We start from the raw sequence: 55,560 nt of genomic DNA on the forward strand, positions 1-55,560 counted from the left end.
GAAGTGATGATCAGACTTACAGGAGGGCCCGAATAGCTATACAATCCATATTCCTCCAGTGGTCTACAAAATGACGTTCTTACTAGGTCTGTCCATAAAGAGCAATAAAGTTATAACATGTGGAAGTCCTAGGTGAAAATAGGCAGCCAATCCTCTTCAGGTCCTCAGCATGGCACACTCAACAAATCACAAGTACATCAGCCCAAGGGCTCCTTGGCCAGAAATCTAAGCTACAAACGCTATGGAAATTTAATACACTAATCAGCATTAACAACAAATCCCGTTAGGAGAGCCAACACAAAACAAGGCCTAAGTCATCACGGTCTTGAACTTGATTTCACTCATGGAATGACAATTGATTCTCCACAAGAAGCTCTCGAGGATGCATTCAACTTTAGGGTGAAGACGATTACACCAATATGGGTTTGGATGAGTTTCTTGTGATCCTCAAGCTTTTTTCACATTCCTTTCAATAACATCACCATTAACTATCTAACTTATATGCATTCTTTTTATTTTCTTTTCTTTCAGTTCTAGCTTAGAAGCCTTTCCAAGAATCCCCCTTCTATAAACCTCTTCACCCATAGTCCTCATTTTAGGGGTTCGTATGGTGTATTATCAGACTCCTCTCAATTTGATGACTCAGACGTAAAAAGCTCCAGATGGCTCCACAACCTTATTGGGCTCAAATATTTCCAAGCAAAGCCCTCAATGAAATATATTCCATAAAATGGATGTTAAAGGAACTTCAATGTAGAGAAGCAAGACAGAATGTCATACACAACTCTGGACATTCAAACATGGCATATCAGTCTGAAGAGAATCCATTAGCAGTCCCACTCAAAGTAACTATGGGACTTAAGAGAGCCAGGATTGTGTCTTGGAGCTAGATGGGATGGTAAAAGAATGAGAAGAGAGAGTGTTATAAAGAGATTATGGTTGGCCCTCTCTTCAAATCGTGACTTGTATAAAAGGCCAAATGGTTAACTTTCGTCTTCATTGTTATATGCACAAGTTTGGAATACAGGCTCCATGTTCTCTTTCAAGAGTGTCTTTGGTTGTTCTCTTGTTTCCCTTGTAGTGCCTTTGTTTTTTCCACTCCATCCCCCTTCACTCTCTCCTTCCCTCCTCCTTCTCCCTCCCTTCTCCCCTCTCCTCTCCCTTCTCCCCCTTCCCTCTTTCTCTTGTGGAAACACATTGCAACAGTCTGGGAGCCGCTTGAGTGACACATGCGGATGACTCGTGCTTTGCATTGCTCTCACAAGGAGTAGCTTGGAGTGGAGGCTCCATCGGCATTCCTTCAAGATCCCCACGACACATGAGTCACCATTGAGACTACACAAGATGTATCAGTTGCAACTATGCACCGACTATAGCATCTCATGGGGGAATTCTGCATTGCCAACCTCCATTATAGGTAGTTCTTTAGGGACATACTCATTGGGCAATGTGGTATGAGGAGAAGATTGTGATGGCTCCCACACTGGTGAGAAAAGGATGTCGAGATCCTTAATAGGTTGTGGCGACAAGGGGAGAGTCATTTCCTTTTCTTGCACCTCTTTACTAATGTTTACGGCCAATAAGTGGGGAATTCTACATTTTTGGGCAGATGAACCATCGAGTTTCTTTGTGGAAGATGAGAAAATGCTGGATCCATTCTTGCTTCAACTGCCTATTGAGCAAAACAAATGTGCGGAGTGGGAGGGAGTGATTCTTGCTACACTTGGCTCCCAAGACTATGGATAGGAATGTAGCTGCTTCCTTGAGTCGAGGGCCAATGATTGTGTGAAGTAGTATTTCACCCAGCCTTGTCACTGGTTGAAAAGGAAAAATGCAGGACTGGCTATTTCTTTGTGGACACAACCCACATTGGGTGAATCACGTATATCGGTGTCTCTCTTTCTCTTCCATTCTATGCGCTTTCTGTATTGTATATTTTATGCATTTTGCTTCTCGCATTGTAATTTGTTACTCCATTATCACATTGCTCCTAACACATAGCATCGAGCCTCAACAGCCATACTGATTCTATCAAATACTGTTGGATTCCATCGAGACACAATGATGATACCATTGCATAGTTTGTTAAAGACATGCCGGCATTTTCCCCAATAGGGAAAAAATTTTCCCAATGTATTTTTCATCAAAATATGCATCAAAACATAATCAATACCTTGTATTGTCAAGATGAATTAATTTTACATTGGTGACATTAAAATGGAGCTATATGTTAGTGTGTACGTTTGTGTTCACAATGGAGGATCCACTTCAACTTCAATTCATGAGAATGCTCATAAACTATTGCAAGAGGGATGTTCACACAAAACTTTGGCCCCCAAAAGCATCAACAAAGTTTATGTTTTGGTGAGTTAGGATTTGCCAATGAGGGGAAGCACAGTTCGTATGAACATGTTTTAGGATGAACACGAGTTTTAGGAAAATTTGATTGGTAATAATGGGAAAAAATTCAATAAATCTCTAATTTGTGATATTTTATCTTAGCACTCCTTAACTTTTATATTAATCGAGTGAAATGATCCTTTCCAAACCCTAATTCCAAGTCTCTAGAACCTAAACCCTAGACCCTATATGATAGAACCTAAACCTTGGGCCCTAAATCTAAACAGATCTCTAACTTGCAATTTGTAGCCCTAGAAATCCTCAAATTTTATATCAAATCATGCAAAAACATCCTTCCCAATACTAATCCTAAATCCTAAACCCTAAAACTCAAATCCTAGACCCTAGACCCTAAACTCTAGATCTAAAATCCTAAACCCTAGACTCTAGACCCTAGATCCTAACCCTAAAACATAAACCCTAGACCTAGACCCTAAATCTTGAATTCTACACCGTAAACCTTGGGTCCTACACCTTAGACCCTAGATTCTAAACCGGGATCCCGAGACTGTAAACCCTAAAACCTTAATCGTATATTCTAAACCTTAGATCTTAAAATGGAAGACCATATATCTTAAACTCTGGACCCTAAATTGTAAACCTTTGATCTTAAAACCTAAATCCTAGCCCTATATCTTAAGCCCTAGACCCTAAACCCTAAATCCTACACTGTAGATCGTATACCCTAAGACTTGAACCCTAAACCCTATCATAGAAAAAGGAAATACTAAACTATCCTCATTGTAAAGTTAAAATATAGTGGTTTGGGCCCTATCAACAACATTGTGGATCAAAGTTAGGTTAAGATAAGTTGTTGTATGCTTGTTCGTTTATCTATTACATAAAATCCATAAAGGGTATAAATGTGAAGACTCATAAAACAAATAAGAACTAAAAAACCTATAAGCAATAGATTAGGTTGGGTGGGTGAATAGCCAAGAGGTTTTCTTTAGTGCCTTAAGATATTGTTTCGATGTTCCTCTTTTCATGATGTGAGTTGGGTGTTTTTGAGGGTGAAGTAAGAATTCTTTCTTCCTTACCTTTTTGAAGGATTACACTAGGTTAGTAGGAGATCAATAAGCTTGAAATGCATGGAGTTAAATGGGTTATTGAGATTGTATGGAGGTTTGTGAGATTGTATGGAGTTGAATGTGTTAGTCAAAACTAGAAGTCACGACGAAGTAATTTGCAAGTGGAGAAGTTTCAATGGAGTTATGCTAGGTGTGTACTTTTGTGTTCACAATGGAGGATCCAATTCAAATTTGGCTCATGAGGATGCTCATAAGCTAGTGTAGGAGGAATGATCACACCTAATTTGGGCCCCAAAATAGCATCAACAAAGACTTATTTACTTTTTATCTGTTAGGGTTTGTTAGTATGAGGAAGGATAGGTTATGTGAACATGTTCTAGGGTGAACACATATTTTAGGAAAAATACGTTAGCAAGTAGGGGGGAAAATTCCAACAAATATCTAACTTTCAATCTTTAAGCCTAGAAATCCTCAACTTTTATATCAAATCAAGCAAAAAATTCTAGAACATAAACTCTAAATCTTAGACTCTAGACCCTAAACATTAGACCTAAATTCTAAACCCTAAATCCTAAATCATAAACCTTAAATCCTAGAACCTGGACCCTAAACACTAGATCTTAAAACCTAAACCCTAGATCTTAAACCTAAACCCTAGACTCTAGACCCTAGATCCTAAAGATCCTAAAGCATAAACCCTAGAACCTAATCCCTAGATCATAAACCAAAACCCTAAATCCTAAACCCTAAACACTGGGTCCTAAACCCTAGACTACATACCAATCCTAAAGCCTAAGTCCTAAACCCGAGGCTCTAAAGTCTTAACCCTAGAACCTAAATTCTAAACCTTAGATTTTAAATCTTAAACCCTAAGTCCTAAGCCCTAAATACTAGACCCTATATCCTATATCCTCGATCCTATACCCAAACCCCTAGATCCTAAACCCTGGATCCCGAATCCTAAAACCTAGATCCTAAATCCTATACCATAAACCTTGAACTCTAACCCTTATCCCTACCATAGCAAAAGAGAAGACTAGAGTATCCTCAGTGTAAAGTTAGAATGGTTGTGTGAACCCTTTCAACAACATTGTGGATCAGAGCTACGTTAGGATAGTTGGTGTATGCTTGTTTGTTTTTCTATTACATAAAAGCCATAGACGGTATAAATTTGAAACAAATAAAAGATAGAAAATTTATAAATAAGAGTATAGGTTGGGTGGGAGAACATTCAAGAGGGTTTTTTTTGTGCCTTAAGACAAAGTTTCGATTGTCCTCTTTTCATGATGTGAGTTGGGTGTTTTGAGGGTAAAGCATTGAGTTCATTCTTCCTTACATTTTTGAAGGGTTAAACTAAGCTAGTATGATATTTGGAAGTTCAAAATGCATGGAGTTGAGTCGGTTAGTGAGATTGCACAGAGTTGACTGTGTTAATGAGAACTAGAAGGAAAGATGAAGTAATTTGGAATTGAAGATGATATGGTGTTATATGTTAATATGTACTTTTGTGTTCATCACAATGGAGGACCAAGTTCAACTTTAGCTCATAAGGACACTCATTAGCTACTATAAGAGGACTGATCATATTAAAATGTATCCCTGAAAAGAATTAACAAAGCAATTCTCTACTTTTCAGTTTTGTTAGGGTTTGTTAATGTGGGGAAGGATAGGTTGTTTTAGGTTTAGTGCAAGAAAATCCTCAGTTTTTGTATCAATCAAGCAAAAAACCCTTCTCCAAATCCAAAATGCTAAACTCTAAAACCTAAACCCTAGATCTTAGGCCCTAAACCCTAAATCTTTATCCCTAGATCCTAAACCCTAAATCATAGAACCTAGACCCTAAACCCTAGATCTTAAATTTTAAAAACCCTATACCCTAAATCCTAAATCTTAAACCTAGACCTTAGACCTGAGATCCTAATTCCTAAACTGTAGAACCTAGACCCTCAATCTTAGATCATTAGTTTCTAAACCTAGAACCTAAACCCTAGACCCTAAACCTAGAGCTTAAATACTAAGCCCTAGACCCTAAACCTAGAGCTTAAATAATAAACCCTAAACCATAGATCCTAGACCCTAAACCATAGAGCCTAAACCCTAGACACTAAACCCTGAACCATAGATCTTAGACCCTAAACCATAGAGCCTAAACCCTAGACCCTAGACACTAAACCCTAGACCCTAGCATAAATCCAAGACTCTAAACATAAACCTTTGATCCTAAACCCTAAATCTTAGATCTTAAATCTTAGATCATATACCATAAACCCTAGACCCTAAATCCTAGATCCTAGACCCTAAACCCAAAACCCTAGATGTAGATTCTACACCCTAGATTCTAGACCCAAAAACTTAGACCCTAAATCCCAAACCCTAATTCCTAGATCCTAAACCTTGGATCCTCAATCTAAACCCTAGACCCTAAACCTTGAATGCTAAACCTAGATGCTAGATCCTAAATCTTAAATCCTAAACCCTAAATCCTAAACCGTAGATCTTAAACTTTAGACCCTAGATCCTAAAACTCAATCCCTCAACCCATATTTTAAACCCTAAACCCTAGATCTTAGACCTTATTTTAAACCCTAAACCCTAGATCTTAGATCTAAACCATACTTTAAACCTAAACCCTAGATCTTAGACCTCAAACCCTAGACTCAAACCCTAAATTATAAACCCTAGAATTTAAACCTTAAACCCTAGACCGTACACCCTAGACCGTACACCTTAAACCCTAAGTCTTAAATCCTAAACCTTAAATCTTAAACCTTGGATCCTAAACCCTACATTTCTCTAGCTAGAATTAAGAGATGTTGTAGATTAAGCCACAAGTTTATTTTCACTCCAAGGTGTTTCTTAAGCAACAAGTTCCATGGAACACAACATTCAAACAACTTGTTATAGTAACACAACTTCTTGCTAGAATCAAGAGACTTTATGATTCAAGCAATAGGTTGGGGCACAACAAAACTTCTGCCAGAATCGAAAGACTTTATTGATTTAAGAAACAAGTTGAGTTGCACTCAAGATGTTGCTCAAGCAATAGCTGGGAGAAAGAACCAACATCTTGCTTGAGCAACAGATTGATATGAAATACATCCTCTTTCTAGAATAAAGAGATTTAGTTGATTTGAGCAACAAGTTGTCTAAAACAACCATACATTGTTGCCTGAGCAACAGGTTGGGGTGCAACAAAGCCTCTTGCTAGAATCAAGATATCTTATTAATTTAAGTAACAACATAGAGACATTACAACCTCTTTCTTGAAGAGATTTTGTTTATTTAAGCAACAAGTAATGTTTCACTCCAAGTGTTTCTTGAGCAATAGGTTGGATGCTACACAAGGTAAAGGCAACGTGTTGCCTTAACCAATGCTTGAATGAATAAAATATATTGGTTTGAGCAATAGGTTGTGTTGCACCCAAATCTGTTGCTTAAGCACCAGGTTGGTAACCTGTTGCTCAAGCAATATGTTGGGTGCAACAAGACCTATTACTCAAAATCAAGATACTTCAAAAATTATTGCTTGTGGTTTAGGATTTTGCTAGGGTTTAGGATTCAGGGTCTAGGACCTTGTGACAACTCTCTATCTCTTCAAACTTCATTTGATTGACTTTTTTCAAAATAACATCTTCCTCATTCAAATTATTTTTAAAAAAGTGCACTTCGGTTAAACATGACTTTTTCAACATCTGGCAACTCTTGTTTGGCCAACCTCATCTCGAGCTTGAAACTCCAAGGCTCCTAATCAACCAACTCTCTATGTAAGTTGTCTGTATCTGTTTCATGTACCTAAATGGCTATGAAAAGATGTATTAGTATTTAGAATGTTCTTTGATCTTTTCTTGCAATTCCATGTATAAGTACAAAACTCCAATGCCCCCTACATGCAACCTCACGAGTATGCTTTCTAGAAAAATGTTATGTTTTAGGAAAAACACAATTTTTATTTTTCTCTCTTGAATAATTGTACTACTACATGTGATATGGATCTGTGATGTAGAGAGCTTGAGTTAGTAGGTGCATTGTGTGTGCATCACTCAACTATCGGATGATTTGCCTAATAATAGATCAACTTCTAAATCAACCTTGTCTTCAATGGACACCAAGAATATTGTAGTTATTCTAGATAGCCTATCCATTTATTAAAAAGTTACATGAACAAAATGAATTGGTGTGCAAAAGCCTACTTTGAGGCAATATCCTTGAATAAATCCTTCGCTGGTTCCAAGGATATATTGATCCATCCAGGTCTCATTCCAAACACTCTACAATTGATGATTTCCTCATGGTCCCACTAGTAACTCCGATTCTATGCGGTGTAGATGCCATTGTTTCTTGATTCCCACTCCCAATGCAATAGATTTGTTTGCGGAGACATAGAACTGCATAGAATGCCATTGTTTATACTCCCACTAGTAACTCTAGTTCTATGCGGTGTAGATGCCATTGTTTCTTGATTCCCCGATTGAGACATGCTTACACCAACACTACTGAAATGGGCTTGAGTAGCCTCGCTGTTTGTGGGAACTCGTATGCTTGGAATGGTGGTTGGAGCTATCAGTTGTAACTTGCCAAATTGTTCTTTGTCGCCTTTTTCCACCTGATTGTAGTTTCTTCCTTAATTATCAAGCAATTGCCATTGCCGCTGGGCCATGGCAAAGTGCAATAGATTTGTTTGTGGAGCCAAGTAGGTGACCCCTTATACGAGGAGCACCTCAAGTTTTACCTCATTATAATGTTTGCATTTTTCATTCAATACGATCATGCACATTGATTGCAAACTCCCATTCTCGATTGTCGAAACTCCCATTCTCGATCGACAAATTTCTATTTTTTACTCCCACTATGAGCGTTTACAGAATCTATGAGAAAGTTGGCAATTTGCCAAAATAGCAATCCAACAGCAAAGCAATCTGACTTCGATGCCCATGCACCCTTTGAATTTTCCTGGGTAGTAGTACTAGCATATAATTCCGGTGCTAACCATGGAAATGCCTTGGGAGGAGCAAAAACTGGACTGTGTGGATATTGACTTTCGATCCAGTGGAGGCTTCTTCCCCAATCAATAATCCCCAGTCGGACAGACCTGTCATTCGTCATGTGTCATGAAGTCCAGCATGTATTTAGTTGCTTGCAGATTAGTGTGCGCATATCTTTGTTCGTGAACTACTTTCAAACCACTGGCAATAGTAGCACAAATGGACAATGCATGACGACAAAATAACCTTCCTCGCAACCTGGTGAGTGGAGATTTCTAGTCAAAGTGAGGTTCTTCTCTAGAATGTGTGGTCTTAACCCATTGCACATATGTCCCACATCGCTGTGGGAGACACATTAGCATATCATGCACGCTTCCACCATTAAAAAAGGGAGTGAAAAACCCCTTTGTGCTACTCTAGAAGCCACAATATAGGCTCTAGATGTACCTTGATAGAACTCTCATGAACCTTGTGTGCAAGGAGGATGCTCCATCCCCTTGTGGTTGTGGAGCTTCATTCTTGACTTGCATTATGGGCTCATCAACCACATTGTCAAAACTAAGCTCCGTATTCTGGTTGTGAAGCTTCATTTTGACTTGCATTAGCATTAAGAGCTCCAACCACGGACATACCAACCACAATCTATTCTCTTGCCTCCATACTTATTTTCAAACAAGTCTTCCAAAACTAGATAGTATCAATACAATCTCACCAAATATAATTGACATCTCACACAAATGTAAGGGAAAGGTGCACTAGAATCCCAATTCAAAAAACAAGTCCAAAATGATCCCTTGGAAATCTCATAATCCCCTTCACATTCATTAGCTTGCAATTGTGATTGACCCTTACGATGCAGTACATGGATACAGAAGCAACCAACCACTTCCACAACCACAATGGATACTCTTTCTCGCCTTCTCTTAGGACTATGGTCCACCTTACCCCACCTCACTCAATGCAAAAGCCATGGACTAAAATATTGTTGTTTGAAAAGCGCTCGCAGCTCTCGCAAGTTTCTTCTACAAGCAAAAAACAAGCAATAAAGCTAATCAAAATTGCCATCAATATACATCATAACACCAATAGTATTACTAGCTATACCGACAATATATAGGCATTTACTAACAATCGTATTGAAAAACCCGCTAGTATATGAGCTTTTAGCACTATCATGTCTTTTGCTGCCAATATTATTCTTACTATCAATTTACTTTATCCAATCCGTCAGCAAAATTTAGTGAACACATTTTTTTCACACTTTTTTGGACCCCACACGACATTCGTGAATGATGATACAACACAAACATGAAATCATGAAAAAAAATCCTTGATTGCTACCTACAAAATTTTTCTTGGCTTTTCAAAGCTGTATTTCTACTAAATCTTGTTACTCTCCCTTGTTGAAAATCATAATTCCTCCACTTTTGCAATACTTTAAAGTACACATACATAAAGTGTGCATGCACCATGCATGCTTGTTGGTCTATGCAATGATTGTTAACATATCACCTAAATCTCATGTTAAATGTTGATATCTACATGAGAACTTATGATGTTAGTGCGCAAGCTTGCAATGATTATTAACACATCACTATATCTCATATTAAATGTTCATATCTACTTGAGAACTAACAATCTCATATTAAATGTTCATATCTACATGAGATAACTTACAATCGTGTGCAAGATCGTGTACACTAAATTTTAAGATTTAAGATTTAACTTGATTGAATCAACCTCTTGAAACAATTTGCTACACAAGTCTTTTATTATTTTGATGCCTTGTAGATCACCGCTAAAAGCAACAAGGAGAGGGAATAACTTACAATGTTTGTGCACAAGCTTGCAATGATTGTGAACCTATCACTAAATCTCATGTTAAAAGTTCATATCTACATGAGATACCTTACAATGCTCGTGTGAACCTATCACTGAATCTCCTGTTACAAGTTCATATCTACATGAGATACCTTACAATGCTCGTGCAAGATTGCAATAAATTCTAAGGATTTAACTTGCTTGAATCAACCTCTTGCAATAATTTGCTACACAATGTCTTACTATTTTGATGCCTTATTTATCTTACCACTAAAAGAATGTCAACAAGGAGAAGTAAGGGTGGTGTATAACTCTTTTGAATATTATGTACCATTTGTTTGTGATTTTTATGGTGTTTCAAAGGTTCACCTTTTCCATTTTCTGTATTCACATTAGAATACCTCAAAACATTTGTCACAGAGTTGCCTAGCATTTGGGTGCTATCACTCCATTTCGAAAAGGATTTAGAGATAAAGATTATATACAATGGCTACCCCAATTAGCCAAATTTTTGTTTCTCTAGGATAGTTTTTCAACATAATGGCATTGGAAAAACTAGAAACATTATGCATTTTGGAGGACTAGGAACAGAATCTCTTAAAGACGCAAGTTTCCTTGCTCCAAAAGACGAGCACCCCTTTTGGTATTACTACAAGGTCATGAATCACAATGTCAAGTACTAGCCCCATCCATGTCTAATCATACAGCAAGAATATTGTCTTTCAACAAATAAGCCATGAATGTACGTATGTGGCAAGGAGATTGTTTTCCAACAAACAAGTGTCCGTGCATGCACGTACATGTGCACACAAGCGCACGTATTATCAATGTGTCATGTACAATGCATACACAAGCACCTTCCTTGCACGCCTTTAAACTTTATGTACTAACAAAGGATTTAGGCACCCCTGTGCTGTAAATGAAATCTTTAACTTGGATTACACAACCGTAAAGACCTTACTCTAGGCAAGCATACCACTAGGCAATGAGGGAGGTTCGGTACTCTCCCCCCCCCCACCCCCGCACGCACGCACACGGCCGTCTACAAGGGGCACACCGACTATGGATACGCTGGCAGGAAACACAGGGTCTCCCAAGAGAACCAATTGCGTACACAGCCAGCTCAAGTGGGCAAACACCAAAGTCCAAATACCTGACAGCAGTGTCTAAGCAAGTCTATGGAGTTATGCTTGTATCAAATCATATATGAATGTCCTCACAGTCAAAATTAGACACATTTAACTAGTACAAAACACTCAAACCTCTCCATACATCATTTCGGACGTTTATGTCCCCCCATCGAAGAAGGTCAATTTGTTAGTACAAACCCAAAATTAGATTCTCAAGTGAGAGCTGTCATAAGACTGTCCTAGAAGAGAAACATGCACACCCTATGGCCTGTCCTTTTCCCCATACCTGCCCATCTTTACAATCAGCAATTGGGGGAAGTAAAAACCTGAGAGATGCACTTCAAGACCTGGAGTTTCCGGTACAACACGCTTTCGAGCGTATCTTACGAAGACCACCAACCACTCGAAGCAGTACGCATGGCTTCTAACCTTTCCAAAAGCGCCTTTTTGTATCATGCATACTGGTACACATTGATTGCCATTTGGAGAGTACAGTACTCCCTGGGAAATACCGGATCTACGGAAATCTCCCATTCCAAACATCCAGCCATGCATTTAACTTACTTAGCTGCTTTCCAGCCAATTGCCGAGAGTAACGCCAGCGTACTACAGAGGATTTTCCAGGACAAAAGCACTTCTGAGAAGCCCTGCAGTTTGGCCACGGCATATAACCTTTTATAAGGAGACAGGCAACTTTAGCGCATTGCTTCGGCACACACTGACTGTAAAGATCATCAGCAGAACCACAGTTCAGGCATCTACGCTCTCTGTGCATGTTCTATTGATGATGCAGTAGCTGTGCGCCTCTAAGCTCAGGAGAGAGAAGGTACTCGTTGTTGACTTCCACCTTTGGGTATGCTCAGTCAACCATTAACTCTCTGCTCTGGTCTTCCGCTTAGATCCTCTAGACCACCCGACTCCTGAAAGTTGCCCTGCCTCTTCAACCTGCCAATTCCACCCACTGGTCCCTTGAGAACAGAAACATGATCTGATGTAGTCTAAATAAACAAATGAAAAACGAGGGTACAGAAAAATAACCTTCTTATTATCCGCAGCAGGATTCTGTAATGAAATCAAGTGTTTCCTGAGTTGGCCCACATCACCTGGTAAAGGTACACATCCAAACTCTGATGTCTGTTGATGTGTAAGTGATGGTACGCACATTGGTAAAATCCCGCCCTTATTTCCAGCAGCTTGTTTCTTGGGAGATGATGATGACTCCGCTGTAGAATTTACATCCGAGTCCGGTGGAGGAGCAAGAGAGACAGCTGGCAGTTGAGCTTCATAATTACCCACCATACTGGGAGAAGTTCGAGGAACTTGTCTTGTTATAGTCTGGAGGATAGATAGCTGATTTTCCTGCTGAGTTGAGACTGGTTTTGCAGGCAAAGCTGAACTAAGTGCTTCCAATGGAGTCGATTCAAGCGCCTTTGATTGTTTTGCGAATGTAGGCACCATCTGATCCCGGCGAGAGCTCCCAGATGATATCTCTGCAGCTTTACCTGCTGTCTTGAGCAGTTCTGTTAGACCCAGTGGCTGGCTTATGCCCTTCATTTCCAGAGTCTCACCTAGTCCCTCCTCTTTTCCATTTGCTGCAGCAGCTTTTAAAGCAGCCTCTTGTTCCCACATTTGTGAGACAGCTTGCTGCAAACGTTCCCGAGCAGCTGCAACTTCCACAATGGGTCTAGGGTAATTACATCCTAGTTCAACACCAGCAGCACGCAAAACCGCTGGAGGGGCATCCCATGGATGATGAATCCATTCTGTAGGTAGTCGTGCCAGCTCAGGCAGCCATCTCCTAACATACTCACCAAATGGATCATGTTTATACCCTTCTGTCTGTAAATCATGCCACATCGTTCTATTTTAGGGTCTTTACTTTTGCATAAAATCCTTGCAAATCCATACACTAATAAAATATCTAACAAAAATTACCCGTTGCTCATACCTGAGGGTTGTCCATCCGATCTAACTCATGACCGTCTGGTAAACTGCCCGATATATATTGCCAACCCAGCACATCAGATTCTAGGTCTGCATCTAAAAGAGTATCCCAGAAGTATTTCATGCCCCATCTCCAGGGAAGTTGAAGAAACTTTACACAGAAACTAGAAACAATTACTCTTACTCTATTATGCAGCCATCCCGTAGCCCAAAGTTCCCTCATTCCAGCATCTACCAGCGGGTATCCAGTGCGGCCTTGCCTCCAAGCCTTAAAAAACCCTTCATCCACCCTCCAGGGAAATGACCTCAGATTTGAAAGAAGAGACCTCTCGTGAGTGAAGGGGAAATTGAAGCTGAGATACCTCGAATATTCTCGAAACCCAATGGACCTCAGGATAAACCCAACACTTTCTTCTCCAACTGTGGAATCATCCTTGGCCCACAAAATTTGTTTTTGCCTTACAAAGTGAAACACCTTTCGAATGCTCACCTCACCGAAGTGCAAGTGAGGTGACAGCAAGGACGTCGTGGGACCGTCTATTTTATGTCTATTTCTAGAATAGTCTAGTAATGGACCAGATGAAAAAGCCTCCAGTGCTCTATCTGCATTGCTCCAGCCTGGTGTCCAAGCCCTTGCCAGAAGAGCATTACTGGGTTTCTCCGTCTCATCTTCAAGACCTAGTTCTTCGGGAACACAACTTGCAACTTTAGCTGCTTGACATACCAAAGAACAAATGCTCATTAGATGTGTAACACAACGCTCCAGGAAAATAAGACTTGTTGGACTAAAAAATACAAGTTGGTAAATGTACGAATTAAAACTTGCATGTACACCTCAAAGACCATTTCTGCCTAACTTTCCAATCCCTTCTTCCACACACTCTCTAGGTGAAATGACATCTGAGACACTAAAGCACAGTTGATTATACGAACCCCACATCACCATTACCTTTGTTAGCACCAACAAGTCACGATACCTCCCCCCCTAGGTTCTTCATAAGCTAGGTTACTAGTGCCCATATTTCAAGAATTTAAAAACCTACATGGAAATTTTACATTTTAGTGTTTAGACTAAAAGAGAGCCCACATTCTCCGTACCCAAGCTTTAACACCACTGTGAAGACAAGTATTCCATTTTTCCCATACCAACCAACACTTGTAGAAAGAAAAGATAAAAGAGGGTAGCTGATAGGGCCACCTATCAGTTGAAATAGTGAGTATATAAGCAGACAGCAGAAGCAACAACTTGCAGAGATATCATTTTTTAATACTGTAGCTTCTGTACAGTTAGAAGCACCAATTTTGATAAAGATAAGTGGAAACCAAAAGATCACTATTAGATAACAACGAACACTGAAAAAAAACTTTTTTAGACATGCGGTCCTACATATCCACGTGTACATACATACCAGCATCCATTTATACCAGTTTGTACTGAGCTTTGGCAGAAACTCAGGAGGAGGAGCGGAACAAGTTGTGATCAAGGCTAACACACAAAGAGCAGGCTAATTAAATAGTAATTCACATCCTCTAGATCTGCTATCCCATTCCCTAAAGGAGTGGAACGATGCCAATATTCCCATGCAAGTAAAGAATTCCATGCAGCAAAACTTTTCCACACAATGCTAGCATAGTCGGGTACAAGGGTACATGGATTCATTGGAGTCAGCATGTGTAGAGACTCCTTAACATCAAGTTCTGTATTGTACGTCCAACTGTCAAGCACCATCCATGTCCATGTCCATGTCCATATCCATGTGTGCATGCATGCGTGTGCATGCATGTCTCACTTTTCAATGTTGTTGGCACCTCCTTAGAGCACACCATTGTATGGTCACCGAGCAGTTGATCTACACTTGCTGCACATAACTAGGGATGTTTTTAGAAGCTGCACTTCTTGATTGCAATTCAGTACTAACCAGATCTAGTACAGCTTTTGTTTGAGCAAACAAAAGACCCAATGGTGACCACAGCTGCACTTCTGACTATCCAAGCATCAAGGGCTACCAAAGAACTATCCAAGCATTAAGGGCTACCAAAGAACTTAGCTAGCAGTAGAGGTAAGCTGCAAAGGAGCATTCAACATCTTCCTCCCTTTTTGGTTAGTTTCGTATATCTATGAAAAACGTATGAAAGACCAAGGCTAGTTAGTGTGGCTAAGCTTTAAGTGCACAATCATCAACAAAATCCCCTTTTTGAGAACACATGATCAAAAGAAAAACTATGTTCTTCACAACGTCGGACAAAAATCATGGGAAAGTCGCTACAACAAGGTCAAGACACGTGTAATTCCAAGAGTCCTCTACACACCATGTGCCTAATACCACAAATATAAATAAGCATTAAACCTCACTTGGTGGTGCTATTAAACGCCTTGGAGGTAAAATTGGGGAATCTGGTTCAAACGGCATGGCAAGACACTTTTGCCAATATGGCTCAAAAGATGTGAAAGGTTTTCCATCTCGATCATAAACTTCCCATGGCTCGTATAATAAATCCCCATTGAAGCTTTGGACCTGGATGCCTCTTTGAGTGAGACCCTGCTTAACACGATGATCCCGAACAAGAGATATAGGATCTGCAACCCACAACCAAAACCATTTTTTGATAAGCCCATATACACTTATAAATATATTGCAGAGACAAACTCCTTTTATATAAGAGAAGAAAAATGAGCTAACAATATTTTTTTTAAAACAGAAGTAAGCATGCCAAAGGTCATTCAATTCAAGTCGTGCAACCATTGTTAAAAGACATTGTTATGTACTAACATGAGAAAAAAACACACATTTTCCTATCACGAGTTAAATTATTTGGTCACAAATTCTAGATCATGAAAATGATTTCAATATTCTCACGATAAGGAAAAAGGTGATAACTCTGCCTCCTCATTGGTTCATTGATTAGCATAACAATGCGATTTGATATTGCAGAAGAATGACAATGAGATTGCTTACTAATCACTTGAGGGTTTATAAATCATTTCAAACCATACTTGAAGTGAATACAAAAGAACAAATATACCTCTTTCTCGAACTTCCTCTCAATTCGTAGCTCACTCAATTCAACCAACCCTCCTTACAAAGGCCCCTCACAATGAAAGACCCAATCTGGTATTTGCTAAGCATGGGCTTCCACCTTAATTCCCCAAAATGCTTCTACTATTTAATAACTAATATAAGAAAGTGTGTGCTGCATGGAAAACCATGACCATCATCAAGCTATATCCATCATCATAGTAAGAATATGCATATTGCTCCAACACTTCTTAATTATGGGACTTAAAAGTGTATGGATCATTACAGGGTAAAGATCATACCAATACCAAAATATCATAATTCCTACAAAGAACTTATAAAGTAGACCACTTCTACAAAAGATGAGAAAGCTTATCAAGAAGGTTCTACACGAATATGCACCAAGAACATGTACCTTCCATGAAGGCCAATAGGTTTAGGGGGGTCACCCTCCCTGCACCATAGTGGGCTCTTCTACTGCAATGTGTAGATCTGCCACTTTGTGAACTCCCTGGAAGCTCCAAAACTGCTGCAGAAATGACTACCTGGGTGGGGCCTATTTATAGGGGAAGCTCCTCTCCAATCTGCCTGACTGGCCCAATAGGGCTGCCGAATGCCCCCCTTCACACACTAAGAGACTGAGAATCAACTTTTGCACAGTATGTTATACCCATTCTTCTTTATATGGATCTAATACTGATATAAGACAGTGTGGAGTGGTTATTGATGCAACTTAAATCTTTGCAAGCTTTCTTAGAGTTGAGACATGAAGATAAACACAGGTAAAACCAAGGTTATGATATCCAATACTAATGAGGCTCGGCTCCAACACAAGGCCTTTCCACTTGCAACAAAGTGGGTTGAGGTAGACAGATTTTATGTACATTTTCACAGGCCCAAGGATAATACAAAACCAGCATGCACGATTGACCAAAACGCATGATTCTTTGCCAGAAATAGAGGTACAGTGTTTCCAAGCACGTTTCCAACACGTGGATACAAGACCACTCCTCTTCAACTCTCTAGTTCGACTGACCGCCTTTATGCACTAACCTCAGAGATGAGTTGACTGCCTTTGAGAGACTACAGAAGATGTCTGCAGGGATAAGGACAGGTGGCTGGAGCTGCTGCAGAATTTCAGGAGGTGCAGCATATATCTGGAAGTGTTTAGGAGTCATCTCGCAGATTAAGACAGTGGATAGAGATGAGGAGGCCAATTGCACCTAGTATTGTCCTTGCACCCTCGTTTTTAACCCCTCTACAACGGTTAGCTTGCCCAAAATCTCTAATATTTCCAATTCTTTACGATTGCCGCTACTCTACACTCGTTTTACTAACATGAAACTTTTGGGAAAGCTTGGAGCAGCCATTTCCAAAATCAGAAAATCATCAAGCTGCAATCAGAGAGTTAAAAATATATCAATTTAGCCCACCCTTTTGCCATTGGTCAAGATATGCCTTAATCTGCAGTCACCAAATTGATCCTTGCTCTTTCGAGTGAAAAAACTCAATACAGGTTTGTACTAAATGATTCTGGAATATGATCTGGAACCGACTGACCCCTTGTTCCCTGAGCCGTCTGAAATACATTACTTGTTCTGACCGTACTGTATTACTAATGTTATTTCTCCCTTTATGTCATCTCCTTGCTGAAGGTATAAATTCTAAGAATTGTTCAACGGTGGAGGTTATTGAAACGCTCATAGGTCCAACTGTGTCTCGGGGTCATGAGTGCATAATACATAGCCAGCGGCCACACGTGATAAAAAACCATAACACAATATTTCTTCACTAAACCATGGTATGAGATTGCCATGCCAAAGCAAATAAAGTTTGAAGTCAAAATCATTCGGTCCATACTTACAAGCCTGGGTCTCAGCAGGCAAATTTGAGATAGTTACAAGCCTCGGTCTCGGCAAGAAAATTTAGGATCTAGCTCCACCATTAAAGTTTGACATTGTGGGATGACATGACCAAGCTTAACCTATCTGCCATTTTCAATCTCCCTTCACTGGAGGAAGACAGGCATTCCTCTGGAACAGAACCTTCACAATTTATCGTCAGACGCCACGCATTTTCAGAAGTTCTCCATGCACAGTCGCCTTTATCTGGGGAAAGATCATGACTACTTCTGTAGACACTTCGATCGCACTTTCCGACTGATTGACTGCCCACTTCAGTATCAACCTCTAAAAAAGCTTTCTGCAATTCCTTCAACTTACACCTCTACGATTACGCTCAGGCCGAAAGCTTCGACGTAGCATTCAAGCACACATATAATGGGTATCCTGTCGTCAAACCCATATCTGATCTACAAGTTTTAACAAACACTTTACCTTCCCTTTACGACTAACCGCCCACTGTTGGACCATTTTTGTCGCAACTTACAATATAGACACTCCAAATCGATCGCATTGCCTTCAACAATTTCAAGAAGCTTACCTTCTTCAAAATGGTCCCGCACATTTCTTGCTTCATAACAAATGCAGTAGAACGCAAGCCATCATTTAGACTTCTGGGAACAAGCCGCATCATGCACGATCGGATAACACCCGCAGTATAGCGCGGAGTGAAGATGAAGGGTGCGTCCAATTTTGGAACCATCCCAAGGACGGAAAAAGAGCATGCCCAGCGTAGGACACACATGCATGAAATTTCGAATTTCCTCTCTTTAATAACGATTGTTTTCTAACAAATGCAAGAGTGATCGAAGAAGTACCAATTGCGCAAGCAGTTAACTGCGCACACAATCGTACCGTAAAGGTGGTTGTAAACGACTTGACTCGCTCCAGTCGCTTCAATGAGCTCGAGGAGGACAGAAAGTGTATCATTCGTTCTTCTCATTGCGAGCGGAGCACCTAGGCTTCTCAAGGAGGCATCCAGCTGAATAAGGCTCTGCTTTAGCCACCATCTGGAGACGCGTCCAGGATGAAACTGGCCCTCCTCCTCCGGGGACCAGATGAAAACAGGAAGAACAGCACCGGCTCTGGCAGCTACGGACAAGGCGGGGTTGTCCTCGAGGCGGAGATCCCTCCTGAACCACACTATAGTGCAGGGATGGACCATGGGAGCGAGTGGGGCAATCGGATTACTCTGGGGCGAGACTGCTGGAATCCGGAGGCAAATTCCGTCCATTAAAGGGGGAAGGGGCGAGAGGTGTGGATGGCGGAAGGGGACAATGCCATGGGGAAGGAGGAGGGAGAAAGCTGTGGAATTGGGAGGAAGGGGGGGTGCAAGGGAAGAAGGGAGGGAGAATAACGAAGCCGGTGATGGAAGATCGGGAAGCTTGAAGAAATCTGGCTGTAGCGGACGGGAGCTCGAAGAAACTGGCTATGGCGGACCGAGCAAAGATTGAAGACGAAGATGAAGATTGTGAAAATTCCCTATTTTTCTATTTTTCCCTTACCCCCTCGTGCCCCCTCCACGTGGCTTCCCCCTATTGGGTCCCTCCCCTTCCCCCTCGTCCTTCCGCGTCGGCCCATCCTCCCACGTGGCCCCTCCGCCCCGCCCTCTCCCCTTCCTCCACGTGTCCTGCTCCCACATGGGCCCCATGTCGCCCACGTGGACCCGCCCGCGGTGTCGGTGGCCGCGCGCCACGTCAGCGGGAACAGGCGTTCCCATTCTCGGATACGGGCCCGGTTTTCTCCCAACCTGAGGCGGTTTCCCGGTTTTCTTTCCAACCCCAGTGTGGTTTCTTCACGTGGCCTTTGTAAAAGGGCAACTATGCCGCCACCTGTCGGTCTTCCGCCCCCTTTCCCTCCACGTGCCGGTCTTCCACCCCCGTTCCCTCTTGGCCACGGCTTGTCCGCCTCGCTGGCCCTCTCCCCGCCGTACATCCTTCCGCATCCGACGGCCCAGGACCTCGCATCGTGGCCTCCCCACGTTCATGATGAATTCTCAGATTTTATATTCCCAACCAACAAAAGTGCAGAGCCCCCCCGATAGTTATCACACATCATTCAAAGCCTATTGATATTTGGCAAAACCTTGGCATTGAATTGAATAATAATAAAAGCTGCTAGATCGACTAAGAAAAGCTGAAACAGCATATTTTAAATCTCAAAAGTACCCTCTCACTTGCTTGGGATTTATGACACCTCGGCGCAATGCTCTAAGCATTCATTCTTTTTTCAATACCTTGTAGACCTATTTCACATATTTGCAATGTTGAAATTAGGTGAGATGCTCAAAGTATCTAACCATGACTAGTTTTTTAATATATGTCATGTGCTCATCAAGTACCTCATGCCAAAAGTACCTCATGCCAAAAGAAGGGAGCATTAGTGGATACACCAGGAGGCACTTTTGGGACTCAACCAATTACATTACACACACTACTCTCACTATCCAAAAGACTTCCGTGCTTGGATATTTTGGATTCCTTCTTGTGTTATCGGATTCAAGGGCATCAAGGCCAATTGGTGTATATCCCTTTCAACACCACTCGATGTATATGCCTTCCAACCATATATGGCCAGGCCCATTGATTTATATTGCTTTAAGCAAAAGCTCCTCATTAGAGCCATTTAAAAAATCAAGCATCCCCTTCTTTCAACAAAGTCACACTTGCCACACATCAAACCCAAACGTAATCACCATGCGTAACAACAAGAGATAAAGAACATACCCTTGAACCTAAGTGTGAGGTTCCACACAACACAACGTTCATGTACAAATTAACATAAATTTATGGAACGTTAGTTTTTGTGATTGCCACTCTCTTTTCCTTCATCCCTTCTCATTCTCATTCCCTTCCCCTCTCTCATTCTCTTCATTCCCTCCTTTCCCTCCCCTTTCTTCCCACATGGAGTCAAAATTGCAATAACTCGAGAGCCACAAAGGTGTCATTTGTGGATGGCTTTTGCATGCATTGCTTTGCACTGATAGTAGCTTAGAGTGGAGCACTCTAGTGGCGCTCCTTTAAGACCCCATGACACATTCATTGTCAGGGAGTTTCGAGGTATGCTTTTGTGTGCATTTTCTTCTTTCATTATCCTCCCATTGCCCAATGCTTAGCAACTTAACAAAAGGCTATTTCTTTTGGAGTATAGGAGGAGTGTGAGTGAAAAGAGGTGTCTGAAAGTGTTTTTGAGTGAGTTGAAGTAATTTTTAAGTGTTTTTAGTTGTCGAATCATAGGAAAAGGTAGTTGAGGTGATTCCTAAGGCATTGTTGCTGTCAAAGGCAATCAAAAACACTATAAATTAAATTTCAAACTAAGGCTATTCCCTGCAATTCATTGTTTCCTCAAGGCCTCTGAATTTTATATAGGATGGCCAACATTAAAGATGTCATTCAAATACTTTGGTGTCTTCTTTTCTATCTCAAAAATGCAAATTTTACATTTTAAACCAAACATGCTTACCAGTGAGGGGCACCTGCTAGTGGCAAAGGCTGACATTGGAAAGAAATTGGATAGGGCATAGTTGTGGGTAATGATGATATTAAAGTTTTGTGCCTGTTTTTTTATTCAACTTATTGACTTCGAAGAATCAACCAGATTTTTAAAGAAAATCCACATACATGGAGTTCCCATTCCTTATTGTCATAACTAGTAATTCGGCATCGAAAACACGTGGAGGACAAAACAAATTATTGTATATCTGAATAGAGAAAACAAATTAGTGTATGTCTGAATAGAGAATCAATATATTTTTTACAGTATTGTGGTGGTCATTAACTGATTTGAAAAGATAGTCTCTTTAACATCATCAGATTTCCCCTCAAGGTCACAAAAACTATGCTGCATCACATTAGATGAAGACCCTTCTAGTATAGAAAAGCATTTTAGACCCAAATTTTTAGGGGACAAAGGGCCTGCCAGAGGGGGGATATTGGAATACACATATAAGTTTCTCATTGTATCATGAAATTTTCTGCAAAGTCCATAAGGGCATCATTGTCCTCCTCCATTAACTAATCAAACTAATCAAGAGATAGAGATATCTCCTAATAACCTTCAAGATTTAATCCACATTTTCCTTTCCCAATTATGAATATTCAGCACTAGTTATTTATAAAAAGTTGCATAACCAATAGCTTGTTTGAATCAGGGTGTTCCTTTATCTTTTGCATGTCTAGGGCAAGAATTCTTTCATGGAATTTCTTATTAAGCATTGTCATAATGGCCTAGCAACCAAGTGACGGTGCTAGCAATGGATCAACATATTTGAGAGCATTCAAAGCCTTTGTGCCATGCAGAGGCTTGCTAAGTAAAATCAAGTGTAACCATTAGTTATGAAATTTTTTGTATCCCAAAATGGTTACACAAGTGTGTGTTCATCCTAGATCTCTACCTTTTATTTTTTATATATTAAGTCAATCACAATTAATGAAAGCAATCCAAGTCCATTTCAAAATAATCCAAAGGGGCCCTTATAGCATTGAGAACAAGGATTCTAATACCGTAAGTCATATCCTTATACATCCTTTTTAACATATTTCCATGCTATTGGTGTTACACAGACAACTAACCATCATGACATAAAGTATGAATCTCAAGGTCAAAAGTTATCTAATGTCCCAAATTATAATCAAAATCATTGTCTACATCATAGAAAAGGGAAATCACATCCAAAATAATATATAAAGTTGCTACAAGCAATTGATCACCTTATAACCATTATGCACACCAATTATGGATCACCTTCATGTCACCATGAGCCCCCAGAGCTCAATTAGGGATTTTATGGCATATCCCTTGGCCAAGCTTTGGGGCTCCTTTTTCTTGTCTTTGTTTAGGACAATATTCCCCTTCACATGAAGCTAATAAGGATGCCCTTTTAGTATCATTGATTATGCTCTTGTTGAAATTATTGATTATTAATAACTCCTAAGTATATATGTTCAAACTATTGATATACAATGATGGTTGGCAAAACATTATGTCCATGCGTAGCATGATAAGTTCAAGCTCTTATGAAACAAAGAATTTTCAACTATGTAGAATTTTGACACTATAACATAAGAAATGGCTTTGTTCATACGACACTGATCGTTTTGGCTACAAACATGACCATGTTTGGAGTCATATTGACCAAGTTATGGCTAAAATAAGATTGGTTGTCCAAGCTCCCCATGGCTAGGGGATGCGTTAGCGTAGCCCCTCAAGTGCTTGGGGGGTTTAGATGGCCTGTCTTATTTTGGCCATAACTTGGCTAGTATGACTCAAAAAATGGTCATGTTTGTAGTCAAAATGATCGGTGTGATATGAACAAATCCATTTCTTGTGTTAGAGTGTTTGTGTTAAAATTATATATAATTATAAAGTTTTGGTTTAACTTTTCTATTGAACACCTACAATTGGCAAATTTTAGCTAGAACTAGGAGGCCTTATTGGCATAAAGGTTAGCTTCGTGTCCATAGAGACCTCCAAGAGTATCTTTATAATTATCTTGTGAAATTATTTAGAGAGCCCAAAGAGCTTCCAGTTGCATTGATCCTCGTGCATCATAGCCTCCTTGTAGCAAGAAGGCTCCCCACAATCAGTAAGCACCACATGGTATGCCCCTGGAATAAATATCTCATGAGGTCTAGACACTCTAGCTGATCTTCTCAAGAGCATTTCAGCTAATTGTCCCACCTACATATCATCCACATTTGGCTCATCATTTCCACCAATATATGATCCCTCATCTACCCTTGATTGTGTACCTATGGGAGTATTTGGTGGCACCATTTCCTACACATTCGGTGCATGGACAACTTGCTATCTATCAACATATGCAGGTGGATTCACATCCTAGAAAGTGATTGAGAACATCGACTATCGAAAAATCATAGAAACGGCTCTTGGACTTTCTGATATATAGGTCACTTGTGGACAATCTCTCTTGCTTGTTGTACATTATGTAAATAGAAGATGAGCTTCTGTAGTGTGTCTTGTGACTTCATGGTCAAAACAAACTTGATTTCTAGTATTCTAAGGGGTTTCTAAAGGTGGATTCTGGCCTTCTTTATCGTATCGTGAAAGAAACTCAAGTCGGGTGTGTGCATTCGAGAATCTGCCAATGTGAAAACCTTCACAAATTTTTCTAGGATCTAAGGTAACTTTTCCCACATGTAATCAAAATCCAAGGTCTGGACATGTTGCTCATGCAAAAAACCCTAACCACATCCCTCATGGATGTCGTATGCATCTTTTTCTCATTGAAGACCACATCATGGCTTCGTATGATCTTCTTTGCTTCTAGATCCCAAAGATGATAGTGCATCTCTCCACTTTCACCATACCATATAAAGATGCATTTCCTAGACTTAGGATCTAGCTTCTTTCAAAACTCTTTTGGCACATGTGCATATGCCTCACACCCAAATATATGCAAATGAGAGTCAGAGGGCTTCTTGACACTCCATGCCTCTTCAGGAATACCACCATCCAAACTCTTACTAGGTGATCTCATGCACTGTAGTCTTCATTGCCTCAACCCAAAAACCACCAGAAAGACTTGCATCAGAAAGAATACCTTGCAACATTTCTTAAATGGTGTAGTTCATCTGTTTTGCAATTGGATTTTGCTGAGTACAAGGGGAAGTGAGCTCCCTCTTGATCCCATGTGTAACACAAAAATGCTGAAAGTCATGAGAGAGATACTCTCCACCATTGTCAGCCTATACACATTTCTCACACATTTATAGCATAAGCCCACACTTTCGTAGTTGCATCATCAATGAATGTCACATAGTATTCAGCCCCGCCTAATGACCATGTAGGCTTGGGACCACATACGTATGAATGCACCGAATCAAGCCTTTCAAGCTCTTTCTTTCCCCTTCTTTTATGGGCTGATTTAGTCTACTTCCCATAGAGATAGTGCTCAAAAACTTCAAAATCGGAAAAAATCTAATGTGGTACATAACCCAAACGGCATAAGAGTTTCATTCCATTCTAGCTCATGTGTCCAAATGACAATGCCACAAAGAAGTACTTGGCTACTCGGTTATTGTAACAACATGATCATATGATGCCCCTGATACACGTAAGGGATACAGTGTCCCACACTTGGCACCTCTTGCTAAAACCATAGAGCCCTTCTGAATTTTCCAACTTTGAAAACCAAAGGTGGTCTGAAAACTAGCATCATCTAGCTGACTCGCTGAAATAAAACTCTTGGTCAGCTTAGGTATATGTCTCACATTTTCAAAAACAAATGCAGACCCATTTGCAAAAAAAAACTTTATGTCACCTGCTCTCACCATGTCACATGCATAGTTATTTCCAAGGGGTGTTTATTTTTTGTGAGCTTTTTCTTTTTTTGCGAGTTTTTCTTGGGCTGATGAGCTCGGGGGACTTGATTTTAGAACATTATATAACACAACTCTTAAGGGACCTCACATGATATAAGACTCACATATGTTGAGCAACACTTATAACACAACACTTGATCTGTGATCACTTGAGAAGTAACATTAGTTTGGCAAGGTTCTAGGCCATGGATTTGGGGGAGTGGGAGAGCTCAAGAAAAGAGGGAGGATTTCAAATGATATATTCTTGTGTGGTTGCATCTAAACATGTATTAATCTTTGAAACAATGTAGTGATTGGAAGCATTTGACTGATTGGAAGCATGCACATCTTCAAAGCAATGCAATGATTGGAAGCATGCATTTTTTATTTGAAGGTAATGATTTCAAGACTGCATTCTTAAAAAACCTTCAAATCATTGATCTTCAAACCAATGCAGTGACTAATTAGAATCATGCCTTCAAACCATCTTTTTGGTCATGCATAAAGAGCATCATGTATTTGAAGGCAAGCATTCCAAACTTGCATTCCATGCAAGCACTACAACCAAGGCACACACACCAATAATGTAATAGATCCTAATCTTGAAGATCTTTCATGTCTCTTTAATCACAAGTATCGATGTGACCACACTTAAATGTGTACTTGGACTTGTGGTAGTAGAGGATATGGCTTATGTAGATGGATGTCAAGACAGCTTTCTTGCATGGGGATCTGCATGAGGAAATTTACATGGTACAATCGGAAGGCTTTGAAGAGAAGGGAAAAGAACATTTGGTTTGCAAGTTGAAAAAGAGTCTTTATGGCCTTAAGCAAGTGCCCAGAGAATGGTATCATAAGTTCAACTTTTTATTTAGTCCCAAGGTTTCAGAAGAAGTGAGATTGATCACTGCCTCTACAATAAAAGGGATAAGGATAATAGCTTAATATTCTTGGTACTTTATGTGGATGATATGCTATTGGCTAGCAAGAACATTTATGAGCTAGATGCATTGAAGGCCAAGTTGCATGAGGCCTTTGACATGAAGGATTTGGGACTTGTAGGTCATATTCTTGGTATGCGCATCACGTGTGACTGGAGTAGGAAACTCCTTTGGCTTTCAGACAAGGAGTATGTTACAAAAGTGTTGTAGCATTTCAATATGGAAGGGGGGAAAAGTGTTGTAGCATTGGCCATGATGGCCAATGTTCCTTATGCATTAGCAGTTGGGAGTCTTATGTATGCTATGATAGCAACTAGACCGGATATTGCATTTGCAGTGGGAGTTGTTAGCCGATATATGGCTAATCCAAGAAAGAGGCATTGGGGGGTAGTTTAAGCGCATCATGAGGTACATGAAGGGTACCAAGGAGTTGTGTATTTGCTTTGGCAGAGGAGAGATGCATGTACTTGGGTACATAGATTTAGATTATGCAGGGCATGTGGATAGTAGGAGATCCACTTTTGGTTATGTGTTCACCTTTGCAGGTGGTGCAATGTCATGGATGTCTCGCACAGAACTGAATTAATTTGTCTACCACAGAGGCCGAGTACATTGCAGGCACAAAGGGTTGCAAGGAGGCTATATGGATTGATCAGCTAGTGGGAGATTTGGGGATTCATACAGGTGTACCGAAATTGCATAGTGATTCCATGAATGTTATTTAGCTAGCATGGAATCCGGTCTTTCATGCAAAGGCCAAACACATTGAGGTTGGGTATCATTTCATTAGGAAGGTACTTGAGGACAAGCGCATAGAGTTTGTCAAGGTTCATACTGATGATAACCCTGTAGATATGTTGATGAAGAGTCTATCTAGCCAGTGGTTTGAGTATTGTCATGTATTGATGGGCATGGGATAGTATGCTCATTAGTTGCTCTCTCTTAAAGGCACATTGGCCTTTAAGTGAGAGGTTGTGGGGTTAAAGGCTCCTGTGCCTAGGTAACCCCGGTTATACACATGTCCTTATACTCAAAGATATAAACAAGATCATACAAAAGATTATGGTGATCTTGTACCCACCAAACTACTAGCTCCTATTTTGCTCCTTCTCTCCCTTCCCATAGGTTTCCATTGTGCGCTCACAGGTAATCCATCTATCCAAATGATTTCCATTCCAAAACGGGAATATTATTAATGGATTAGTATTAGATACTAGACCTATATCTCAGATGATGCTAGGGTGTGTGACATCCCCCAAGGATGTGGCTTCTACCAATGCTTTTGTCTGCAAATCCTCTGCTATCCTGGAGTGCTTGAACACCTTGCAAGCATAAATTTTATGGGGATCAAACGAGCTGATAGAAATGTGGCACATGCTAACATTACCAGATGTGCCCACAACTATTGCTGGTGTGAATCAAACATCTTGTCATTGGAGAAGTGCAAGAGCTGGTCACTATGGCATTCTTGCTTCAACGGGTTGAACATGTTATTTGGGTGGTGTGGCTATTGGTGAAGGCAAGGGGGCTATGGGTGCAGATATGGGTGAGTACAAGGAGAGGGAAACCTATCTAATTGTGCAAGGGGATGTGCAAAAGGTGTGAAATCATGATGTGGACTCTTTGGGGGATGTGCAACTAACTCTGGAATGTGAATTGGGTGTGGATATGGTGATATAGGGGGTGGGGGACCATGTGCCAAAAAGGAAAGCAGTGTTTGTGGCTATGGATGTGGGGCATGTAGTGGTTGTGGGTGTGGATGCAAGGGATGCAGTGGATGTAGCGGATGCAATAGTTGTGGCTGTGGAGGAGGGGGATGCAATGGTACTTGGGGATGTAGAGGTACTTGAGAAGGTGGGTGCTGGGGATGTGGGTGCACAGGTGGAATGAAGGATGAGGTAGCTCCCTTACCCTTGAAGGCTCGCCATACATTTTTTATGTACATGACTCTAACTTGTACGGCAAGACTCTCCCACTTTGTGTCATAGGCAATGATGTCTTGATCTATTTGACCAAGACATTACCGACTCTCCAACACAAAGTGATGCATGAATTGATCTCTAGATTGTCCTAAAAAAACATTTGGAAATCATTCACACAATGCCCTCACTCCACCCTCAGCCATCATCCATGCAAGATTTTGCACGCTGCTTTCACCATAGTTGAAATCAATCTCAATGATGTCCTGATCAACATTCATTAAGAAGTTCACATTCTCACTCTTTACGGGAAGAGAAATAATGAAGGAACTCCTGCAATCCATGATGATGAGGAATATTATTTTCAAGATGACATTCATGGAATAAATGAGAAGGGGTGTCCTGAAGAAACCCCCATACTAAGGAGATAGTTTACAAGGCATGGGAGGAAAAATAGGGATCGAATGCTTGTTGGCCACCCACATGTAGAGGGAAATTTCTATGATGAATCACTTGGATGCTGAACTTAAAACTATTTCATAGGAATTGGAGAGGGAAAACACTTCATTAACATATGCAATGGTGGTTAGGAAGAGTAGTGTGCAGTTGTCAAGCAGTTGAGCAGGAAATGACGAAGCAGAGATTGAACTCCGATCCTTGTAGCCAGAATCCATAGACACAAAGAGGATGTTTGAGCTACAATTGACAATTGAACATCTCTCTAAGACCCTGGTGTGCTTAGACATGGAACATGCTGAGAACGAAGTGTTTTGACACTGAGGCATGTGCATCCAACTTTAACTATCAGTAGGGTCTCATCTTGAGTTGCAAATATATATATTCTTTCAATGTTTCTAATACTTGGTCCATGTTGTATCATGTTTGCAGGTTGTAGTTGACCAGCACTCAAAGAGGTTGTCAGAGTTGGGAGGCTAGCATGCTCTAGCTTTGCAGATGCTAAATGACTTGAAGAGCAAGGGCATGCATAGTTTGTACCTACCCCTCCTCATCCCGACGTGCAGTAAAGGGCCAAATCAATGTCTCAATCTAGTGTGTAGGTTGTGGGATGGCCCTTGAGCATGAGAACGCCATGATGTTGGTATGATTGCCATGCAAACATAGCTACCATGTTCTGTCTTTGCCACAACTTGCTCCATGGGCTCATGATGCAGGGCTTTTGATTGCAACAATGTAATTGATGATGCTATGAAGATGACAGTTGGGGTGTTTAGGGATGATGATACAAGAAAGCCTCTTGCTGGACTACAATATGCAACAACAACTATTGGCAAGGATGTATCTAGTAAGAAGCATGCTGTAAGGTTGAATGTCTCAAGTTTGCTAATATACCTCAAATTAAACATACCTATGTTTTGAGCACATCTATGATATTAGCTCACTTGTGTGTTAGCATATCTGTCATCATATCTATCAACATATTTGTTAACATGTCAATTAATGAAAGTTTGTTGTTAGCAGGTGTGCTATTAGCACACCTACCATTAGAGCATTTGAGGAGCATTTGGTGCTACATGCATATTGTTATTGGCACAACTTATATTATCACATCTGTTAGCATATGTGGAACCATACCCGTTAGCACATATTTTTAGCATATGTGGTACTATATCCATTAGCACAACATCTACTGCCACATCTATTATTAGCAAGTTTTTTATTAGCACTTATAGCAAATCTATAATTGGCATATATGCTAATTAGCATATCTATTATTAACATATGTGCTAATTAGTAGATCTATTATTCTTTGGTATGTTAATAACACAAATATGTTATTAGCATATGTGCTAATCATCATATCTATTCTTAAAATATGTGCTAATTGGAATTCAACATTATGCTCACTTACAAACAAATCCAAAATGTACTATTCAATGGTGCTCCTCAGCATGGTCCATGGAACTACTTTTTTGAGCATGTTAACGTGCTTCCACCAATCCGTTCTCTAAGTGACCCATGATTGATTTGCAAGCCATCGCTATAATCAGTACATGATAAATATTCTAAAATCAACCAAAGCTCAATTTGCAATGTCTTGTGTGTGTGTGTGTGCGTGAGCATGCACAAGCACGTGTGCACGCATGGGTAATGGCTTACAACGTGGGTGTGTGTATGTGTCGCATCTATTTCTTCATGTGTCTTTGTATCTTATGTAAATATCACATGTTGTTAGTTCTTAAATTGCCAAAAGATCAATTTGCAATCTAAGACATACACACTCATAGACACAAACCCTAAGACACTATAAATTAACCTTGGGTCCTGATTTTAAGAACTATGAAGATGTCATTAATAGCATAACTAGCTACACACATGCACACATCTAAGAGTATCAAATCAACCTTGGGCTTATTTTAAAACTATTATCATATGGTCATGATCGTGCACATGCATGTGCATGCATGCGCATGTGTGCGTGTGCACATACACACACACATGCACGCATGCACACACACATGCACACACACACACACACACACACACACACACACACACACACACACACACACACACACACACACACATGCACGCATGCATGCACACACACACACACACACAAATCCTAGGAGTTGACACATGCACATACACATATAAATACACATGTATAAGTTTAATATCTTAAGACTACAATGTGATAATTTAAACTCCTACTGTGGTGGAACTATTTTAATTAACCTTCAATCCAAGTTATACCCTTCTTTTTGGATATTTTGACAAAATAAGTAAATGTTTTAGTGGGGCATTTTGAATGGTAGTGTGAATTCATTGAATCTAACGATATTAGTCATTTTGGTATATGTAAAATGTTTTAGTTCTTTTACTAACTATGTTTAACAAAGGGATTTATTTGTAACTTAATTAAGCTAATAGTGGTAGATTTAAGGGTATTATGTAGTATATTGTGAAAGTGTATCTTGGCGGAAAGATAAGTATAATCTCTTGAAAAAAATCAAATTAGGGGAATTCTCTTATCCTCCTTAGGCAACTTTAGTTTATCTATTCCAATCTTTTGCTTGGAGAATCCCATGAAAGGGGATTATTGTGTGTGTGCGTGCGTGCGCATGTGTGTGTATATAATTATACATTACTTAATAATCTTCTCTGACTTATGATACTCTCATATTTCTTCTTGACTCGACTTTGTCATGCTAATAGACATTCCTATTTCTTGTACTATATTGGCCATTATGGAAGACTTACTCTATGAATTCTTCCTTTAAGAGTAACATTGTCTTTATATTTTGGTCTGTATATTTCAAACCTAAAAATATTGTTAACTTAGCATCTGTCTATTTAGCCTAGGGTTTCTATGTCATTAGGTGCAATTATGCATGATAGTGATAACAAGCAAATGGGGGGTGCTTGGATACCTATCACCCACATGGAAATTTCAAAGTTCTAACTATGGTTGTTTGGGTTGGCTGATAGGTATATTTCCTCATTCCTCGGATAATGGTGGTGGAAGATGTAGGTACTTTGGCTAGTGACATAACCCTATTCTAATCATATTAATATTGGTTTAACTTGATAATCAATTTATTTTATGTGAGCAATTCTTGAATTATTTTAGTTGAATTATTTTTATGTAAACTTTGCAATTCTATTCCGAATTGATTGATGGGATAAAAAGTCTAAACACACACGTGCATGCACACACACACACACACACACACACACACACACACACACACACACACACACACACACACACACACACACACACATTATAGGAATATAAAAATTAACCTTGGGTCGATTTGTAAAATATTGTCATATGGTGATGGCTACAAATTCTAAGACATTGCAAATCAACCTTGGGTTGATTTAAAAACTATGATGATGTTATTTGAAACATAAGCTGTCTCTCTCTCTAAGAGTATGAAGTTGACCTTGGGGTGATTTAAATGTTGTTACCATGTGGTGATGACTACACATTCTAAGATTCTAACAAATCTATGCAAACCATTTTTGGATGCCCTTAATGCCAGTGATTGTAAATGCAAATCATTCATTCACATTCTCCTAAAATAATATAAAGTATTCTTTTAAAAGGAAGTGTAAAAATGAGTGAATGTAAAATATTAATTATTCATTCACATTCTATTTAAAGAATATTCAATATTCATTCAAAAGAAAGTGTAAGAATGAGTGACTGTAAATGCAAATCATTCATTCACATTCTATTGAAAGAATATTCAATATTCATTCAAAAGAAATTGTAAGAATGAGCGAATGTAAGTGCAAATCATTCATTCACATTCTCTGAAAGAATATAAAGTATTCTTTCAAAAGAAAGTGTAAGAATGACTGAATGTAAGTGCAAATCATTCATTCACATTCTCTTAAAAGAATATAAAGTATTCTTTCAAAAGAAAGTGTAAGAGTGAGTGAATGTAAATGCAATGAGTGAATGTAAGTGCAGAGAATTCATTCACATTCTATTGAAAGAATATTCAATATTTATTCAAAAGAAAGTGTAAGAATGTTTAAAATTATAATTACTTCAAAAAAGAAGTAGCAATTATGATTCAAACAAAAATTAACAATTATAATTCACTTTCAAATGAAAAATTTAGACTCTTGCCAAGTAAAAAGAATAAAACAACAAACACCTCAATATGACAAGCTAAACCACAATAACAATTCAAACAAGCCCCACAATCACAACTAGTACAAGAGACCTAAGCCTCTGAACAAGCAAGCAAACACAAAAAAACAACTCACAAAAGAGATCATAGGCACTCAACAAAGAGACCCTTGAACTCCCACATACAAAAACAAATCCAATTTGATTCATACCTTCTAGATTGCTTTTGCAATCTTAGAGGGTCTTCATTCTTTGATCTCTTCTATTTGGCTGGAAAACCGAGCATGAGATACATAGAAATGGCATGTAGCTAGCTTAAATAGAAGAATAGAAAAATGTATTTGGACTAATACATGCTTATTCGTACGAATAGATATTCATACAAATAATTTTATTCGTACGTGAATAGAAGCGAGAGTCCAGTGTGAATATCTCCATCTCAAGGCTAGAGGACTACTAGAGATGGAAATCAATAGTGTGGGCGTGCTCCCGAATTCAAAGTAGATGGAGCTAAACTAACCATTTATTATATTGAAGAGAAGGAATGTGACCATTTATTTTACAAGGGATGCAATCCAAGAGGTGATTGAAAAGGGTGAGGAGAGGACATTTGTGTCACTACCACCATTTTTAGTAGCATTTAATTTGGCGTGGCAAAGTATTTTCCATACACTTTAGTCATTTATTTGAGATTAGGTCTATTTCCCAAGCATGAGCATACAATGCATAAGAATTTACCAAATTCATGCTTTCTATGTGGGAAAATAGGCCATCAAGTCATGGAATGTGCACTGGAGAGGAAATCCAAAGAGAGTGTCATAAAAGAAAAAGAGCAGCAACCTAAGCAAGTGTGGAAACTTGTTCAATGGGGAAAAAAACATAGATTCTAAAGTAAGAGCTCAAGATTTGTTGAGAAAACCAATGAAAATGCAAGTAATGGAACCCCTCTTAAAGTCTAGCAAGATAGTGGAGCATGTTACTATGGAAAGAAATATGAATACATAGATTCATGAAGAAATACCTTAGGATAAGAGAGATAAAGAACTCAAATTAAGTAATAATTGTCAAGTGCTACAACAATTAGAGGATGAGTTCTAGTTGGGTTGAGGGTGCATCAACAAAGGAAGATCTATTATTCAAAAAGGAAAAATGACAAATGGGGAGCTAGTATGGCATGATGCCTTTAGTGCATTGCTTTTTAGAAAGAGCCATGTGAGAGCCACCCTAAACTCTAGAAAAGAAGAGGTGGAGTAAGGAAAGGGAGGGGATTGGGGGAAGGGGTGGGGGAGGGGCGGAGGCACCTCTTCCATTATAACAGGGTGAGCCTTAGCCATGAATAAGGGCAAGAGACGAATTGCCTCCCTTTCTAGCAAGTTAAAGATTAGGGGAGTCATGGCCTATAAAGTAATTGTAAAGGTTGCTATATGAGGACACTTCATTTTATATGAGGCATGGCTTGCAAAGTGATTGCAAAGGTTGCTATACGAGATGAATTGCCTCCCTTTCTAGCAAGTTAAAGATTAGGGGAGGCATGGCCTACAAAGTGATTGCAAAGGTTGCTATATGAGGACACTTCATTTTCTAAAAGACAAGAATGGTGCTCAAAACCAGAGAATGAAGATGCCTCACACTCTCAAATGACTTGTGAGTGCACATGATTTATTTTTTGGCTAAGAAAGAGAGACAAAAGGATGATTGAGGTGGATATTCCATTGACTGATGTGCACTTTGACATGGGTGGGGAGGTGCAATCCGAGAGACACCAATGCATGGGGAGAGGGTGCAAGAGAGAGATGCCCACCCATTCCTTTTTGGTTGTACAAAGGGTTAATGGAAAGTGGGTGATTTTTTTTTTAAAATGCCCTCTTTTCCTCTACTTTTGGTCAAGCTTACCCACTTAAAAAGGTGGTTAGTAATAAGGGAGCAATGCGGTGCTATGGAACAATTGCTGATTGGCCTGTTTCATGCCGAGCTACTCAAAAATCTTGGTGCCCTCTTGTTTGCTTGTTTCCACGTCCATGGAATGGAATCACCTAGGACACAGAAGGGTAGTATTGCTCACTTTGAATCATCCTTAGTAAGCATCCTACGAAAGGCATCCCCAACCTACATCCAAGTTTGTACTTCCAGAACATAAACGACCCATAAAAAATGTGGTGCTGGTCAGGCATACTTTGCTCTTCACCTCATCTATACCATATCACATATATGGCTCCACACCTGATTCTAGATCTTGTGCATTCACATTTTTACAGACACTCTTGAAATGCAGTAGCCGTGAATTCTCAGGCAGTACCCGAGCATACCATGAAAGGTATGGATGTTCTTATGGCGCGCAGTGCCCTGCACATGACGACACCTCAGAGAGAGAGAGAGAGAGAGAGAGAGAGAGAGAGAGAGAGAGAGAGAGAGAGAGAGAGAGAGAGAGAGTGAGTGAGTGAGTGGACTGCACACGTACACTATGTTGTATTGAACATAAACATGAATATATACATGAGAACCCCTTAGGGTTAGGGTTAGGGTTTGCCCCTAATACCCTTAAGGTATGGTGCAATTTACACCATCCTCACAAGATCTTTTTGCGTTTCTTTTGGTGCATATGATAGTAGCCAAAATTGAAAAAGAAAACTACAAAGAATCAGAGCAATATGTGCATGTGTGAGCACAATGACTATGTAGCGGAAGCCTCTACAATGAGTACAGCTTATGATCTAGTACATAAATGTGCATTTCTCCCTCTTAAGTTGTGGGTCATCCTTCGCATTTGGGAACAGAACCCAGAAGATGATCAAAGGGAAGAGGAAGGAAATATGCATAAAGTAAATTCCACTTGGATCAAAGACTGGTCGGTCAAAAGATGCCTGCTTGAAGAATAGCATGTATGGCTGCATGCCAGACATGTCAAAGCTGAACATGTCATGTGTCATCGTGGAGTGTGCATTTGCTCTGAAGAAGAGACATCCGGATGTGAAGCGGAGAAGAATCTAGTAGGTTGTGACAGACAAGGGTGTCACCAACCCAAAAGAACTGATAGCAATGTTAGAGGGATGCTGCAGTAGAGTAATCTCTATCATATGATGCAAGGTCATAGAATACTGCATAATCGGTGTGGACAAAGTGATCTAGGGGCTGCATGAAAACTGGGGCCAAAAGTACAAGTATAATACTATGCTCTGCTGATGAAGAGGCATGTAAAACTGACAAGACATGGTGGCCTGTCAAACTTGTATGCTCAACTATCATGAACTAAAGGTTGCTTTGTGCATGGCTAAACATCAATCGGCATAGGATGCATCATCTATCATAGGCTCAAAGTGGAGATGACAAATAAAAGGCCTAGAAGCCTAAAATATAACTGAGAATGTGTAAGATGTCCTTGAGGCATATGAGGTTCCGAATGCTGATGGAGGGATGGATCTAAAGTTGTGGCTCCAACCCCTAATCTACATCAAGTAAGGACTGTATACGACAGCCATACGTGCATGCTGAAACATTGACGTTCCTTAGGTTGCACTATGGCTGAACCTGATGATGTCCATGGCACTAGGATAGGACTACACTGATGCATAAAGGTCCTCATGTTGAGGAGTGGTCTGCTGATCTAAGGTGGTGGTGATAACTGAATCCAAGTGTGATGCAATGCGGCATGACTGAGCCGATGCTGTAATGTCTTGTAGACTGATGTGCTGATTTGTACTGCTAGTAAGAGCCATGTCCAAGGATGTAATATGCTCTGTATCAGATGTAAAAGCATCAGTGATGGATGCTGGAAGGGAATCACCTATAGAGCTGAAAGCATTGTGGCCAATATCTCTACATGTTGCAGAAGATGTGAGTGCCTCATACTGATGAGGACTTACGTATTGTATATCTGCATGATCACTGTTAAGAACTCTAGTTGTGTATCTCCATTTAATGTGATAGTAGATGGAGTCGGGTCCATGCATGAATGTGATGGCTGTATATCACTAAAATTAGTGTGTGCTAATGTAGGTGGCTCAGGGCTTACCATTAGTTGTGCCTTGTGCTCCAGGCTTACCGACAAATGTGCATGATTAGAAGGTGTGGGCTGATCCATGCTAACATGTGGTACATCTGCATCTAATATGTCAAGACCAATGAGGCTCGAGTCCACATCATAAATTGGTACATACCTTGTGGAAATGAACGGTTGAAGTAGGTTCTCTTTCCACTCACGAATCTCATCTGGAGTCATGACTCATATATCATCCACTGTGTGATGTGAATAACTTCATGCTGGCAGCAACAATCTAGTGCTCTGTGCTAGAGGCTTACCCGTGTACTAGTGAGCGTGTCCACCCATGAGAGCACTGTATAAAAGCTACCACCAATGGGGTCTTATGCTAAACTATCAAACCAAGTCATGGTGGAAGAACCTCTGTGTATGCCAAGATTGTAGTAAAATGATGACAACTGTGTGATGGGAGTAGCGAAGAGGATGTACAAGGCTGATGGAAATGTTCAGGAACCAATGCCAGAAAAAAGTCAATAAATATGATTGTACATGGGTGGCAATAAAAATACCCCTCTTTACTTATGAACTAAGTGATTTTTTTCTAAAGTTGAATTTTAAAACCCCTCCTGTTATTGTAGTCCTGTTAAATTTTTTCAAAAAAGTTCAATTAAAATAACCCTCTTTTTGAATGCACGTGGTACACTAAAATTTTGTGAGGTGAACCCCCCGAGAGCTAATCGTTGTTGCTGCTCGCTATCTAGCCACAGTGGTTGCGGTGATGGAGCCATATACGTTGATGGTGGCTTGGTGTAGCTTGGAGTCGACTAAATTGCAGCCAGCCGAGGTTGAGGTTGCTGAAGGTTTCAAGGGACTCGTCAGTTGCCCTTGCCTTTTATTTCTATCCCTCTCTAGCACACCAAAAATGTCATGCCTAAAGTCATTTGTGTGGCTGCCTAGTCGTAGATGTTGTAGCTTTGTAGGGCAGAGGTTCCAAATAGGGCTGAATGGGCTGAGGTTCAAATAGAACTCTAAAACACTTACAGTGGAAGTGATAGAATAGAACCTGACTTTGAACCTCAAAAACTGAGAACTAAACCTTACACATCTCATAGAAATGAACACAATAATGAATCTTGAAAACTCGAACTCGAGGAATCGAAAAACTCAAAAGTCTGAATACAAAACCCTTTGAATCCCTCAAGGAAGAACCTCTCTCATCTCTGAACACATAGAGAGCTAAATAGTCATATCTCAAGCTCCATAAGGCAGAATCTTGAGCTTCTTGAAGCAAAACGGAGAGGGAGAAGAGCTCTACAAATTGAGCTAGATGAGAGATGACGATGCCTTATGAAGGAGGGCTTGTTGCCTTGACGGAGCAAGGGCTTGCGCCTTGACAGGGGCAAGGGCTTTCTCTCTCAAACGAGGATGCCTCACACAAGGAGGGCTTGATGCCTTGACATGAAATAAGGGCTTAGGAGCACTTGGTGCTCTGATTCCATGATAAAGTGGAGAGAGAGAGAGAGAGAGAGAGAGAGAGAGAGAGAGAGAGAGAGAGAGAGAGAGAGAGAGAGAGAGAGAGAGAGAGAGAGGAGTGCACACGATATAGCTACCTGTACGCCATGTTGTATTGAAAATAAACATGAATATATACACAAGAACCCCTTAGGGTTAGGGTTAGGGTTTGCCCCTAACCATCCTCAACACTTCGACTGGCCGCTTCTTATCCCAACCCAAATAACGCTAAATCGACTTTGTTAATAGATTGTATGCTATTCGCTAGAACACATCAGACCATTTACAAATGCAAATGGTACAACGTACCTCCTCACTCAATGAAGCAAAGACCAGCAACATAACAATCATCCAAAACATATGTACACACTCAAGAAGGGCTACATCAAAATCACTTCCTCCAATGCCTATAGTCACACTGAGCTCCAATATCTTTGCACCAGAAGATTGAAGTCGGCTGCCTGCCTCTACCTCATGCGCACTTGCAAAAACACACATAAACATCAAACAACACACACATGCATAACACCACAAACAAGACCGAGATCTGCACAACAAAAAAACACAAACTTAGCCTCCTTCGCAATGTCGCATGCAGCTTCTACTAACGCCAAAACACCATTGGGAACTCCCTCATCCCATCACAGAAGCACCTCGACAGAAAGCATCTCCAAACGTTACGCCACTCTTGGACTAAGTTCACCCAATAAGCTGATTTATACACCTAATTTGCGGTCCGTCCACCATACACGTGGCGTGCATGGCACTAAGCTGATCCCTCTACCATACACGTGGTGCACATGGAACTAAGCACTGGATTGATCTAGAACAATCATTCTAATCGACCACTACTATTTCTGCACTAATCGACCACCACTAACCTATCCCATCTCGACTTAAATTTAACCACTACTCCCACAAGTATTACTAATATCCATTTTTTTGGAAGGTATTGCAAGGTGAGAGAAAATGTGTGGGTTCCAAACAGATAATGACGTCAATTATAGATATAGTGGAGATGATATGTTAAGTGTTAATAATTTAAGAACTACTCTCACGTTGATTAAAAGGAAGTTGTTTATTGAAAAGAAAGAAGAGTGGAGGTCTTTTTCCATGTGAAAGCCCGAGCATGAAGGTGGCCGAATTTTTATGAACGTATATGCGAATGAAGGTGCGCCAAATAGGCACCATACCACGTGGCAACTAACACCCCTCTATCGTCTCTCCTTGAATACTTTCCGGCTCATCCTTCGTTTGAATCACCCACTTTTTGAAGTTATCCACCTTTCTGCTCTAATGGGTTCTTCGTAACCTTCCCCATCATGCCTTCCTCCTTTGCTCCTTGCACCATCCTCCATCTCCTCCTTCCTAATTTGCTTCTGCCTTTCCTCTTTTGTATCCATCCCGTAGCTGGAAATGTCCTCCTCACCACCGCTAACTCATCTTTCTCTTTCCAATCAACTCAGGCCAATTTCGGTAAGCGCCCAGCAAATCGCTCCTTCCCATGTTTGTTCTGTGCACGAGTACCTTTGACAGCTGGTTGCCGATGCCTAATCATGCAAGATTTTGAATGCCCAAGTCAGCATGTGTCCGAAAAAGTGCGATCTCTGTATTGCTAGCCTGCCTTCTAAGAAATTTCCCATCTCATAACTTTGGATTGTGATCTGCCCAAATCAGCACGTATGGTTGTGAAATCTGCATATCTATGGACAGAGAAAATCTCAGGCCACATAATATAGGAACAAAGCTTGCACTAGTAGTTTTAGTCCATTACCAGTACGTTTTGCGGATGGAAGATCTGACGTGCATGGCTAACCCTTCACAATATTAGCTTCAAAGTTAACACTTGAGCCTTAGAACAAAATCTGAAGCCACACTATGAGAACAAATCTTTGCGCTAGTGATTGCTCTTCTCATTGAAGCAGAGCAGGGATGGAAGTTATACATGCGTGGCCACGGAATATTTTCAACAAGCTTGCTGCAAAGACATAATGTCTGGAGGCTTTGGTTGGGCTAAGAGCAGAAAGAATGGACGTTTATAATTTGAGTGGTAGATTGCAATTCTACACTAATAACGTTTAGGTTCTGAACATTTCATACAATTTTCATTTAAGTAATCCAAGCTCTAATCGAATGTGTCTGTTCTTGTTGCAGGTCCCAGCGTTCGAAATTCAGGTATCAGTGGGTTCATTGAGTGTGCAAGACCATTAGATGCCTGCTCCTCACTTGAATCGTACAGCATCACACCTCAAGGTTCAAAGTCTGTGTTTTTGTTGGCGGTAAGGGGAAACTGCTCATTTGACACAAAAGTCCGCAATGCTCAAGCTGCTGGTTTCGCTGCTGCTATTATTTTCGACAGTGAGTACAGCTCTGAGCTAGTAACTAGTAAGTATCACTATCATACCTCATTGCACAAAGCATTAGCTTTCTAAGAAATCTGTTAGTCTTGTGAGGCAGCTGCATATTATTCACCTTGGCTTGGCATTACATATCTGTTTTCTGTTTCTTTTCCACCAGGCATTGTTCATAGTCTGCCTGCAATTTCTGCTAGCTCAGTTTCTTGCTACATTTTTTCACAGTGGATCTATTCAGAAAGCTAAAGGATACAATTAATGTGTTCTCCGTGTGTGCATCCCAGTGGCTGGAAGCTCACAAGGAATATCTATCCATGCGGTTTTTATTTTGAGAGCAGCAGGGGAGACGCTCTCTGTGTATGCAGGTGATATTAACTCAGTGACTTGGATTTTACCTGATTATGAGGACACCATCTGGTCAATCATGGTGTTTTCTTCCATTGCTGTTCTTGCCATTGCTGCTGCACTAGCTACTTGGCTCACCGTGAGGAGACAGAGAGGCAGGCAGCTTATAAGTAGATTATTAAGACAGCAGGAACCTTGTGTGATGAGCTCACGTGTAGTGAATGCTATGCCAAGTATTGTCTACAGGGCTGCAGGGAATCAGAAGGCTACCCAAGATGCATGTGCAATATGTCTCGAAGATTATATTGCTGGTGAAAAGCTACGGATTCTGCCATGTTGCCACAGTAAGTGTAATTTGTGCACCTGCAACGCTGCTATATTCTGTGATGTGGTTCATGTTTAGGCAATCAAGGGTGTTATGATTGATATTATAAGAGAAATTATTGGGTCAAATAACTAGCACGAGTTGTGATCTCTTTGTCTTGTGCAGGATTCCACTGTACTTGCATTGACGCATGGCTAACAATGTGGCGAGCGTTGTGTCCAATATGCAAGCGTGATGCTCGTCTTGAGGTCTCACAAATTACTGCATCAGAGAGGACACCTTTATTGAGCCCTATTGTCAATGGAGAGCCAGTCTCTCAATCTGGGGGAGCAACCACACAGGCCTCACCATCGGAATCGGCACCCATAAAAATCCCCCCAGCTCAAGAATCTGGCTCTGTGGATATCCCCTCTTGCTCTCGGGATACACCCTTCTCATCTTCTCATCAATTGACGCCAAATCCTGGTAGTCCATACATTGCTTCTCCAGTCTCAAGCAGCCCAAGTTCCTTGAGGCATTCAGCTTTGCAATGTTCAGGTTTACGGCAGGTCAAGAGCTTTTTAAGTGACACTAATGCTATAGAGGCATTTCGTGCATCTCCTTACTTCACTCCTCCCTCTTCGTCTCGCAACCCATCTCCACTCATTCCAGGCTCATATGCAGCTCCATACCTGCTGAACTCTTCTCCAAGTGTAGGCTCCCCATCCTCACCCGCGCTTGGTTCTCGAAGTAAATCGTTCTTGCATCCTAGCAGAACACACAATGGTTCAAAACTGGTTTTAGAGGCTGCCTAGCATGTGTTGTTTGGGGGGCACAAGAGTCGAAGTATCTAAACATGTTGCTGGTTGTGGATTTGAAGGAGTGAGGAGGGCGTGCTGCTTCTTTAGCCCATAATGGAGCACCTATGTTGCAATTGCTGCTCGTTTCCAGCATTGAGAATGTGTTCATCTTGTAAATACTCTGTGGATACTGAAATGTGGACTTCTACTGAATTTCAAGGATATACTCTAGAATTCAATAGTCAAGGCTATTACACCCTGTGCATATCCGTGCCAGGAAATTCCATCTTTTTTGGACAAGGTTATCACATCTTTCAGTAGCACAACAAAAGGAGCTTGAAGATCCTTGTTGAGGAGCTTTCTCTCGAGTAGTGCTGACAAGACCTGCTGCCTTCCCTTCAATGTAAGGTTAGCGGTCTTTTTCTCACATGAAACTTTTCTGGCATCAATGTTTTAAGAATATGTTGATTTGCAGTGCTATATCATTATGCAGCTTATAAGAACAATGCATATGCTTGCAGGTTGGTTTACATCTCAATATGTGGTGTGGAAATTGTATCCCTCTTGTTTTTTAGTCTCCTTTACATATAATGAATGATCACACCAAGATTTTGTTGTAGCCAATGGTTACACCATGATTTTGTTTGTTTCCAGTTCAATTCCTATTTGTCTGCAAGGAGTCATATTGGCACTCTTTTCTTGAGAAAATACCCAAACAGCGCTGCATGCAACCCAACTGTGCAAAACCAAGATGTCGCTCTTTCAGGCTACTATGAAGGAGGTCCATGCCTTGAGCATGCAGACATACTACCGGCAGAGAGAAGAGCATTCATAACTACAGTCCATCACACATATTGTTGACAAAAGGTTCCCCTTAAATATCAACTTTGGGTTCCAATCATATCTGAATGTGCAAACAAGGGAGACTTTGCAATTTGCTAGCTCATGTTTGGAGGAACGTTGCACTCGCTCTAGTGCATTTTTAGGAGTGGTGATGCCTAGCTCGTCTAATGCCCATATTGATTATGCAATGAGGTAGAATTAACAGATTTTGATTTGCTAATATGACCATCAAGATGGACCCCAAAAGGTTTGGATCCGCCCCTAGAAGATAATGACCTAACTTCCAAGAGGTTGTCGTAATCATAACTTCATGCCTTGAGCTTGAGAGCTCAAAAAATGGGAGCTCTTTTAGGAAAAGTGAAGAGCTCAACTCAGGTTGTACAAACAACTAAACAAGCGATAGAATGCCCCAAAGGGAGGGCTTGGTGCCTATAACAAATGCAAGGGCTTGGAAGAGAGCGGAGCTACTTGGGATCTAATGCCATGTTGGAAGATGGGAGAGGAATGCAGACATGTCAAGACTAATTATACACCATAGTAGAGTAAAGAAGAAAAGGTAGTTTGTATATGTGGACAATTCAGCCCATGTGGCACTTGAGCTATATGCTTCAATTGCTTGACAAGTGAACTCAATGTTTGGCCACCTTGTTTTGTAGAGAACTATGGACAAGGTATAAATTTTGTATCAACACAAAGGTATTGGGGAGCTACACAATAGTGCATCTAAAGTGTAATTTGCTTGCGATAATAGAGTTGAGATACCATGGCTTCATAGGAGTGATCTTTAGGATGGTTTGATCTCAAGAAGTGACAAATTGCTAACATCTAACATACTATAAGAGCACCAATATAAACCAGATCCATATTTATCTTGTAGTATCACCAATGATCAATGTTTGAGATGAAAATTGGGTTCATGTAGTGCATGTTGATTCTCATCAAATCCATAGCTCGAATGAACATTAAACCTTTAAATTCTAATGAGCTACATATGACAATGCGATCTCATGTATTAAACAAAAGCCTCAATTGGATCAGCATGTAGGTATCAAGCTCAACCCCTTACATGTGAATACAATACAAGCAATGAGGCTCCCATGCTAGTGTGCACCCCAAAACAATACTCAAGATTGAATTAGTGTTCAAGCTACATGAAAATCTAATATGAAGGATTGCCATTTGGGTACATTTACATTCCAACTCAATCCTTCAAATTTGTAAGCAATTTGCGTTCTAACTCAATTTTACGTATCAAGCTCAGGTATACTTCTACACAAATCTGATCCTAGGATCAAATTAGCATCATGGAAGCCCTTCATAAAGGAATGATTTGTTTAACAAACAAATGTCGAACATATTAAATTTGAAACGAATTAAGATTGTTAAAACTAAAGAATCTTTTCGAAATCTTTTGTTCTTCTTACTTGGACATATAAGAGGCCTTCGTTTGGTCTATGATGGTTTTCAAGTGTGAAAGCAAGAGAGTACACCTTTTTTTGGGAATAGTGCACAGGGGGAGATTAGGTTGCATATTTAGGATTATATAGCCTAGGATAATCACTTTGGCATATAAATTTTTTGAAGTGCACAATTTATATTACTTGAGCTATTTTTAAATAATAAATATTATTGTTATTTCTAGCTTAATTAGTGGGTATTTAAGTTCTTGGTTTATGGTTTGGCTATGATGTGTTTTTGGCCTGCGAGAAGCAGGCCTTAGTGAAGGTTCGAGTTTTAGATGCCAAAAATAAATTTAGTTATTTTCTTGGATGCCAGTTATTTGAGAAATTATATCATTGGTCCACGTAAATCGCTTGCCACGTGTATGGTTTTCTTCATGTTTTTGGAAAGGAAGGGCAATTTGCTGGTCTTCACAATTGGGGAATTAGTTCCTTCGTTGTTTCACGTTTAAGATTTCGATGACTCCGCTGTTTTCGAGGGCAGAATGTTGATGCTTATCCATAATTTCGCACTGGCAGCGTAGTCTGCGGTTCCAGCTTCGTGTCGGTGGTGTACTACTAGTGGCTGTGAATTGCAGGAACGGGAGGGGACCTTGAATGTATATGGGGTCTTGGCAAGATAGACGATAATTCTGTGCATTTCTTCTATAGAGTCTTTAACGCCAGTCCATGAATGGCAAATTGCAAAAATAACAAAGGATTTGGCAGTGGAGAGAATTGTGGGTGAGTTATTAATGTATTCAATGAAACACACAAAGTTGGAGAAATCTTCGTTGCAAATTTGGATGAAACGCACAAAGTTGGAGAAATCTTTGCTACAAATTTGGTCTTGTATGTAGGCCTTTCTGTGCAGAGATTCGTCATACATCTCGGGGTTTAGTGAGGGAGGTGTTGCATGCTTTGTCTGTACATAGAGGGACCTTTGGGAAAGCGTCTGGACTTGCTTGAATTGTTGTTTGGTGCTACAATTCGTTCAGTGATGGCAGAGTGTTGCATGCTTTGTCTGTATGTAAAGGGACCTTTGGGGAAGCGTCTGGACTTGCTTGAATTGTTGTTTGGTGCTACGATTCGTTCAGTGATGGCAGAGTGTGAATCGAGTGGGGAGTTCAACGCTGAGCGTTCTATATCCGGCAATTCCATGCAAAGGAGACAGGGTTTGCCAGAGTCTATGGACGCTGGGAACAACACGTTCCAGAGCTGTGCGTTATTGGGAAATTTCTTCTGGAAACCAACGATGATGCGTTTTGCATGTGTGCTCGATGCTCCTTGGCATCAAGCCAAGCGGAAGCTTCATAATAAATAGCTCGATCCTGGTGTAATGATGTGAAGTCTTATACACAAAGGACATGTGCATTGACATTCAAGCTTACGACAGTTTGAAGTACACCGCGTTTAAGAAAGCACATCCAAAAAACTCCGATGTTTTAGTATGCTTGCTTGAGTTTTTCCCATCGCGCACACACGAAAATCTGTTGGAACTGCTTTACAATCCCATTTTCCTTGAATTGCTTGTGCTGAATCATTCATCATGCATCCAAACATCCCAAACCTTGAACATGCGAGACTCATTCTTAAGAACAGTGCGAACTCATGCGACCTAATACAAGATTGCCTCCTCCGTGCAAGCAAAAACTTGCAATGTTCTTTCGAGGTACCTTGCCAATACACTCTTGGTGTATGTTCCATTGCAAAGGTAAGCAACACTTCACTACAATCCATACCCTCTTTGTAGACAAATTAGGTAGGCCCCTAGAGATAGCGCCTCTCCATACATGCAAACGAAAGCGTTCTTACATTCAATGGGGTGCAGAAAATGGGTTTTGATAGAAACCATGCCACAAGCAATTGTAAAAGACATTGCAACAAGATACTTCATGAATCCAAGCACTCAATGCAAGCCATTGTGACAAGAATCTATGAAACACGAAAGGATTTGGCAATAGGTATGCATTCAAACAATACATGTCCTGTCAACTAATTGACTAACCTACAACAAACATGTAGCTGTAGCGGAGTAGGTACAAACTAACACAACACAATGCAAAGTAAAACCATCAAAATGTATTTGAAAAGCATTAAGGATACGGATTCATTTCCTTGTATTTGTTGTGGGACCTTGGAGTTCAAGACCAAGTTGCATCGCACTTCTCAAACAACTCGTTCATGGTTCAGCATGAGCTTATTCCAACAGATAGTTCATCGCATGGCCATATATGAAAATTGTGCCATAGCCAAAGTTGTAAAGACAAAGTACCCACATACGCCTCTAAAAGCATGCCATTACATGCGCAACAGAAATACACAAGTATGCTCAACACCTTGGAAAGTCGATTGATTGTAATTTGAATACCTTTTGCTCAAATCCATGAGCTAGCTTATGGAGGGCAATATGGTCTCGCTTTGCCAACGTTGATAGAGTATAGCACGTTCTACCACGTTTCCTTAGTGACAGCTCAATAGTCCTTGTACTGAAGCACAAACTAGAGTTTGCTCGTAGCTACATGACTAGCCTTGTACAGCCTACCCTAACCCTTAGAGCGCTTGCTGAACACCATTGTACAAAGAGCACAATGTCACATTGAACCCATTGTGGGATGTGTACATCAAGGCCACAACGGATGAGGTTGATGTGCACCAGTCGAGCCAACCTTTCCACCAAACAGGACAAATTGATGTAATGGATCATACCAAGTTCTATGGTTGTGAGTGATCATGGTCACTCGGATGTAACTTATGGCTATATATTGGGCATATCTCTCATGAATAAACTCTCTCCCTTTTCATCATTTGCGGCTCTCTCCATCTTATCTCCATGCTCCTCCAACAGTGTTATTGAATGCACACATGCTGGATGGGCACGATACTTTGCACTCATGTTAATCCAGCCTATGTTGAGGCTTGTACAAAGTATCATTTAAATCGGATATTATTTGGATTGTCAAACATGCCACAAACCCCATTTTTCACCAAGTGTCATGCACAACCGCCAAAAAACATGCCTTGATGTGTGTTATTCGAATGCGCACATACTTGATGGGCATGATACTATGTGCAAGAATCAATTTAGAATATTTTGAGGCATGTGCAAATTATGAGGCCAATCAGATATGCTTTGGATGGTCAATGTCGCCACAAATCTCGTTTTTCACCAAATAATATGCACAACCGTCAAAAGAAACTATCCGAGGTGAGATGTTCTGTTTTTGTGGAGCCCAAGTTTCTTCTGAGAAAGCTATCAGTGAACTTAATTTTTCATTCACATTGGATTCAGGGATTGAAGGCCTCAAGTTTGGGTGAAGAGAAAGAGGCAGACATGATCGCTAAAGGTGTGGACATGGAGGAGTTGGCTACCAACATGTGAAATGATATAAGCTAATAATTGAAAGGAGGAGTGGCTAAGGAGACCCCTAGAAATCCTCACTTATTTCCAAGGCACAATAATGTGTGGTGTGGAATCTACACTAGGAATCATCCCACCAATGAGTGCCCCTGCCTTAGAGAAAGATGACTCAGGAGCACTCTATTGTGCATTATGGGGGAATCATGAGACATCTTAATGTCAATATCCTAAGACCATACTCCATCCTTGTACCAACCAAGGCTACCAATGACGTTTCCAACACCTCTAAATCCATCCAACTAGGGCAATTTAAGACTCAAAATCTCATGCTACCCCCACCTATACTGGGACCTCAACTACCTCAACTGCAAATCACTTTGATGAACGAGGTGCTAGTGGAGGAATTGCCTTGTGATTGGGAAGAACTGAACTGGATCACGCGCTTAGTGGGAGTGATTACTCTTAATACAATCATACTATGAGTCAGTCCAACTATATAAGTCATTATGTTATGCATGATGACTAAGCCCATCTAGCAAATGGCTCCTATCTCTCAAAAGGCAAGGGATATGAACACCTTGACAAGGAGATCGTCGATTCAACGCTATACATGTCAGGGTCCTCATCGGTCCAATGAGTGTCCATGAAACATAGTAAATAATCTCCTAGTCTCATGCTTTAAATGTCAAGGACCTCATTCCTTAAAAGATTAGCCCTAGAAGGACACCCCACTCGCACGAGTCACGGCCCCTTCAAACACACAAGCACCATTGTGCACTAGGTTGGAGTTGATCACCTCTACAAGGAATTTTGGATGCACGGGCTAGATAGAACGGCTCTTAACCCTAAAGTCATGATTAATTTACTAAATGTTCAAAGAGGCTAGGCATCCTCTATACCATTGAATATAATTACAAGGGCCTAGGACAATGCTTTCAGCAAAGAGCTTTGTAAACAAGTCCAAAGGAGATAAGGCTAATACGTTAAAACCTAGAGAGGCAACTTGATCTACACATGGAAATGCTAAAGGTACCATTTTGAAAAGGGCCAGGATAAGGTCATCATCGGACAGGTCAGATGAAGACCTAGCCACATCAGCTTATTATAGCATTACTTCCCTGAATGGAATCCTGATCAATCCTCCTCCTAAACAAATTAAGGAATCACTAAAAATTTCTATCCAAGGTAGAGCCACAATGCTCAAGGATCATGATGAATACCCAAACCCCTACTAGCCCAATTCATATGATATCATATTGGATAGAACTTTCTTGCATATGGCAGGATTGGTACTGGTGCTCTAATAGTACGTACCTATGAGCAAGTCATGAGGGTGGATCTCCAAACTTTGAAGGCTCACCCTATGTCCGAGAATCTATTTAGCCAAATTTGACTCGATCGACATCGGTAAATGTATTTAAACCTTATAAGGAAGAGGACAACAAGATGAACTATTTGGAAAGCCCTTGGTGTACTTCTTTACCTGAGTTAGAAGACCTACTAGATTGGATACATACATTGGCCACAATAGATCCATGAACTACCAAAGAACCTAGATTATGTACCTTGATAATGATCAACCTAGCACGATTACACCTTTAGCCATATAAAGGGCGACAAAATTTTCCGTTAGCATGCTTCACCCTAAGTTTTTGGATGAGTGTCGGCTACTTTATCAAAGAGTTTACCAGAGGTATAGGATTCCTCCCAACAATGAGCTCACAACCAAGTTCACAAAGTGCTTTGCATTTGAAAAATGCAAAGCAGCCAAAGATGACCCAGAAGGGCACCAAATTGCCTTGGTAGTTTTTGGTGAAAATGTCTTTAAGATGGTTGTGGCCTAAGTGGGTGGCCTCAATAGGAAGCTAGACAATTGGAGGAAGGCCAATGGGCTAGTAAAATCTTACTCAAGTGCAGGGAAGTCAATGCCCATGCAGAAGAATCCAGAATGCAAGCCTTTCCATGTGAAAGAGAAGAAGCTCATACCACCTTCAATAAAACATGTAGACCTCATGGAGGCACATACCACCTTCAATAAAACATGTAGACCTCATGGAGGCAATGCTTGCGAGTGTGAAACTCAGCTTTTCTAGAAAGGAAGAAGCATCAAGGATAGTAAAAGCTAAGTATGAAGAAAAAAGAGATGCTCTGCTTCACCTAGAAGGTTCTTTTATTCAGCTAGAAGGTTCTTTTAGTAAGTTCTTGTTAGAGCTAGAAACATTGAAAAAATAGATGGTTGCAATGCAGGCATCGCCGTAGCCCAACCTGGTGGCCACTGGAAAGATAGAGGCACAAATTCAGCTGTGTGAGAAGTTTTGCGAGATTGACGTAGGCTGCCACTCACCAGTGAAGGAAATCTGGAGTCACTACAGGTAACCAAAACTCAAAATGCTTTTCTCTATTTTACTTTAAAGCTCTTGAAAGCAGCACTTTTAAGTCCTTACATAAATTGGAATTGCTTCGAGCAAAATGTATGGGATTTATACACTTGAAAATGCTTTCCAACACAGCTTTCAAGTGTTGGAAAGCACCATAGGAAGTAGCAGATACTTAAAAGTCCTTCCAGCCACTTAAAGGTGCTTTCATGCACCTTAAATTGCTAGGAAGGAATTATGGTCACCTAAAAGTGCTTTTAATCATTTGAAAGTGCTTTTTCTTTATTGTTCATAGAACTTGAAAGCACTTCAATGTGTCAAGGCAATCATGTTTTAGAGCCTAAAAGCACTTCAAAGTGCTTTTGGCCCATGTATGGGCACTTGAATGTGCTTTAGTCATCTGAGAGTGCCTTATCAATGTGTTGGAAAGCACATTAACATGTTTTAAAGTACTTGAGAGTGCTTTCATGCACCTCAAATTGCTTGTAAGGGATTCCAATCACTAGAGAGTGTGTTCAATCATTTGAAAGTGCTCTTTCTTTATTGTTCACAGCACTTGAAAGCACTTAGATGTGCTAGCAAGCACGCTTCAGAGCTTAAAAATTACTTCAAAGTGCTTTTGGCCCAATTTTGGGCACTTGATTGTGCTTTTTTAGTGTGCTTGAAAATGCTTCAAAGTACATAAAGTACTTCAAATAGACTTAAAATTGCTTTAAAGTATTTCCAAGCACTTCAAAGTACTTGAAAGGGCTTTAGAGTACTTCTTGAATGTGCTACAAAGTGCTTAATGTGCTTCAAAGTACTTCAAAGTGCTTACTGTGCTTCAAAGTACTTGAAAGTGCTTCAGAATACTTTTTGAATGTGTTGCACGGTACTTAACGTGTTTCAAAGTACTTTAAAGTGCTTCAATCCACTTTGAAAACACTTTAAAAAATTGTGCATGTCTCATCAGCACTTTGCTTGATTTTCCAGGTATGTGTGCTTAGTGAAATTCTTTATATGTTCCTTCTCTCTTATTATTTATTATCTTTAATATGTCCATGTAGAAAAGATATGAAGCTGCTATGACCATAGTTGCAGATGCAGAGAGACAATGTCTGTTTACAGAGGCATTAAGTACAACAACTCAAGGTTGGTGAAATGTTTACTATAGAGACCACACCCCATAATTCGTATGGGCTCAACAACATTACTGTTATGGGGAATGTGTTTCTTGTGCCTTATCATTTGAGGGTGAGGATGTGGTTGGTGTCTACGTGCTTGCATGTAGGCACGAACACCATGCTTTGTGCAGTAATAGTGCAAGTACAGCCACATCGACATGTGTGAAGCTTGGTTATAGCCAGAGAATCCCAGAGCTTGCCTACAATTGGGTGTCTACCCAACCATCAATGTGCGTTGTATGTGGTGTGAATTCTTTTCACATCCTCCCTTCAAATCATGGAAAGTGCATTCGAGGATCTTGCTACTCTAAAGCTTTTTGAAGGATGTAGGCTTAGCAGATGGTATGGGAGCAGTACATTAGGAAAAAAGGGAGCTCATTTTTGGGCCTTTTAGGGTTTAGAAAAATAGGCTCTCAACCAATTAGAAGAGGGCCAACGTACCGTGGAAAAATACCAAAAACCATGTCAAAAGATAAAATAAGTCATATTCAAAATCTTTTTCTTTTATTATGTCTGACATACGTGATCTTCAAAAGATGATGTGCAAAATTTAATGATTTTGACATCACCAGCGTGTTTGGAGCAGGAGAGTACCAACTAACCAAATCACGTTTAAGTGCAAATCCCCTATTCCGGGTATTTTTGCCCTTTTTTGGGCCTCCGGGCATTAGTTTTTGGTGTCTCCAGGGTCAATTTGGGGGTTTTGGCCCACTCCGGACACAGTGGCGATGTTAGAATCATTAAATTTTACACAAAAAATCAAGGATCTTATATATGCATCTAATGTGAAGCCTGAGTACTAGACTGACATTTTTGCAGTAAGTATCCGTATTTTATGGCATTTCCCATTTTTTGAGTGCAAAAAAAAAAGGCAAATAGTAAACTTCTTAGAGGGCCCCAAAATGAGTTCTCTTCTTTCCTATTGCTTTTGGGAAGGAAGGGGTAGCCTTTTTCTCCCTTCTCTACCTATTCAAAACTCCCTACATTTTCCAGAGTGTCAGGTCCTTGCTCGGTTGCATCTACTTTAGCTTTCTCATGTTGCCCACTTGCATTTAAAAGATCATTAAACCCTCTTTTACACACATATGTCCACAAAGTTGCAAGAATACCCTGGAACGTATGTGATAGTTCAAGTACAAGTACTATTGTGTCTAGAATAGAAGATAGAATAGTGCCATATGAGAAAGCCTTGAAGCATGTTGATTCTAAAGCAATTCAAAACCTTGTTGGTGGATGACTCTACATATAAGTGTAGTAAGAATCCCCGTGGAATGTATGTGATAGTCCAAAGAATGGACAACTAGCCTCCTATAGAGCTATGGGTCTTAATGATGAGTGACCTCGAGCCATGGTTGCATAAGTGGTAGCTATCAGTTGATCGGGTGGAATGGGCATCAGTGAGAGCACATATAATGCACCCGCACGGGTTGAAAATTAGTTTGTATAGGAGTCTCTTCTCCAAGCAGAAAGAATTTTACCTTATGATGGATGGTTGAACGTGGAAAATAATATGGAAAAGGCTAGCCAAAGGAAAAATATGAAGTGAGGGAAAATTATGTACCACTCCTTATACATTTTTGTATAGGTTGCATTTACATTGTAAACATGGGGAAATTTATATACCCCTCCTTATACATTTCTGTATATATTGCCTTGACAATGTAAACATAGAAAAGTTTATGTACCCCTCCTTATATATTTTTGGATATGTTGCCTTGACAATGCAAATATGGGGAAGTTTATGCACCCCTCTTTATAATGCAAATTATAGCATTTTGCTAGTATAAATGCAAGAAGTTACTGACATTAATGTCATTCAATGTGTAAACCACTTGATCATCATGTTCTCTTAGGCATATTTTGATATTCTCAATGAGTACACTTAAGTATCCCCCCCCCCAAAAAAAAAAAAACTTATGTATTGTAAACTATTGGGAAAGTACTTAAAGTGTGTGCATGTAAGTACTTTATAAGCTTCATAGTACTTGTAAAGAGCTTGTATAGTATAATTGTGATCTTCTATTAAGTACTTGCAAAATATTTTATCTTCATGTAAACTAATTTTAGTACTCTTGAGAAACTTTCCATTTACTTTAAATTACTTTATGGGCTTTGCAAAGTGGTTTAGAGTACATTATAAGCTTCATAAAGTACTTTATGTGCTTTGTAAATTGGTTTAGAAAGAGTTTACTTTACAAAACTTAATAAGTTTTGCAAAGTGGGTTAGAAAGTGGTTCTGTAACAAGGTTTAAAGTAAATTGGATCTGTCAAATGGTTTAGAAAGTGGTTTTGAGATTTTGCAAGTTTGAAAGTACTTTTTTCAAAGAAGACCAACTGCATCTAGATAGCATTTATAAATGTAACTACTTAACTCACATGTCATTCATTCATTCTACCCAATGTTAAAGACACATCATATACCCAAAACTAGTCATTCATTCATTCTACCCAATGTCAAAGACACATCTTATATGGCCCGTACTAGGTGTACATACATGAGAATGGGAGATTTGTTGACAAGCAACTCTCACACATCATCGTGGACTCTCTCATAGTAGTATCTCGTAACTACTAGCAATCTAGTAGGAAGAATATTACCCCAATTATCCAACATTGCCCTAGATATTTTTTCCTTTTCCTTATAGCACTTAATAATGTGGAAGTCTTCATGTTCCTCCCTATTACTTGACACATGGATAGCAGAGTTATCTCTCCCACACACAATGTGTCACTCAAGGCATCTGGGTGACTAGCATATATGGAGGTTTCAACATCCTCTTCATCAATACAACTATCATTTGAGGGTCAACGTTTCTTGGGTGTAGCCAATTGTGGAGCTATTTTCGAGGCCATTTTGGGGCCATGACACGATGCACTCCTAGGTGAGATTTTGAATTTTGTGCAGACCCGCGCTCTCGCCGAAAATTTTCCCAACATCATGATTAGGACTGCACTATCATAATAATGAGATGCAATCTATTTATTCTGAATGCCACAGAGCTTGACACAAATTAGCTCTATACTACATCATGTGTCTCTACACTACTTCATGCAACACAGTCTCTGGCCTGACCACCTATCATTGCTCATCATTTTGTCAACTTTATAATGTGCCCATGCAGATAATTAAAATACAAGGTTGGCTTGGAGAGACCACTGCACTGGTTCGCATAACAATGAGATGCAATCCATCATTTTAAAGACCATCGCAGTGCAGTCTTTGGCTTGACCATTTGTCATCGTGTAGCCTTCTACCGTAACTTTTCCACCTGCCACTCGACAATGCGCCCATACAGATCATCGGTTGTCTTGGAGAGACCATCGCGAAGGTTTTTGGCATAATAATGAGACACAATCTATCATTCTGAACATTGCCTTAAAGTGGTATCTGTCCTGATGACTTGTCATTACCCAGAATTCAAGGTTGTCTTGAAGTAACCACTGCGCTGGTTCTTGGATTTATAGCTCCGTTACCTATTTTTACATATTACAGGAGGAGGTCTATGATGACCACTACACTGGCAAATAGAAGGAGATCTATGACAACCACTGTGCCGCTGATTCTTGGAGTTATATATTTGTGTACCAAAGAAAATGTATTTCCTTGTGCAACCAAGGAAAATGCAATTGACGATATGGCCCTTAAGGGGTCCCCTTTAGGGGCAAGGACCATATCAACATGCCATATCTATTCAATGGCATCCTGGATATTGTATAATGCATGTCGATATGGCCCTTGCCCCTAGAGGGGACCCATCAAGGGCCATATCATCAATTGCATTTTCTCATTCTAAAAGTTTAATTGTAATTTTCTAGATGTATCTCTATGCAATCACAACAGTGGGTCGTTGGAGCTATTTTGGTCCTAAACCAAGGAAATTGTAGTCCTAATTTACTGGTATTTTAGTCCTTCTTGCAGTAAATCCTAAATGAGGGCAAAAGTATCCCAAGCCACCGTGGTGACTGGAGGCCGAGTGGTGCCATCCAGATAATCAACTACAATTCATCGAGTGAAAATTGAGCAAAAGAGATTACAATGTACATCTACATCCAATAATAGGTTATATAAAA

General features: G+C 40.2%; 2 protein-coding genes across 6 annotated transcripts; one reads left to right on the forward strand and one right to left on the reverse strand.

Moving 5' to 3' along the window:
• Positions 1 to 10,803: 10,803 nt before the first annotated feature.
• LOC147893798 (cryptochrome-1-like) lies at positions 10,804 to 19,679 on the reverse strand. Of its 2 annotated transcripts, none has more exons than XM_087385513.1 (5): positions 19,082 to 19,679; positions 15,662 to 15,886; positions 13,313 to 14,019; positions 12,468 to 13,203; positions 10,804 to 12,309 (listed from the first exon to the last, which is right to left on the reverse strand). In XM_087385513.1, exons 1-5 carry the CDS (start codon positions 19,458 to 19,460, stop codon positions 12,305 to 12,307), a joined length of 2,052 nt encoding a protein of 683 aa, XP_087241639.1. In that variant the 5' UTR covers positions 19,461 to 19,679; the 3' UTR covers positions 10,804 to 12,304. The 2 variants fall into 2 exon arrangements, with proteins under 2 accessions (XP_087241639.1, XP_087241638.1); XM_087385512.1 differs by having other exon boundaries at positions 10,806 to 12,309; positions 12,403 to 13,203.
• Positions 19,680 to 39,617: 19,938 nt separating this feature from the next.
• Positions 39,618 to 43,782, forward strand: LOC147893799 (receptor homology region, transmembrane domain- and RING domain-containing protein 5-like). 4 transcript variants are annotated; one of them, XR_015542279.1, is made up of 5 exons: positions 39,618 to 39,981; positions 40,660 to 40,890; positions 41,144 to 41,548; positions 41,695 to 42,716; positions 42,963 to 43,782. XR_015542279.1 is itself a non-coding variant. In XM_087386579.1 (4 exons), exons 1-4 carry the CDS (start codon positions 39,828 to 39,830, stop codon positions 42,321 to 42,323), a joined length of 1,419 nt encoding a protein of 472 aa, XP_087242705.1. In that variant the 5' UTR covers positions 39,618 to 39,827; the 3' UTR covers positions 42,324 to 42,805. The 4 variants fall into 4 exon arrangements, 1 of the variants encoding a protein (XP_087242705.1); XR_015542278.1 differs by lacking the exon at positions 42,963 to 43,782 and adding an exon at positions 42,830 to 42,927; XR_015542280.1 differs by lacking the exon at positions 42,963 to 43,782 and adding an exon at positions 42,830 to 42,914 and having other exon boundaries at positions 41,695 to 42,711.
• The last annotated feature ends 11,778 nt before the right edge of the window (positions 43,783 to 55,560 follow it).

The sequence above is a fragment of the Dipteris shenzhenensis genome, chromosome 15 (assembly GCF_047967505.1).
Source record: "Dipteris shenzhenensis isolate YYH24624 ecotype China chromosome 15, Dip_SZ_1.0, whole genome shotgun sequence".
NCBI lineage: Eukaryota > Viridiplantae > Streptophyta > Polypodiopsida > Gleicheniales > Dipteridaceae > Dipteris > Dipteris shenzhenensis.

Excerpts from the sequence above, each read along its gene's own strand:
- LOC147893798 (XM_087385512.1), bottom strand. The coding sequence starts at position 19,460 with ATGGACGGAATTTGCCTCCGGATTCCAGCAGTCTCGCCCCAGAGTAAT. Across the intron at positions 15,887-19,081 it reads CGTTTACAACCACCTTTACG|ATCCTATATCTCTTGTTCGG; the intron begins GTACGATTGTGT and ends TGTGGGTTGCAG. Across the intron at positions 12,310-12,402 it reads CTGCTGCGGATAATAAGAAG|GTTGAAGAGGCAGGGCAACT; the intron begins GTTATTTTTCTG and ends TGGAATTGGCAG.
- LOC147893799 (XM_087386579.1), top strand. The coding sequence starts at position 39,828 with ATGCCTTCCTCCTTTGCTCCTTGCACCATCCTCCATCTCCTCCTTCCT. Across the intron at positions 39,982-40,659 it reads ATCAACTCAGGCCAATTTCG|GTCCCAGCGTTCGAAATTCA; the intron begins GTAAGCGCCCAG and ends TTCTTGTTGCAG. Across the intron at positions 41,549-41,694 it reads GATTCTGCCATGTTGCCACA|GATTCCACTGTACTTGCATT; the intron begins GTAAGTGTAATT and ends TGTCTTGTGCAG.